General features: G+C 35.8%; 4 protein-coding genes and 1 pseudogene across 5 annotated transcripts; 3 read left to right on the forward strand and 2 right to left on the reverse strand.

Moving 5' to 3' along the window:
- Positions 1 to 11,868: 11,868 nt before the first annotated feature.
- Positions 11,869 to 17,235, reverse strand: LOC104117204 (uncharacterized). 2 transcript variants are annotated; one of them, XM_009628216.3, is made up of 8 exons: positions 16,877 to 17,235; positions 15,809 to 15,921; positions 14,882 to 14,931; positions 14,363 to 14,596; positions 14,050 to 14,202; positions 13,343 to 13,438; positions 13,232 to 13,252; positions 11,869 to 12,339 (listed from the first exon to the last, which is right to left on the reverse strand). In XM_009628216.3, exons 1-8 carry the CDS (start codon positions 17,218 to 17,220, stop codon positions 12,172 to 12,174), a joined length of 1,179 nt encoding a protein of 392 aa, XP_009626511.1. In that variant the 5' UTR covers positions 17,221 to 17,235; the 3' UTR covers positions 11,869 to 12,171. The 2 variants fall into 2 exon arrangements, with proteins under 2 accessions (XP_009626511.1, XP_070038039.1); XM_070181938.1 differs by lacking the exon at positions 13,232 to 13,252.
- Positions 17,236 to 18,906: 1,671 nt separating this feature from the next.
- LOC104117205 (14-3-3 protein 9-like) lies at positions 18,907 to 25,975 on the reverse strand. The gene is made up of 7 exons (XM_009628217.3): positions 25,799 to 25,975; positions 23,037 to 23,343; positions 22,835 to 22,922; positions 20,523 to 20,632; positions 20,282 to 20,430; positions 19,381 to 19,436; positions 18,907 to 19,260 (listed from the first exon to the last, which is right to left on the reverse strand). Exons 1-7 carry the CDS (start codon positions 25,869 to 25,871, stop codon positions 19,258 to 19,260), a joined length of 786 nt encoding a protein of 261 aa, XP_009626512.1. The 5' UTR covers positions 25,872 to 25,975; the 3' UTR covers positions 18,907 to 19,257.
- Positions 25,976 to 39,773: 13,798 nt separating this feature from the next.
- On the forward strand, positions 39,774 to 43,973 carry LOC104117206 (protein LIGHT-DEPENDENT SHORT HYPOCOTYLS 10-like). Its single transcript, XM_009628219.4, has 2 exons — positions 39,774 to 40,459; positions 43,787 to 43,973. The coding sequence occupies exon 1, from the start codon at positions 39,886 to 39,888 to the stop codon at positions 40,414 to 40,416; it is 531 nt and encodes a 176-aa protein (XP_009626514.1). The 5' UTR covers positions 39,774 to 39,885; the 3' UTR covers positions 40,417 to 40,459; positions 43,787 to 43,973.
- A 1,030-nt stretch (positions 43,974 to 45,003) lies between these two features.
- LOC104117207 (proteasome subunit alpha type-2-A-like) lies at positions 45,004 to 55,052 on the forward strand. The gene is made up of 12 exons (XM_009628220.4): positions 45,004 to 45,156; positions 46,121 to 46,192; positions 46,286 to 46,362; positions 46,814 to 46,878; positions 47,395 to 47,441; positions 48,514 to 48,589; positions 48,919 to 48,986; positions 51,932 to 52,001; positions 52,242 to 52,327; positions 54,112 to 54,174; positions 54,529 to 54,594; positions 54,676 to 55,052. Exons 2-12 carry the CDS (start codon positions 46,152 to 46,154, stop codon positions 54,722 to 54,724), a joined length of 708 nt encoding a protein of 235 aa, XP_009626515.1. The 5' UTR covers positions 45,004 to 45,156; positions 46,121 to 46,151; the 3' UTR covers positions 54,725 to 55,052.
- Positions 55,053 to 55,159: 107 nt separating this feature from the next.
- LOC117281713 (small nucleolar RNA U3) lies at positions 55,160 to 55,365 on the forward strand (annotated as a pseudogene).
- The last annotated feature ends 16,724 nt before the right edge of the window (positions 55,366 to 72,089 follow it).

A 72,089-nucleotide genomic window follows, 5' to 3' on the forward strand; every position in this document is an offset into this window, starting at 1 on the left:
TTTGTTTAAGAGGTGGAAAATGTAATGACCTGACTGGTCATTTTACTTTATAGATCCTCGTTCCCCTATATAAGGCTTCCCATATGTACTTTTCCTATTTTATGACTTACGGGAATGGTTGGTTTGGTTTTGTAAAGGTTCGGGTTAAATCCGGAACACTTAGTTCTATTATAGTGGCCTAAGGTGGCCAAGTTTGACTTGAGTCAACGTGATTAACAAGACAAAACAATTTAGACCCCCGGAGTAATAGAAATTAGTATGGGCTAGTGAACAAGATAAACTGAACATCAATTAGGGATCAAATGAGGTGATGATAGTTGACATCAAGAGAATTTCAAATATCGCATTCAAGCAATAATACAATCGACAACAGAAGAATAACCTTTAAAGGTCACTCAGGAAGACCCTTCCCTAAAGCAAGAACTTTGAGCAAAGTTAATCTTAAGGGACTAAGTGTTCCAGCTACACTAGGCATCTGATACCATCGTGTGTAAGATATTCAATTATCCTTGATACATAAAGGTTACTGCAAGGCAAGTAAGAGTCAATAAAGACGTGAAAAGACGTCGAAGATGAAGAGGTAAAATATTTATAAGTAAGTCTTCATAGCATTACATGTTAATACTCCCCTAAAGGGGGGAAGATGGTGTAATATGGTATTAAGTCAGAGTTAAGTGGTTCAGGTAACTATGGAATAGTAAAGGAAGAATGCAGTAAATGGTGAAAGGAATGATATTGCATTTATTCAGATCCTACAGACATGATACGAGTCCAGAACATTATGCAAGCACGACGACGAGGGGAGGCAGTAAGGGTTCCCATACCAAATGTTATTGATAAATAAGAGCGAATGAACACTTGATACATTAGGAGCCAGTGCAAAAGTTAAGTTAAGGTAGAAGACATAACCCAAGAGTGGTTACCCAGAAGGTAAATATGAGCATGGACTGATGAGTAGTTAGAAGTTCATTCAGGAATTCAGTAATAGCCTAGTCATGGCTAGACAAGAGGTATTAGATAAATTAGTAGACCATGCAAGATAAATGAAGTGAAACCCAACATAGGAAATTCGATCTCGTAGATACAACATCGTAATCCTTGAGGAATATTCTGATAGGAGTTGAGCAGTAAAAGGTACCGTATAAGTGTTATGGAAATAAAAGAGAGAGTGCCACTGAGGAGATAATAAAAATTCGAGTGCAGAAGTAACCCTACGAGCATAAGGGCGCAGAGATAAGTAACTAAGGATAATTATTGGTGAGTCAGTGCATAAAATCTTTCGTCGGGTATACGATGTAAAAAGCTCCCAGCTCTATAAGAGTCAGAGGGTCTTCCCTAAGTGCTACAACGAAAGACTAGCTGAGGAAATAAGGAAGAAGGCTTCAACATAAGCATAGTGACCTAAAGAAGAAATGATCTTGTAACAACAGTCTCACTACAATATTGTATACACTCCATAAGAAAGTGGCACCTATCGTGGCTAATGAACGGGAAGTAAAAATCAAAAGAAATATTTGAGATCATATGAGTTGCACGAAATTCCAATAGGTGTTGGTACTAGGATAAGCCAAGTATTCATGCAATAAGTGGCAGAACGACCAGGAGAAGTAATTGCGCACTTTTAAAGAAAACTAAGAAGGCATGAAAGGAATTATTAAATCAATGACCCGGAGTTAGTTATGTTATGACCGCACTTAACATTTTAGAGTATTATCCATGCAGCATATATATTGACATTCCTACAGCTATAGGAGATGCCGGTATAAAGTTAAAACAAAACGAATTGAGTCCACCTCACAGACAAAGGCTTGAATTGTTAGAAGATTATATTATGGATGTTCCATGGCGTCCACCAAAGGAGAAAGTAATAATACCCTGAGCAACATATCGAAAGATAGCTTAAGCCTACTTAAAGGCTGGGAGAGAAGAGGAAACTAACGAGTTACATCAGGTAAGTGAATTAGGAGTCTGAACATTGCAAAATCACTCTTAACATTAGAGGTACAAGAAAGATAGTACAACAGCCATATTCTATAACAGCTCTACAATAAAGCTAGAAAAAAAATTACTAGTCTCATAAGGAGTAAGTATGAAGCTCCCACTAGATTATGTACGCACTAGAGGTGAAAGTTTATAGTAGAGCTTCAAGAAGTGGAAGTGAATTCTACCTATGTGGAAGGGAGGTTATGAAAGAGACAGAAGATACAATGCGAGATTAAAAGCTAAGTAAGGTAAAGGTTAAGAAGGTACGAAATGCTCAAATGTAGAAGGTTGTGAATAGTCCATACATCAGATAGTGGGCTAGAAGCGCCATGATTCAGTACCCACAAATGATAGTGGTGTTGCCAGGGACATATCTTCTAGCCTATAGTTTCCAAGTACCGAGAGGTCTAGTTAAGAGAGTAAAGAAGAGTTAGAGACAATTTGATGTCCCTCTTGAAGTTCCTGAATAACATAAGGAAATGTATGGTGCTAGAAAGTTAAAGGAAGGTTATGAGTACTATAAATAGATATATGTAGGTCGCAAGCTAAAGTATAATAGAGCAAAAAGATTATTGAGAAGGTGACGAGAATAGGTAAGGCCTCAAAATTAAGCCCATCAAAACAAGAGAGCTGATGGTTTCCATAAGTTATAAAAAGAAAACTCAGTATAGCCTGAATGAACTGAGAGGAGTCTAAGACTATGAGCAATTTGAAGAGATAAAATGTTGCCCTGGTAGTATAATAATGGTGTAATTGTGATATATAAGATAATAACGTTAAGGCCATTGATTGGTTAATGATTCAAAGAGAAGGGATCTCATGAATTGCATGAGATTAGAATACCCCTCATAAGATGAATCACGTTGGGATATGATGAAATACAGTTATTGAAGTATAGTATTGTCCCTAGATGGATCAAGAAAATAACTTCAGATGTTTCCTGATGAGACGTGATCCCTAAGGACAATGTATTACGTAAGAGGTTTCAAGTTATCAATGGTAGATTATAGATCCACATTAAGGTGAATCAACAATAGGCAGATAAAAGTTCCAAAGTATGAGATAATATCAGGCCTTCATTTTTAAGATGAACAGTAATGAGGAAGAACTAAAGGACTTAGATTTATACATATAGGATAAGAAGCGAGAGGTAACATGGAGTTGGGTAGCAAACCTCGGCAATAATAAACTGAAGCAAATGTGATAGTGTAGTATGACCTACCTAGATGTAGTAAAGCCATAAGGATATATTTACAAGGCTACGAAACAAGATATCACAACAGTCGTAAGTTTGACAAATTACCGAGCGAAGAACTTTACTACACCTATATACACCGGGAGGAACAACTTGTCATAGTTCTATATATGTTCCCAAAGTGAGGCCTAGAGATTGGCTAAAAGCTGGAGGAAAAGGAATAGAAGAGTCGCATAGGCACACATACAAGGACAAAGTCGTACAGGATGCATGACAGAAGGTCACAATAATTACGAGGTTGGAAGGATTCAGACCATAAGTCGTGGTGTCAGAAAGAGGCCTAAAGGGGGGAATGCCCGGGCCTATAGATTTATTCATAGAACAGTTGCCTAGATGGAAAGGCCAGCAATAAAGTATTTATGAGAGCTATAGGTTATGAGGTGTATAAGTGGACCAGTCAACATTCGAGGACGAATGTTCCAAAGGGGAAAATGATATTACAACCCATGTTTTCGTACGTACGAGTCGTCGTAAGTCAATTGATGTAAGCTCAGAAATAAAATCATATTTGAAAAGTTTACAAAGTAAGTTAATCATATTACCTCGGAGGTTATAAATATTGAAGATCATGAACAACAAGTACAAAGATGGTTGGAAGATTCAAAAGCTAAAGGAATTGAAAAACATAATGTTTTGTCGAAAATTGAAAAATTGGGAATGTTATAGCATGTACTTTTGGAGTGAGACCAGGGTGTTTAACATGATAAGGAGGTTATGTTATGAGTTATTTTAGTCGTATGATATTCGTGTGTTATATTTTGAAGTCAAGCGAGTGGTGGAATAAAAGTCGATGAAAGTCATCACAAGTTACGTTCATAAGTTTACTGAAACTTTGGGTCCAATGTAACTGACATTTTCTCCCAATATACATAGAGTTATAGGGCGTTCCACCCATCACATTAAAGATATATGAGTCTATTTTCCAACGCATTAAACCGTTTGTCAATACGACATCGGAGTAGAGAGATATGGGAGTTTTTCTGAGACTGCGCAGACTGTCACCTACTTGCTTAAACGAAAATCCAAAAATGGGCCTCTTCGGGTCGTCCAAAAATGGGCAAGTTCGGGTCATTCAAAGAGGACTTTTTAAAGGCTTATCCCCTTAATATATTAGGTTGATAATAGGAAAAAATAACCAGACTTAATCTCTGCAAAACTACTCCCAAATATTTCCCCCAAACCCCAATTGATTTTCTCTCCCTTTCAAGTTCTAATTGGAGGTAAAGCCTAGAGTTTGAAGAACCAAGATAGGAGCCGAGTTATCCAACAAATAAGGTAATTTTACTGCTCTCTTTCATCCACTTTTTTCTGCTGTATATGCATAGTAAGTCGTTCTATATTTGTAAGAACTCACGGGACGGTGATCGGAAATGGTGAGTTTGAGTTATTCACTTGTAGCGGACTGTTTTGTGGACTGTTTTGTGGTGCTGTTGGGCAGCGTGTTTTACTACTGTTTTGTGAGAGTTTTGGAGGAGGAATGGTTGGAGAAACACCACATAAATGCAGGATATTGGGCTGGTCGTTCATCATAACAATTTCGGGTTGTTGACACTACTATGGTGGTCGTTTTGTGTATGAAGAGATTGGGGTGTGTTGGGCTGTTTTGTAGTATTGTGTGGTATGCATAAGGTTGGAAACTAATGTACATATGTTGTTATTGTTGTTTTTGGTGTTGTGGTGTTATCTTGAATTTGGAGGAAGTAAGGATTATAGGGGAGATGATGTCCGTTTTAATACAAAATAAGCTTGTCGTTCGTTGTGCATTAGTTGTACCTTTCGTAACTTAATGATAGTATTATTATCGTTGTTGTAGATTAAGGTGAGAAGAGGCGAGTTCAAGTTGGTAATTGGAAATATTGTGATAAGGTATGTTAAGGCTAAACCTTTCTTCATTTTGGCATGATCCCGTAACTACATGAGTTTGATAACAAGGCATAAAGAGAAGTTCGTATTCCTGAATTTATTCACATTATCCTAGTCTCAGAAGTTACAGTATTCTCCCTTATCGGGACTTCATATTCAGTTTAGTATTGTCTTATTTCAGCTAAGAGAGCAGAGAGTATATATATATACCGTGTTACAGTATTTTTTACCACCATCGAGCTATAATCGGTGGGCAGGCCCCTATTGGGCAACCTCTGATCAGATGGTAAGTTATATACCGAGCCTACTGTGGCCGAGCGCCTATGAGCGAGCCCAGAATGGCCGAGATACAGAGCCTAGTATGGCCGAGCTCCTATGAGCGAGCCTACTATGGCAGGGCAGTTACACATACCGAGCCTTATAGGGCCGGATAACTATTTTACATAATATATGGAGAGAGTTGAGTAAGTATCAGCAGGTAAGCATATCTTTAGATTATTTTTGACGCCCAGTTACATTCCGTTATTATATCATCAATTCAGTTTCAACTTTCAGTTATTTTTTTGCCTTACATACTCGGTACATTATTTGTACTGACGTCCCTTTGCTGGGGACGCTGCATTTCATGCCTGCAGGTCCTGATAGACAGCTGGATAAACCTTCCCAGTAGACAGAGCCAAATATTAGCTTGGTTGGTAAGCTCCACTTTCCCGGAGTTACCAGGTCTAGACCTTGGAGTCCGTTTTATATATACAGGTTTGATGGGTAGGTCGAGGCTCTGTCCCGACCATGATACAATTCAACTATCTCTAGAGGCTTGTAGACAAGTCGTGTATAGTTTGTATAACAGTAGATGTTCACGGCGGCCTCGTCAGTCTGTACATTTATATATATATATATATGAGTTTTTGGGTATGTTTACCCCTTAGATGAGACAGATGATATTTTCAGATGATTCAGAATATGGCCTCATTGGCCTAGGTTGAGGAATATTCCTCTAGAGTTCACAGTTACAGAGTGGTACGCTCGGACCGAGTATGGTTCCGGGTGCCAGCTACGTCCCTTCAGGTTTGGGGCGTGACAAGATCAGGGAGCACAAGCGAGGAGGAGAGGAGAGTGAATAGAGAGAGGTACAAAGTAGCGAGGAAGGAGGCAAAGCTGGCGGTCACAGATGCAAAGAATGCAACGTTTGGTCATATGTATGAGGAATCGAGGGGTAAAGGCGGGGATAGGAAGTTGTTTCGGCTGGCTAAGGTGAGGGAGAGGAAGGCTCGGGATCTGGACCAAGTAAAGTGCTTCAAAGACGAGGATGGTAGAGTATTAATGGGGGAGTCCCAGATTAAGCAGAGATGGCAGACGTACCTTCATGGTCTTCTGAATGAGGAGGGGGACCGGGATATAGTGCTAGGGGATTTGGGGCATTCGGAGAGTCTCCGAGACTTTAGGTATTGCAGGCGCATTATGGCGGAGGAGGTCGTGGGGCGTAAGATGAGTAGGGGTAGATTGCCCGGGCCAGACGAAATCCCAGTTGAGTTTTGGAAGTGTGTGGGTAGAGTAGGCTTGGAGTGGCTCATTGGGTTGTTCAATGTAATTTTTAGGACGAAGAAGATGTCGTATGAGTGGAGGTGGAGTACAATGGTACCATTGTACAAGAATAAAGATGATACACAGTGTTGTAATAATTATAGGTGTATCAAGTTACTAAGCCACACCATGAAAGTTTGGGAAAGGGTGGTGGAGGTGAGGGTGTGGAAAACGGTGTCTATATACGACAACCAGTTTGGGTTCATGCCGGGTCACTCAACTACGGAAGCTATCCACCTTATTTGGAGGTTGGTGGAACATTACAGGGATAAGAAGAAGGATCTGTACATGGTATTTATTGATTTGGAGAAAGCGTATAACAAGGTCCCTATGAAGGTGCTCTGGAGATGTTTTAAGGCAAAGGGTGTGCTGGTAGCTTACATCAGAGCGATCAAGGACATGTATGTTGGAGCTAAGACTAAGGTTAGGACTGTAGGAGGTGACTCAGAGCATTTCCCGGCTGTTATGGGGTTACATCAAGGCTCTGCACTTAGCCCATTCTTATTTGCCTTGGCGATGGATGCACTGACACACCATATTCAAGGGGATGTGCCATGGTTTTTGTTATTTGCTGATGACATCGTTCTAATTGATGAGACGCGGGACGGCGTTAACGAGTGGTTGAAGGTTTGGAGGTAGACCCTCGAGTCTAAGGGTTTTAAGTTGAGCAGGTCTAAGACAGAGTGCCTGGAGTGCAAGTTCAGTGCTGAGTCGAGGGTAGTAGGCAAGGACATTAGGCTTGGATCACAGGTCATCCCCAAGAGAGGTAGTTTCAAGTACCTTGGGTCGGTTATTCAGGGGGACGAAGAGATCGACGAGGACGTCACTAACCGTATAGGGAGGGCTGGATGAAATGGAGACTAGCATCTGGAGTCTTGTGTGACAAGAAAGTGCCATTGATACTCAAAGGCAAATTTTATAGAGTTGTGGTTAGACCGGCCATGTTGTGTGGGGCAGAGTGTTGGCCGGTTATGAACTCTCATATCCAGAAGACGAAGGTCGCAGAGATGAGGATGTTGAGGTGGATGTGCGGTCACACTAGGATGGATAAGATTAGGAATGAAGTTATTCGGGAGAAGGTGGGCGTGGCCCTTGTGGATGACAAGATGCGGGAAGCCTTGATGCTCCGATGAGGAGGTGTGAGCGGTTAGCTATGGTGGGTACGATAAGAGGTAGATGGTGGCCTAAGAAGTATTGGGAAGAGGTGATCAGGCAGGACATGGCATGACTGCGGATTTTTGAGGACATGGCCTTTGATAGGAAGGTCTGGAGGTCAAGCATTAGGGTTGTAGGTTAGGGGTAGTCGAGCTTTTCCTACTTCAACCGGGGGTGAGGCGGGGTAGGATATGATTAATCTTAGACGGCTTGTGGTTAATATTGAGTCCACACTATCCTTTCTGTTTTTCTTAGCTCATGGCCTTAATTACTGGTTATTGTTATTACATGTCATCTATTTTTTGATTTTTATGCTTCTGTTACTATTTCTACGGTTTCTGCTGACGTTACTGATGAATTGTCTCTTCTTGTTTTATTCCCGTCTTCCTAAGCCGGGGGTCTATCGAAAACAGCCTCTTTGCCCCCATCGGGGTAGGGGTAAGGTCTGCGTATACATTACCCTTCTCAGACCCCACTTTGTGAGATTTTACTAGGTCGTTGTTATTGTTGTAGTTGTTGTTGTTGTATAATTTTTTAAAAAAAAACTAAAAATCAAGAAGCTAATATAATTGAAATATGATGATATAACAAATCTAAAAATAATCACATAGGACAGAAAAAATTGCAAAGAATATTTTTTTTATGCAAATAGTTGTTTTTTTCTATCTTGCTTAATGTAAATTCTATAAAACAAATTTGCGTAGGTAATTTTCTTATACATATTTGGTTTTCTCATCATTTTTGTGCTACTTGTTGTTTCTTTTGAATTTACAGGGTGCATTTAATTCTTGAATGCAAGAAGATCAAAGATCGGGTGCCGACATTTTCAATCACATGATCAATTACTTAGAAGTTTTTCTTTTTTGATGTGGAACTTCCTAGAATTTAAAGATTAAAGATAAAATATCTAACCCAATGTACATAGTTTGTATTATTTTAGTTTGATAAAAAATTAAATTTGAGTTCATCTTATTGTCGTCTAGCCCTCCCATTAGCTAGTTTTTATTCTACAGATTTTATTATGTCTCTTGCAGAATAGTTGTATATTTAGGATGCATCAACTTTAGATATATAATTGTAGAGCTTATTATGTTTCTAGTTTTAATAAAACAAACTATGCATGGATATGGAATATTTTAAAAAATTAAAAATATTTAGTGAGGTAAAAAAATAGCAACGCATTTGCGATGAAAACATTTATTGTCACTAATAAATTAATTTTTCATCACTAATTAAAATATAATAGAAAATCTAGTCCGAATAAAATATATATAAAAAATTAATCATGGATATTGGTGATGATTTATAGCTACAACATTTTGAATTCGTAGCCAAACATAAATACTACACTCTGTGGCTAATATGTGAGCACAACTACATATTAATCTTTTTGTGGCAAAACGCATTACATCTTTTGCCACAATATATCCCTTTGTGGTTAGTATAAAAGATAGCTACAAAGTTATTTTTTTTGTAGAAAAAGAATAAACTCATTAGCTACAAACATAAATTTTCCGTGGCAATAGTTTTATCAATATAGCCACATCACAAATTTTCTTGTAGCAATATGTATTAATTTTTAGCCATAAAACGTTAAAATTTGTAGCTAACTTTTAGTTACGCTACATTTTATGCATGCTACGAGAAAAAATATTGTAGCTAAAGTGTTTTGCTACGGAAGTTTTTGTATTTAGCTACGATATACTTCGTAGCTATATATGCATAATGTTGTAGTGTCTTGCGACAACTTTTGGAATGAAGCGTTTGTACGTTCATGGAAAATCACAATTTTAAAAGATAGTGAAACCAGCCACCCTTCCTTCATCTCATTTTATACGATGTATTTCGACTAGACATGTATTTTAAGAAAGAAAAAAAAAGAATTTGAAATTTATGGTATAAATTTAGTTATAGATATATGTTTGACCATAAATCATATCACTACAGATAAAATAAAAAGTTTAAAGTTAAATTATTTTAAATTTTAAATATTAAAAAATATCATTTTTTTAATTATAAAAAAAAAAAGTGTACTATATAAATTGAGACAGAATAAGCATATCGTTCTAGCTCAGTCTTTCAACGGCCGGAATGGTAGACGTAGAAACGAAGCTAAAGTTTGGTTTGAATTGGCTGTATTTACCTAACTCTTTTCATAAGCGTCAACATTCAAGTGTACTAATTATTAGCTGCCAAAATTCATAATGGATTATTAGGTGCAATCCTTATAAGTTCACGCAAAGGATCTAAATATCAGATTTTTGTGATTGGACACATCTCTTTCTTTTTTTTCTTTTTTTTTTTGAGATAATATAATCATAAACTTGAGCTAGGTTATACCCCTTTTGATAACAGATTACAATACTATAACCGCATATTAGTTACTAGGGGTATCAATGGATATTTAAAAATCGACTAAATCGACCGAACCGTACCGTACCGAACTAATTTTTAGGTTTCTTTTAATAAAATCGTAGGTTTTTATATAAATCTAAAACCAAATCGATAATTATGGTATGTTTTTTATTTTATAAAAATAAATCAAAATAATACTGAACCGTACCGAATAAATTTACAACGTGAAAAATATATTGATATGTTAAGTTTAAAAATAATATAGCATTAAATTTGTTCTTGGGCTTTGGAATTATGAAACAGTTACATGCCAACAAGTAATTAAACTCAAAATCTTAATTCTCAAACCTATTATGTTACTTCTATTGAACTAAATTATTTTCAGCATATTCACTAGTAAGACACAAGGTATTGTTTCAATTATGTGTAGCAAACTACAATGTATTGAATATGTTTCCTTTCATATGATTTAGATTATCTTTTTGAATGTTTAATTTCTAAACTTTATTCTTGAATCCCAACTTGGTTAGTATCTTTTCACTCGTGTGATTTATATTTTTGTATTTGCTTAGTTTCTTTTACGTTGTTATAGAATAGTTGATGGATCTATACTCTAGTCATCTTTCATATTTTTTTTTAATTCATCACCTTTTAAACCGTAAAAATGTCTAGAGAGTTTTGCTAAGTCCTATAAAAGTACGCATGTTATTGCATTCTACTTCTACTAGTGACTTTTACATGACATTTTAAAAAAATGCCGAAAATTAACCGTACCAATACCGAAGAGAAACCGACATGGTTGGGACAGTTTTAAAAAGTCTAATTTTGGTTATACATAATGGAATAACCGAAAAATTGGTATGGTACATATTTTATAAAATAACTGGCCGAACCAAATCATGGACAGCCCTATTAGCTCCTATCCGAGTATTGCTATTCAATATGCGTATTGAGTCCGACTAATTCGGGTTCGCGCTGTATAAGCTCCATTAAAGGAAAAACACCCATTAACTACCGAAATCTTTTCCATTTGTTTAACGGTAAGGATCCTATTAGTTTCATCATAATCTTTGGTAATTGTATCGGGAAATATGCACTTTCATTTGCAATTTGAGGCTTCACCTAAAGTTTCAGTTTCTTATAAAAAAATTACTAAAAGTGCTAGTTTATAGGGTTGTGTATTTTTTGTCTTACTTTTTGAATCATACACAGAATATATACCATAACTTTAAAATAACGTGCAAATATGTGACCTCATATCAATAATGTTAATTTATTTGGATGAGAAAAGTCTTGCACCTTGCACATGACCCGCTTACTATCTATTCCTCACCTCTAATATTCATACACGTTCAAGTTCTCTTAGTATATAAGTTGGTTATCATTTATTTGAACTGTATTTTTAAAATGAACTAATACAAGCAATTTTTGGTGTATATAGAATAAAATATAAAGCTGGTTAATGCTCTCGTGAACTGATTAGTTGTCTTCTATTTCATTTTATAAGAGAAAGAGGGTCATCATTTACAATGGGACGGTGGGACAATTAGGCACAAAGCATCCCGCATTCACGTAGGGTTCGAGGACAGGTCACACCCCTAATTGTGTGATACAGACAATCTACCATCATACAAATATTAGTGGTTGCTTCCACTGTTCGAAATCGTGACATATTTATCACACAAAGACAATTTTACCATTATCCAGGATTATCGAACAAATTCATGGAAATAATTAATGCAGTAGCTAAGCCGAGGAGATAAAATTACAATTCTTCCAAAAAAGAAAATTAAATAATTACTACAAGAAAAAAAAAAACATGTAATTTCATGTTTACAAAAGCTGCTGCATTTTTTCTTTTCTAAATGATGGATAAAAAATCTGTTCCAAACTTAACAGATTATATGTTTTTTTTCTCTTCCAATTTCCTGAGCAGATTGCTAACAAAACATGCTTCAGTAAGTATGGGGGGAAAATTAGTAAGGAACGGTAGCGGTAACAGTTCTGTGTCTAGGATCAGTGAGAACAGTTTGTACATTGGCAAAACCAGTTTCCCTCATCACTCTTTCAAGATCAGTCAAGTAATACTCATCCAGAAAAGGTTCTGTGCTCTTCATCAATGTAAACAGCACTGGTGGTAATTCCTGTACATTGTAAATCCGAACAGTAAGTTGGACTCATAAATACTTTGTTCATACTCTATGTTTGAAATTTTTGGAGAAAATGATAAAAATGGTCCCTAATTTTGGGGGTAGGTCTAAGATAGCCCCTTGAATATACCCTGAGCAGTTTTGGTCCTTTAAGTTTACCAAAGTTGAGCACTTTTGGTCTTCGTCATATATTTAAGAAACTCTAGTAGTTAAATTTAACGAGAACTCACATTTGGATGTGTAATTTCTGTTATTTTTTGGACCTAGTTTCAGCAAGGAAGAAAATTTTTTACTGTTGGCTGGTCAGTTTTAAAAATAAAAAATAAAAAGCGTGCCTATGGGTGCTGTTTGGTGAAAAAAACAAAAGTAATGTTAAGAAGTGTACAATGGGATTTGAACCCCCGCGACCAACATCTGAGTTTGCTCATGGGTTCCAAACTAAAAATAATTATACGTTTAATAGATTTCTCAATACAAATACAAAGTTCGGGTAAAAGTTACTGGGTTCCCGGGAACCCATACCCGATACTGTAGATCCGCCCTTGTATTTCTGGTGTTTGGTGTGATTTTTGGTAATGCAGATTCTAGGATTTGACGGTACTCTCCTGGTGTTTCTGGTTAAATCTTTTCTTTCACAGTTCTCGCTAAATCTAACCATCAAAGTTTGTTAAATAATAGAAGGGAGACAAAATATGCTTACTTTAGGCAAACTAAAAGGATCAAAACTGCTTAAGAGTATATTTAAAGGACTATTTTAATCTAACCCCAAATATAAGAGATCATTTTGTCATTTTCTCGAATTTTTTGAGTAAAGCAGACCAGCCAATTTGAAACTTTATCTTGAATAGTTTGTGTTTGAAATGTGTAAGTGAAAGAATGGACATACCTGAAGAATCTTCGACTTTGGCTGCAGAAGAGAGCAAGAATATCTAATAAGACTGATGTAAAATGGTAATAGCAATAGTTATCAGTTAATTAAAGCAATCTGGTTAATTACCGAGTTATCAGTTATAGCAACAGTTCCTCCAGGTCGAAGTATCCGAAATGACTCCTTCACTAAATTTCTTATTGCTCTTTCAGGACATTCATGAAACTGCAAAAACAGTACAAAATCAAAGACAGTTAAGTGAATATCCACTTCAATAAAATTGGGAACAGTTCAAATTGCTCAATTTTGCTTTCCGTTAAACTTTTTTTCTGTTCATACCCTTGCCGTTAGCAAATTTTCTCATATTTTGCCCTTACCATTAACAGAGCTCCAGCATGAAATGAGCGGGCTCCACTTGTCCAAATTCTCCGAGAAAAAATGTCCATATTTACCCCTTAATTTTTTACTATGGCTTAAAAATATCTCAGATTGCAACTCGGTTATGGTCAATGGCAAAAATGAGACTTTTCCTAACGGCATGGGTAATATTAGACCAAAAATTCAACGAAAGGCAAAGTTGCTCGATTTTGGATAGTACAGGGGTTGCTCGATTTTGGATAGTACAGGGGCTGCATCCTTTCTTTTTATTTGACCAATTGTGATCACTTATCGAACAACTAATGTTGCTTTGAACAGTCACAAATACCATAATGCTGGGAAAAAAAGTATGTTATAGAATTTGCTACTAATCGGATACTAAGTGCAGGGAAGGATGCAAAGCTAATTCGATCCTGTAAAGAATGTGATTTATCTTTGTAGTGTGCTAGACAACATACCACATAAGCAATTGAAACAAGGTCAAATGATTTGGAAGGCAAGCCAGTGTTTTCGCCGTTTGCATGTATCCAGCTGATAGGATTCTTTCTCTCGCTTCTTTTCTTTTCTTTATACTGAGCAACAGCAAGAAAATAAGGTGAAAGATCCAGACCCTGCACAAGAAATCAAGAATCAGAAATATTTAAGATTGACAACAACAACAAACCCAGTGTAATCCCACACTGGGTTACAGAAGTTATTACTGCATTTGGCATTATCTAGCCTTCTTTTTCTCCTAAACAGATGAAATTATAAATGTTCGTTCATACTCACAGTTACTTTAGCAAAAGGATATCTGTCCGCAAGATATCCTGTGCTTACACCAACAGAGCATCCAATGTCAAGAATGTCTCTGATTGACAAGTCTCCTGAATATTGTTGATGATGTTTTTCGATTGCGTCAAGCCAATTTCCGCGTACTATCTGGTTTGCTTCTTCAAGTGAAGAAGCATTAGGTATTGCACGTCTCACCATCGACATGGTTGCAGCCTCTACTTCAGCTGCAGCCTACAGTAGTTAATTAAGTTGATGTAAATTTCTAAGTAGCTTCATAACCAAATAATCATAAGCACATGACAAAAAGGATATATCATATCCTCGATTACTTGATCACCAGAGACCAAAGAACCAACAGAAGCACAAATAACCAATGAAGTACAAATCAAACATAAATATAATATAACTTGAAATTATGCACGAAACTGAAGAAATCTGATAAGAAAAGATTGAAACTTTCAATGCGCCACTTTTAGGGGCACAAAAGACATGTTGGAAATCAATGTTAACTCTTACCAGCCAGGAGAGGTTGCCTTCATCATACGCGTGGAAGGGATTTAGATAATCTGGAACAAGCAATCACCTTGTCAACCAGTTTGTTTTCGGCAAGGGTGATTCAGTACAATAAAAATTTAAAAGAAAAAGTTGTCTTTCAGTCCTTAAACACATAATGTAAGAGGAGATTACATTACAAAGAACAATGGTTAGGCCTAAAGTCCCCTCCACGTGTAATAATTTTTCAAGCTAATAAAATATCTCATGGTTTCGACCTTTGAATTTCCTTGAACTGAGGGTCCATCGGAAACATCCTCTCTACATTCACAAGGTAGGAGTAAGGTTTGCGTACACACTACCCTCCCCAGACCACACTTGTGGGATTATACTAGGTATGTTGTTGTTGTTGTTGTTGTTGTTGTTGTTTCGACCTTTGAATGTCATGCGCTCATCGCTCCATATTACAGTCAAGTTCCCACCATTAATAGATAAAGTAGTGCATAACTTAAGATATATGCCTCCTCTGTAACATTAGCTTCCTTAAAATAGCTAGTGGTTAGTCCACCAGAGGAAATTTGCTTTAATATAAATGGTTCCCATCTGCATTTATCCCATTCTCTTCTAACACCTCCAACAGATTACACACTGCAAAAAAGCTTCATCTCTTAAATACTCAAAAAATCAACTTCTGCTTATTTTCCTTCTCCATTACTAGGACTACAAGCACTAGCCTGGCTAACTGAGTATTTTCAGCCTCTGAAACTAAATTCAAGTAACTTTATTACTCCCTCTATCCCGGTTTATATGTCATACTTTCCTTTTTAATCTGCCACAAATATCTATGGTTTATTTTAGACCACAAGTTACTCCGTGCCGAGTCAGTCTAAGGCTAAATTCGGTGGGATAAAAGAAAAGAAAAAATATAAAAAAGTTTGATAAGAAACTCACAATCAGGATATACAATGGCAGGATTCTGGATGCTCTCTAACTCTTTGTAAACATCAGAATCCAGTATCTCCTTTGTCATCTCCCTCCATGGAATATTAGTTTTCTCAGCTGTACTGTTCAAACCCCACAAAATCAGATCAAACTTGAGGCAATTTAAACATTTCAATATAGTAGAGGAGCAAGTAAAATTCTATGATCCAAGTTTGTCCCTACCTACTAACAAAAAATATTTACACGTAGTTGGCTAGCTTATTACAAACTTAAAATATAAGGAAAAGATCCAAATTTACCCATCTGCTCTAAGAAATATGCTAATGGTATCATTTGCTATACTTTAACGTTATTCAGACTCTTGCAATTAGCTAATTGTCTCTTTGTTCTTGACTTTAACGGAGCTCCAAACAGTACAAATTATTCTCTCCTTTTGATTATGTTTTAATATTACCCTTAGTTATATTTCTGGATAGGGTTGCGGTATTATGAAGGATCAATATGAAATGATTTGTGTAATCTATGGATATTTTTAACCATTTATCCTAAAATATACTTTCCCTGTTTCAATTGATGTGTCTCGACATGGAATTTAAGCAAAGTTAGGAAAACTTTTAAATCTCGTGGTCCTTAACTAAATATATGTTTAATGTACCAAAAACAAAATCTTGAATCTTGTGCTCTCAAATATGTCACGTGTAACGTTGGAGTTAAATAGTTACAGAACAAAATATAAAAAAGGATATTTTTCTAAAACAAACCAAGAAAGAAGGTAAGACGAAACAAAGAGTATATTCTAAATATAAAAAAATTTCTTCTTAACCAACAAAGTTTATGGTGGAGTGTTAAGTACTTCTTCATCCTTAACTAGAGGTATTCGAACCTTGGGTTTGGAGTCGCCTTTGTTAGAACACTTTACGCCCAATACAGGACTTTACATTGCGAATCCGGACTTACTCGTACCCCTATGCGGGTACTGAGTACCGGGTGGAAACCCAAAAAAAAAGGTTCCTTGTTGAACTTTAAGATATTCACAAAATTCAACAAAAGAAATAGCGAATGTAAAAGTGGGAGGACCTGATAAGAACTTGTCTGGCACCAAGTTTGAGTATAGAGAAGAGAGGTTTGAAGGAAATAAGAGCTCCAACTAGACGTGAAAGTGGGGTTTCCCCTGTCCAACGAGGCCTTTCAAGTTGTCCTTCCTCAAATGCCTCTGAAATTTGTGCATTTCCACTACTGCTTGAAGAAGCTGACAATTTAAACCCCAAAACATTACGGCTTCTTCTTATTGGATTGTTAGTTAGGGTGAAGAAATTGGGATTCACAGTGTCAAGCTTGAAACTGAAAGCCATTTGCGTGTTAATCTTGATGCGAGCGCGAAAGAGGGCTGTTATTTTTGTCCCACTGAAAATCATTGCCATTTCTTCTTTGTGGTTTGAATTGAAAAAGTATCAAAATCGTGAAATCCTACTGGACCAACGGAAAGTGGACACGTGTACGTTCTATTCCTCTAGTGATAAATTTGTATTCTGTCTTTTCTGAGGTTTGTTAACTGTTAAAGTCTGATGCATGAATGCCAAATGTTCGCCGAAATTGTTTTTGTGAAAACATGTACACGGCACGAATTAGTATATGTAATGAATACAATGTAAATATTATTAGGATAAATAAACAATTTAGAAATTATTAGATTACTAACGCATAGTTCTGTATTGCATATCAAAGTTGTATTAGAGCCTGTTTGGATTAGCTGACGGTAAATAACTGATAAACTTATAATGCTGGAAAAAAAATTGAAGTGTTGAAACTGATTTTTAAAATAAGCATTTACGTGTTTGAATAGAAGTGCTGAAACTGATAATAAGCAGTTGATGTGTTTGATTAAAAAGTGTTGATAAGCTATTCTTTTGTTAAAATGACTAAAATACCCTTGAATTTTTTTAAAATGACTAATTCTTTTCTTTGTAAAGAAAATAATTAATAACGAATATGGAATGAAGAGAAAGTCAAGAAATTTATTTTGGGAAAAGTATTTTGTGAATTAGAAAATATTATTAAGGATAAGCTAGTAAAAGTGTTGGTCAAACTAAAAGTGTTTATAAGCTGAAAAGTCATAAGTTGAAGATGACCAGCTTATGACTTATGACTGATTTTAGCTTATAAGCACTTGGCTTATAAACACTTTGAGTGTTTACCAAACACGTAGATAAGTCAAAAGGTGCTTATAAGCCAGTTTGACCAGCTTATAAGCTTAGCCAAACACCCTCTTAGTTATGAGGATTTTTTATTTCCTTATGCGGCCAAGTAAAAAGATTCATTGGATATGCACTATGCTGAGTATTATACCTAAATTAAATGTTGTATTAGTTATACCAAATTTTATGCTGGAACTAACTCAAAGTCCAAATGTGAGAATCAACGAATAAGTTGTGGCTAAGAATAAAATGTCATTCAAAGCCCGAGATAGTTTTTCTCAACTAGGTTGTTCACCTGAAGATGGATCAAGGCGCAGCAATTAACCGTTTCATTCTGGCAAATGTTATCGGCCAAGATAACTAGGATATCTAATCGTATTTGCTTCCCTAGCTTTCATCGCGCAGGCGACTGTTGATCCAGTTGGCGAAAACTCCCATTTACGAGCAAAGAGCTTGATCGAAAAAACATGCTGAATCTGCTTTCCCGTGGTTATATTCGTACCTCAAACAACTTGTCCTCGTTTACATTTTAAAAACTTGGAACTCGTCTTCCATCTTTATTCCTTTCGTTAATGAAGGCAGGAGAGGGAGACCAACAGCCCAACAGGACCACAGGTGGTTTAACACAAGCAAGGAGCTTACACCAAATGACCAAATCAACCTCCAACAATTCACCAACTTTGTTGACGTGAAATATTTTGGCTAATGTCCTGTCAACCTAAGCAAGTATAACTGAGCATCGTAACTCTTGCGCCACTCAGTTCAGGGACGTCAAATTGAATAGAAACTGCCACTCAGATCAGAGATTACGAATTGAATAGAAGCTGCCGCAGTAGCAGATAGAGACGGAAAGAAATGCCAGCAACCTTCATTCTACGACATTTGAAGAAGTCAATAGCCTATGCCCCCAACTAAACTAAAAAGGCAAGATATATATTAAAATTTTGGTGGAATTTAGATAATGAAGGTTGAGAGGACAAATAAACACTGAATCCTCCATTTGGCTGCGGCAGTCATCTGAAAAATAAAACCACCTATAGACAAAACCAATCAACTAAAAGACTGAACACCTCACTATTAGGGGAGGAAATAGCACTGGGATGCAAAATCTGACCACATGAAGACTTCAAACTGATATGTAAACAAACTATAACAAGACGCGCCCATAAAATAAGTATTTATAAGGATCCTAATGAACAGCATCCCCTGGGTGTATCATCCTCCTCCCTTAAATAACATAGTAGGCTCTAATATGTTGTCCCGTCACTGCAAAAGTATAAGAAAAGAAATGGGTCGGAATGGGTCGGAAAGTCAACTACTCAAAGAGTGGTGAAAAATAAATATTTATTTGAATGAAGGACCAGAAATATGTATGAAGAAACCCACCTCGGCACCCTCGCCTCCTGCTTTGCTTGTGGCTGCATCTCCCTTTTGGGCATCTTCTGTTGAGAAGGGAAAACAAAAAATACAACCAAGAATAATAGAAAGTCAATATCCTCTAAATGTTAGAAAAGGTATTGTATTCATCTAACTGAACCTATTTGTTATGGCCTTATCAGCATCAAAATATCGGTTGCGCTGTGATTATAATCCCTCTTCAAAGTCATTTCGGTTGAAGAATGTTAAAACAAAAAGATGACTACTCACCACCTCAATACAAGCAGGAACATCTGTGAAATTTAAGCTGAAGCCTTGCAAAGAATACAATTAGCGAATCCTAGAACGTTGAAAGTCTTAACCTACTAGTTGCAGTAATCCCAATCTCACTTCTTCTTTTTTTTGTTTTGAGAAAGAGAAGTATCTCATCCCATCCTCAATCAAACGATAACAAAAGTATGAAACATTTGTACAATCCCCTTTCCCACTAGATTATCCTATGTCCGACAAATCATTGGATGTAGCATGAAAAAGAAAATCCTCAAAAAAAATCCTCAAACTTTTTAAACTGGTTGGATTCCTTTTCCCCCCGAAAATAAGCGACAGCACTCCAAGGTTCTGAAATGTCATGTTGAAAATGAATTGACATTCCTGAAGATATCTGATATCTTTGATTGACAAGTTACTGTCCATAATATTCAACAACTATGGCAAATATACCAGAAAGGGCTGTCAGAAAGTTCAAACAAAACCCAATGAAAGTAGTTTCAGCCTTAAACAGAAAATTAAAAATAAAAGAGAGAAAAGTGCATTGTGCTAGCAATCATAACAAGCCAACTAAATCCACACCCACAAGTTGTAGACTATACAAAAACATCAAGGCAAATTGAGAATATGACTTCACGTATACCTGAATCCTCTGGAATATCAGAAGTCCACAAGGTGAGATTGTCCCTCAGAAGCTGCATAATCAAGGTGCTATCTTTGTAGGAATCTTCATTTAGGCTATCCAACTCTGATATTGCTTCATCAAAAGCCTGCTTTGCAAGGTGGCATGCCCTGGAGAAAACAGATTATTAATCAGCTGAGATTACATATAGATTACGAATAGACTTCAAGAAAATGATAATTCAGAGAGACGAAAGACAGACCTTTCAGGAGAGTTCAGGATCTCATAGTAAAAAACAGAGAAATTCAAAGCCAAACCCAACCTAATGGGATGGGTAGGTGGTAATTCAGCCTCAGCAGTTGTTGTAGCTGACTGCACACGAGATTTAGTTGGAATAATAAGTAGAACTAGATAAACATATATTCACGTGCTGTGTAATCATAACCAACTATAATCAAACATGGAGAGATGAAAAGGTACAAAAGGATGAGAAAAGAGGCTACGCATCATGTTTGTAATGTTAAAAACTTGAAATAACAACATTAAGTAGACTCCTACAATGACATCATATTTTTATGCAAAAGATGTTTGCTTTCCAAGTATCTTGGGTCTATAATTCAAGGCAACGGGAAGATTGACGAGGATGTTACCCACCGCATTGGAGCGGGTTGGATGAGATGGAGGCTAGCTTCGAGGGTTTTATGCGATAAGAATGTGCCACCTAGACTTAAGGACAAATTCTACAGGGTGGTGGTTAGACCGACTATGTTGTATAGAGCTGAGTATTGGCCCGTCAAGAAGTCCCATGTCCAGAAGACGAGCGTAGCTGAAATGAGGATGTTGAGATGGATGTGTTGACACACCAGGAAAGACAAGATCAGGAATGAAGTTATTAGGGACAAGGTGGGAGTGGCATCCGTGGAAGCCAAATTGCGGGAATCGAGGCTGCGATGGTTTGGGCATGTGAAAAGGAGAGACATAGATGCCCCGGTCAGGAGGTGTGAGAGGTTGACCATGGCGTGCTTGAGGAAGGGCAGGGATAGGCCAAAGAAGTATTGGGAAAAGGTGATTAGGCAGGACATGTCGGTGCTTCACCTAACCGAGGACATGACTAGCGATAGGAAGGTGTGGAGGTCTAGGATTAAGGTGGTGGGTTGACAGGTAGTTGTGAGTTTCTCCTAGGTTTACCAGTAGTACTAGTAATATTCTTGTTGTTGGTTGACAGTCACTTTCTGTTAGTTTGTTATTATATCTGGTACTTAGCAACCACGTCCATTGTTTTTGAAAATTGCTCCCTGATTGTTACGATTTGATGCTACTCTTTCTCCCTTTTACTGGAAATTGTTGCTCCCTGATTATCCCCCCCCCCCCCCTTCTTCTTCTTCTTTCCTTTTCTTCCTTTCCACCTTATCTTGAGCCGAGGGTCTATCGGAAACAGCCTCTCTACCTCTCCAGGTAGGGGTAAGGTCTGCGTACACACTACCCTCCCCATACCCCACTTGTTAGATTATACTGGGTATGTTGTTGTTGTTGTATGTTTACTTTCCAACACCCAAGTACCAAAACATGGGATACAAAATGTACTGGTCCGTGAAAGAGATTAAAGATTACAAAACAGGAAGGGGGGTATCACTTTTATGCTGTGTGTTGCATCATGAAGTCAAAAAAAACAAGAATATATAAAGGAGCATTCGCTCATGTGGCAAAAATTAATGCCCAAACTTGTAGGCTGTAACCAATATGTCACATTCTAGATTCTCATCAATGGTATTGGATTGTATATCTGTTAGCTTCTCAGCTAGCACTGTTACCATTACCAAATAACTCGAAGTTAAAACTTATCATTCCACAGCAAGAAACAGCCAATCACTAAAGGATTTCACCATAGCTAAACCTCAAGAACAATAGTTAGATCTATGTCATAAAACAAATTCGTTGAAGCAAACTCTTTGTGTGCAAATCAAGTTTTAATTCAACAAACAAAAAACAACCTCCTTTCCCCTCAACCGTCTACACATATCTGCTTTTAGTGAAAAGTGAGTAAAATAAACTAACAAGTACATCAAACATTGTTCAGATCAAGTAAACATGAAAGGTATTCCACTGAATAACAGTATGGCCAAAAACAGATTTTAAACATTTTTTTAAAAATAACCCTCTCATCCAGGATCCTCCTAAACCCTCATTGCATCCAGGAAGAACAAACGAAAGGATATTTATCATGTGTAGTACAATCCAACTAAAGGTACTTCTACCAAACACACCCCTCCAACATTTGACATCTGTGAAATTTGCCACTCAAAAGAATCCACAGTCTCTCTTGCATGAAAGAACTCAATCTCCAATCAGAGGATACAGTTCTATATATGAGTGATCCATTAAATGCAGTTTTAAAGAAAATAGCAAGCTACTTTAGAGGTCAAAAGCCTGAATTTAAGTCTTTCAATATGGACAAGCAAGCAGGAGATGTGATCGGTTCTTGCATAAAAAGCAATAGCCAAAAGCAAAAGGGGAGAACACAGGTTTCTTATATGTACCAACATATTTGAGAAGCTAAGTGCAAGCAATTATTACCTGATATGCCTTCAATGAAAGATCAGACACCTCTTTCTTATCGGTACCAGTTTTGAACTCTGCAAGATAGCGATAATAATCCCCTTTCCTGTATGCAAAGATAAATCAAATGATCAAAATGAACAAACACTGAAGTTTAGGACTTCCCATGTCACCAAATACAATATTTTCCACCCAAACTGATTAATGCAAAAGCCCTCACATTTTGTAGTAAAACACAGATGATTCGCCAGCAGGACATGAGGGAATTAGATGCTCATCGATAACAGTCATGATATCACTGCAAATGTCAGTTAGCTCCTTCTCAACCTTATGCCGGTACTCCTTGATCCGTTTAGCATTCAGCTCGTTTCCTCTTGACTCTTCCTTCTGCTCAATAGAGGATAAGATCCTCCATGATGCTCTCCTCGAACCAACAACATTCTTATATCCAACAGAAAGCAAATTCCTCTCCTCCACAGTCAATTCAACATCCATATTTGCAACCTTTTTCATTGCATCAACCATCTCTGTAGAATGATGTAAAGATATAAAACTCTAACCATTTAACAATAAAGAGGACACGCATAGCGGGAGCTTAGTGCAACAGCTGCCCTTTTTTCTAAACAATAAAGAGGAAGCCTAATTCCATTTTAATTGCTGAGGAGAAGAAGGGAGGAGGAAAACAGAATTAAACAACGCCGCGAATTATTCAAATTTAATATAAGTAACCTCTTGGTATAATCCACAGTTTTATTTCATATGCATTATAAAGCAGCAAAAGTTCTAGGAAGAATCAAAATTTCAGATCCAATAATGGACGAGTAAATACTTTTTTCATCCATTTCTATCCAATCAAGAAAGACTTTATTCGAAATCTTTTTATAGCTTTTTGGATTTGATGAATCGTGAGAAAAAAAATGCATTTTGTTCAATTATTAATATTAGTAATACATCAGTAGTAGTAGTAGTAGTAGTAGTAGTAGCAGCAGCAACAACAACAAAAAAAAAAACCAGTAATACATCAGTAGGAAATATAGAAAACTTCAGATCCAATAATGGACGAGTAAATACTTTTTTCATCCATTTCTATCCAATCAAGAAAGACTTTATTCGAAATCTTTTTATAGCTTTTTGGATTTGATGAATCGTGAGAAAAAAATGCATTTTGTTTAATTATTAATAGTAGTAGTAGTAGTAGCAGCAGCAGCAGCAGCAGCAGCAACAACAACAACAAAAAACCATTTCTATCCATTTCTATCCAATCAAGAAAGACTTTATTCGAAATCTTTTTATAGCTTTTTGGATTTGATGAATCGTGAGAAAAAAATGCATTTTGTTCAATTATCAATATTAGTAATACATCAGTAGTAGTAGTAGTAGTAGTAGTAGCAGCAGCAGCAGCAGCAGCAGCAGCAGCAACAACAACAACAAAAAACCAGTAATACATCAGTAGGAAATATAGAAAACTTCTAGTACTTTTTATTTTTATTTTTATTTTGTAAAATGTTGGCCTGAGATGAATTTAAATGGGAAACATGGTTAGTGAGGATTCATATGGCCAATTCCAACTTGTTTATGGGTGAAATATAGTTGTTGTTGTTGTATCAATATTAGTAGTACCAATTTTAGTATTTGGTTATCATCGTACGAACTTTAAATTCTTAAAACATGCCTCTTTACCTCCTTTTTGTCTAAGATAAAAACGGATAATTTTCCAATCAAAATATTTCCTCTAGAAATTTCTTTCTATGTAGTGTATTGTCTTTTCTTAAATAATTATTGACACGAATACTGTTAAAATAATCTAGTTTAATCTGCAGAGGTCAAAAAACAATTCATCGCCAAATTGAAAATCACAAATAGTATAAGCTCAGCCAAAATTTAGAATTTTGAAGAACTGAAATTTGATTTCTGATTTTGAAGGTTATATGAATAACCAGATATGCAATTAGTGTAATTAAACAGATATAAGTGAAAGGCTGGTCTTGAAGAGCCTAGGTTCACTCATGACTTAGTGTGCAAGACTGGCTCTCCTCTTTCAGTCTTCTACTAGTAGACTACTATGGGGGTTACCCGCGATTGGTAATGGCACAACCAGAAGAGTAGTAGGGGGGGACAAGGTTAGGCGTTGGGTAGCGCATCGCATCTGTTTCGGGTCCAGAGGCGTGAAGTTCAGCCTGCGTTTGAAGGCTAGCTCCTGCTACCAAGCTCCTCTTCCCCCTTCATCACTCTCTCTCTCTCTCTCTCTCCGGCCCATGCCATTAGCTCAAACTCATTAATTGAGATATATAATTAGAAAAAAAACCAACACTAATTTAGAAGTAAAGAAGGAAATAACATCACATAAATTGGACGGAGAGAGTGTAAATTTTGAAGAAATTAAGTTTGATATTCGATTTTGAAGGTTGTCTTAGTAATCAGATATAAAATCAGTCTAAAATTAAACATACATCAAAGGAAAAAAATAATTAATTGAGATCAAAACTATTGACACGAATAACTATTGTCTTTTCTTAAATAACTATTGACACGAATACTGCTAAAATTAAACTGCAGAGGTGAAAAAACAATTCATTAACAAATTAAAATCACAAATAGTATAAGCTCAGCCAAAATTTAGAATTTTGAAGAACTGAAATTTGATTTCCGATTTTGAAGTTTATATGAAAAACCAGATACACAATTAGTGTAATTAAGCAGATATAAAGCTCAAAAACATTAAATATATAATTAGGCAAAAACAAACACTAATTCAGAAGATATAATTCTGAAGAAGTGAAGTTTCATTCTCGATTTTAAAGGTTGTCGAATAATCAGATACAGAATAGCATCACATAAATTGGGACAGAGAGAGTTTAAATATAGAAGAAATGGAGTTTGATATTCGATTTTTAAGGTTGTCTTAGCAATCAGATAAAAAAACATTCCAATTAAACATATAAATCAAAGAAAAAAATAATTAATTGAGATCAAAACCCTAACCGTCGTATCGTTCAGCTTGCTCGGCGAGTTTGGCGATGTAGACGAAGTTCTCGCGTTCTTTTGAGGAAGCCATGTCCGATTTCTGTGAGCAAAAGAAGATTCCTTTTACCCTTTCCCCTTTCTTTTTGGTTCTCTGGCTCTGACGATTTTGTTTACTCTACGACGATTTTTTAAAAAAGAGAAGAGAGAGTGAGTAGAAATGTTAAACAAAGGGCTTAGACAAATGGATAATTGCAATACTTCCCCTTGAGCTTCTTCGATTTTGATAGATAACCCCAACAAAGTTTCTTCAGGTCATACTATCACCCTTTAAAATTTAATGAAATTTTGGAAAGAAAAAAAAATATTTAAGACGAAATACATAAGTCACCACCTGAACTGTGGACCAAATTCATGTTATACACTTTTGCAAATAAAAATCACTTTGTATATTCAATCTTTTCAGAGTGTGTTTAATGCGAAAATTTGGTACACAGTTCAGGTGAAAACTTTATCTATTAGTCATTTATTTCTCAATCTTAAATTAACATTTAATTGGGACACATGGTGAAATATTATGCTAATTAGAGACATTAATCTCAAAGTGTGGTCTATAAGTGAATAAGGAGAATCCCATCACTAACTACTAACCAAGGCACAATTAGATCATTTACATAATTCAGGAGCAAATTTGTCTCTTTGCTAATATCTTGGGTTGAGAAAAGAGATAATATGACTTGAGAATTTCATTAATATTTTGCACCATGAGCAGCACATCGAATATTATCAGTTTTTAGTAGTAGGTAGGACTTGATAATGATAGCTTCCTCAGTCATGAAATGTGACACGTTGTTTGTGTAAAATAAAATAACGTTTTTATTTGAGTATAGAGCTAAAGAAAGTTTAATAAGTTCAAGCTTATAACTAGCAAAAAGTATACTAGAGGTATGGTTAATTCTTCTTTACACATAAATGACCAACATTCTTACGCCCCTTGAAGAGTTAACCAGATGTGATCACATCATAGTTTTCATAACTAATTGAATATTTTTCCAAAATCAAGTTTTTCTTCAGTTAACAAATTCAATACTAATTGATATTGTCCAGTGGCCTACACTTTAGAATTGGACCAAGGATATTAGCAGTATTGGGCTGGGTTATACTTTAGAATTGGACCCTCACAAGCCCAAAAACCAACAAACGCTCGTGAATCGTTTTCTTAATAGGTTTAGTTTGAAATAAGTGTGGGATAACAAATCTCTTAAGAAGAATTAACTTAAATAACCGTCTACTCAATTGCTTAAGCTAAAAATAATTGGTGATATATAATATATGTATAACCAGAGTATAATCTATATATACCGACTAAAAAAACTAAACAGTAAATTAAAATAGTTGTTTGTGAAAAGATACAATAACTCAATGCTGCACAAAATGTCAAAGTGATCAAATATAGTCAAAATAGCATGGGTTGGTGAGTTTTTGTATTGATAATTGAAAAATAGTCAGCATTTGCAAGGTAATTAAAAAATAGCAACTATTTAATGCAGAGATAAAATATAGACAAAATACCCTTAGCAAAAACACACACAAAAAAAAAATCCAACATAATATACTGAATTATGAAATTTCTGCGTATAAAATTTCAGTGCATTATGCTGGAGTTCGATGTCTTGTATGTAAATTTTATCATATTATGCTGGAGTTCGAACTTTAAGAAGTTAAATTCCTGCATATTTTGTTTGAATTCTAAGAAAAAATGTTGAAACTCAAATAGAACATCATGTATGTGAATTTCAATATATTATGTTGGAGTTCTAACTCTTAGAAGTTAAATTCCACCATATTCTAGAACTCCAAGAAATGATGCTAGAACTCAAACGAAACATAGTCCTATAATTCTAATTTTAGCTTTCGCTGGAGTTCGAATAACGCAAAAAAGATAAGAAGCGAGTCTTCGCACTCTTTTAAGTTGGGTATTCTTGTCCAAATATTATTCTCACACGAAAAAGTGATTAAATTTAATTAGTTTCGAAAAGTATGATTTACTTTCAGTTAGGGGTGTCAATGATTCGGTTCGGCCGGTTGTTTTATAAAATTTATACCATACCAAATTTTCGGTTATTCTATTATGTATAACCAAAATTAGACTTTTAGAAATCGTACCAATTATATTGGTTTCTCTTCGATATCTGTACGGTTCGGTTAATTTTTGATATTTTTTAAAATGTCATTTAAAAGTCACTAGTGGAAGCAGAATACAATAAAATAGGTACTTTTATAGGACTTAGCAAAATTCTCTAGACATTTTTACTATTTTAAGGGCGATGAATTAAGAAAATACGAAAGATGGCTAGAGTATAGATCCATCAACTTATACAGCAGCGCAAAAGAAACTAAGCAAAGACAAAGAAAATATAAATCACACGAGTGGAAAGATATTAAACAAGTTGGGACTCAAGAATAAAGTCTATAAAAGATTAAATATTTAAAAATATAAATTTAAATTATATGAAAGGAAACATATTTAATATGTTGTAGTTTGCCACTCATAAGTCATAATCGCTAGAATATGTTGTGTCTTGCTAATGAATATGTTGGAAATAATTTAGTTTCAATAAAAGTAGTATAATAGGTTTGTGAATTAGGATTTTAAGTTTAATTATTTGTTGGCTTGTAATCGTTTTCATAATTCCAAGGCCCAAGGAAAAATTTAATGTTTTATTATTTTTAAAATTTAGTATATAAATATATTTTTTTATGTAAAATTATTCGGTATGGTTCGGTATTTTATTCGGTTTATTCATAAAAACCTACCATAATTATCGGTTATAAATTTATATAAAAACCTACGGTTTTATTAAAAGGAACCTAAAAATCGATTCGATACGATACGGTACGATCGGTTTAATCGATTTTTAAATATTTATTGAAACCCCTCCTTTCAGTTACTAGTTGTAATTCTGACTAATTCTAAATTTCTCTCTTTAATCTTTTACTAAAGGGATACATTGTCTCTAAGAGAGCAGCCCACTAGTGAAAAAGTTATCAATGGCCAAAGATAAGTGTCTAGTTAATTAGACATGCCACACTCCTTTTACTGGCTATTCAAAAGAAGTTATAAAGAAAAAGATTAAATTATATATACCGATAATATAATTTTTTGTAATTATTAGTTCACTTTAATCGATTATAACATGTTACTGTATTTTTCTAAGTTACTCCATTATGCTTGCTATGAAAAATTATTTATCATTATAGGTCAGCTTAATACGATGATGTTAAAAGAATTTTGTAAACTCCAAAGAGAGGAAAAGAAAAAGCACAATGCTTTAAAGACAGGATGAAATGAAAATAAGTGGGTACGGTAGTACACACGGTGCAGAAGAACTTTGGAATTAACTTTACTATTCTACAAAAGCAACATGAAAATAGCCATGTCTTTTTCTTGAACTTTTTGTAAAGAAAGTAAAGTAATGTGCTTCAATAAAAGAGCCCACCTAGATATTGAGACAGAGTAACTGTTGATTAGTTTTAGTCGGTAAAAAGACGACAAAGCGAGTAGTCCAAAAATCTAATAGCAAACGAGTATCTTTTTTGAAAAATAATTAGCATATGTTTTTTACCAACACAAATTGTGATAGAGTCGTAATTGATTCATTCCCAACTAGAGGTACTGGGTTCAAGTCCGAAATATAGAATCGTCTTTAGTAGGAGCAAATTATTTATCCTCCCGTTAAAGTAGACCGCGAATTCAAATTAGTCGAGTCCTAAAGCGGACACTGAATATCGAATGGTAACCTAAGAGTAGGGTTGTGCATAATGTGGTAAATACCGAATTACCGTACCGAAACCAAAAATTTTGGTATTTGATATTCGATATTTTGGTATTTGATATGGTATTTGGTTTACGTTTTAAAAAAAAAATTGGTATTTGGTATTTACAAAGATAATACTGAAATACCGATACTGATACCGAACCGAAATATATAATAAGTTACACAATACACTTATTATTGATTATAACATACTAAGTTACATAATATTTTTCTTTGGTATGCATGTTGAAGCTGGTAGTAAATCTCATATATGTATTTATTTAGGAAAATGGAGGAACAAGGTAGGCCGCAAAATTTGACTCTTATTCTCTAGTATACCAAGCATCTTATCGTAATACTTTTACAGTTTTAGGGTGTTTCTTCTCGTGTATTGAATTGCATGTGTTGGATTACTCCTTGTTTTATTCTCTAACTTCGACAATTAGCTCTAAGCAAATAATAAGACATTTTCATTGATTAAATTTATTCCTTTATGTACCTTTTTCTCTCTATGGGCTGATACTTACTGGTTTTGAGCAATTTTTTTGTCAATAGTCATGTTAGCCTGGAACGTTTTTAATTTTATATTTGTGAGTATTTTAATTAAGAATATAGTTTATGGCTTTATGCACTGGTTAATTTGAAACCTAACAAACCGAAGTTACCGTATCGAATAAACCGAAAAAAGAAAAAAAAAAAATCGAACCATACCGAATATAATTAGGTACGATATTGGAATATCATTTTATGAAATCGAATACCAAAAATACAAAACTGAAATATTTAAATACCGTACCGTATCGACCGTCGAACACCCCTACCCAGGAGAATGATTTTTGGAGAGGGACCAACCTTAATGTGAGTACATAAAAAAGAGGTTGCTGATCTAGGTTAAAACCAGCTTTCTACTGTGACGTTTGAGTCCATGAGTATCTCATTCTCCCCCCTCCTCTAGCAATTAGTTTTAGTTTCTTTACGATTTGGGTGAATGATGAAATTTTAATTTCTCCCAACTATAAAAGTCCCTTTTTGCTAGTGGGTGTGAAGTCAAAGCGTGTTTTCACTGATTAATGATATGAATATAATTTGACTTGATGGTAAACAGTATCAAATATAATAATTATATTGTTTATACAGTACGAACAAAAAAGTTGTGACCACTCGTTAAACTCGTAATAATGCAGTTTTGATTGTTTTTTACTTACTAGAGAATTGTTCTGATCTTCCGGAGCATATAGTACTTATTATACTTACCGTCAAAGTTTTTTAAAGCAAAGAATATTCCTTATCTCAATTGCATTATCCTATCGTACCAATGAATTATTGAATTTTATATATATCTAGAATAAACTAACATTCTACAGTTAAAAAATCTTTTTTTCTAACTTAAACGAGAATTAATACACTTTTAAAACCTAAAATAGAGGAACAATTAGTATGTTAAACATCACTTAGCTAGGTTTGCATCATCAAGATGACACAATTGATCACTACAATTATAAATATTTAACTTTTCCAAATTACAAACCTTTTACGATATTATGCTCTGCTCTAGTTGAGTGCATGTAATTATATATGCATGGAAATCTAACTAGAAAAGAACAATATGGAGTTTAGAACAAAGGAAGGAAATGAATAGAGTACTCTAATTTCTCTAAGTACGTAAATGTTATAATCTGCATAATTTTACGCTTAATATTAATCAGAGTTGGTTTTAACCAAAACTTTGATTAGTTTTTGCCCATCATCAACATGGAAAATATGGCATTTCATATCTCCATTATTTGACATGGAGATCAAAGAATTGAATACACATTGAGCCCCTTCAATTGTTCACCCCTAGACATAAAACATCATTTCTCAAAAGTGATTTGAGTTGTGGAAAAGTACTACTAGTGCTAGAAAAAAGATATATACTAGTGCTAGAAAAAGATATATACCAACGTTCTGTTCTCAACCTGGAGAAAGGTAGAAAAGTTCAGTTGAAAATGAGATATTTAACCTGTCACTCCTACAACTACAAGTAGTATAGTAGTATTCTTTTTGAAACTTCTCTAATACATTAGGGAATTAGAGATATTAGATAAGGGGAAAGGAGAAGGAAGACGGCGAGAATTAAACTCACACATGTTGTACATATGTAAGAGACTTTCATCGGTATCTATACTACTATACTCTGGGACAGTTCCAGCTCTTTGGTATCGAATTCATCTGAATTCAGTACTTTTAGTATGGAGTATAAATTTATGTGTAAAAATTCTCAAAAATTGCAATATATAGTATATACCGAGCAAAAAAGTTATTTGATGACTATATAAACCCCTTTAATTTAATAGAGATTTATTCATTGAAATTTAGATACACAAATATTAAACAAAGTAATACACTAATAAAAATTTCTATTAACAATGTAATAACACTAAATATTGGATAATATAATAAATAAAAATATAGAACAAAAGAAGTTATTCAATGACTATATAAGTCCATTTAATTTAATAAAGATTTTATTGTTGGGTATATCGTATTGACAAATAAGACGACAATTAAAATTTATTAAAGCAATATGATCTAATATCTTCAAACAAGCCCGATCACAATTTAATTTAATCAATATTTTTTAATATTGACCGTGTATCGCGCGGGTACGACTATTAGTAGAGTTTAAATTTTGATGGTCCTACAAGTAGTATTCAAGTTTTCTTCATATGACAGGCCATATGGTCATTGTTCCCTAGTTTAGATCTTGACCAAGCTATCATAGTCTAAGCCTAATTTTTAAGGATCCTTTGGTCGGAAAACAAATTATACATGAATTAATAATGCAAGAAACAAGTTATACGATACGCACTTACATGGATTAATTATACAAAAATGATCGTTCATGTGTTTCTATATGCTATTTTGAATGATAATGCTATCTCGAGTAGGTTGCTTTTGATTTAAAAAAAAATGCATGTCATCTTAGGTATTGATCTAATCAATTGTAATACAGTCCGATTTCACATAAATGCAGGTGGTTGACGCAGAAGCTACAGATCTGGAGTTCAGACATAGTTACAGAGAACAAAACAGGATAGCAGGCCTACCAATAACAAAAAGAGCAAGGATGAAGCTTTTTGAAAACTTATTTTAATTTATCTAGCAGTTCTTCATGTAAACTCCTACATACAAGCTATAGTGATAGATAAACTAGGAACTACGACTTTTGTTATATAAGTTTAGAGTAGTACTAATTTTAATTGTAGGTAGTCACAGTTAATTATTCTCCCATTTTCATTTTGTGTGATACTCTTTCCTTTTTAATTTAGTAAAAAAAAATGACACCTTTCTATATTTATAAACAATTCAACTTTAAATTTCTTTATGAACCTAATGAAAGGATTCCTAGCCACATAATTAGTTTTTATGATTTATTTTAGACCATATATTTCAAAAAAAAACTTTTATTTCTTAAACTGTCAACCACTTTCACATATTAGATAGTAATTTGCAAGGAAATGCATTCCGTATGTAACTAACCCAGTATTTTGTTATGATGTATATTAGATAATATTAATATCGTTTGGACCAAAATGGGTACTACCCAAAATACTTAGGGAATGGAAATTTAGTAGATTTTATTCTTTCTCTACTATTAAAAGCTCGTGTTCGAATCTACTTTTTGTAAATATTTTGCCCTTACTGAAAATATTGAGTTCAGTTGAAACTTTAACTCAAAAGTTGTAGTGCAGCCGTCCTATCACACAACTTTGGTTCGGTTGATGTAGTTATGGATTTCAAAAGGTTGTCTAAGGCACCGATATTAATTTAGGGTTTACAGGTTCCTCTCTGAATCGTATCTACTTCTTCTGTTCCTTTAATTTTTCTATTTTAAACCTTTTGTTAGAGGGATTTTACTTTTTATATTGACACAAAAGGAATTCTTTTTTCTATTTTCTTTTTGGGTAGAGGGACAAGGTATCTTTTTGTTTCTTGTTATCTTCCTAATACTTCTGTGTAATTCAAGTCCAAATTCTACTATATATCTGTTTTGTTCAATGAAATAAAAGAATCTGATATATTACCTAATCTGATTTTTTTGTTGAACAACACATGTAAGATGTCTAGTAGCGTTAAATTAGGTCCCCTCATCGTTAATCTCTCTTTTACATAAAAACATACTCCTATTCCTAGCTATACTGTAATAATAGAACTTTGGAATAATGTCCTATAGGAATATGTCCACTAACTACCACTTCATAATTAAGCAAACTTTCATTTGGTGCAAATTAATGTCAAAATGATGTCTCGTCAGTTAAACTGCCAATTCTTAATATACTGTGTCATAATAATGAGTCTCTAAAAAAGCGCAAACATCTTATCATACTATATATGTCTTGAAATTAATGAATTAATTCTTAAAATACTGTGTCATAATATAGCGGGGTCTCTCAAAAAGCCCAAATAATATCTTATCACACTACCTCCAACAACAATGATAAAACCACATAGTTTTGTGCCGGAAGCATTTTATAGGGTGAATGTCTAAGCATCTCCACAAGGTACCCTTTTATTAGTTTTTTTTTATCATTTTATTTTATTTTCAAAAATCAAAACAATTACACAGATCGAAAGATACTATTTCTAATCTCCTCATTAAACTACTAATTATGAATGTCATGACACTCTCCTTGTTTTGATTAGCATTAGAACCTCAAAATAAAGGGAAAACAATACCGTAGTAATTAAAGAGATGCTGAAGAATTATTAAACTATTCATAACTTCACATTCATTAATAATAATATAAGACAGCCTAAAATGGAGAGACAACGAGTCTGTGTCATGAGAAACACTCCCTTTTTTCTCTTTTTGGTGGGTTTGAAAAGACTAATAGGGGATTTGTGGGATGAATTTAGAAGCATATTGGAGCAATGACATGTGGAGTTGTGCATACACCAGTCGGCAAAAACAATGACAAGCAAACTAACGAACCCTAATTTCATATATAAAAATATACAGATTCTTACACAAACAATAGCCTAAGTTATAACCTATTTATAGTTCATCTCATATCAACGTTACATAAAATTGGAATAAAAATAAGAAATATTAGAAATTCTTTATATTTTCTAACGGTATAATTATCTCTAATCGGGTTAAAAGACTTCTAAAATATAGGATCTAAAGTAAGTGTATGAACATGATTAAAATATATGCAACTAATTTGGTTTCACCTATATAAATCTTTTTCGTTTATTGTATTATGACTTTTGCTAAGTTTATATTGATTTCAAGAAATTATGGCTCTTTCAAAATAACTCCTTCCATAAGATTTTAGGTTTACCGGCTTGTGCCCTTTTAATATCTCATCTCACAATGGTTTAAGACTTATAGATCGATATTATATCATATTTTTTAAAATATTTTGTTAGGTTAAATTAACCTACAATAACATGTAATTTTTCAATGACAAGTCTAATTTATTTAATTGATTTTTTTTATTTTATGGAAAGAAATAACAACCCACACAGTATTTGATATTAATTTGCATGATTTTGTAACACATTATTTATATAAAACTAAAATTCATCTTGTAAACCTTGAAACTTACTTAGGTCAAGTTGGTCTGACCGCGCACTTTTGAATGGCCATTATTTTGAGAAAAAGGGGGGGGGGGGGGGATTCGAATATCTTGAAATTGTAATTTGAATATTTAGAAACTTCTGATAATAAATTTTTTTGTCTAACAAAAGAAAGTGCTAAAATAAATTTTAGATCATCATGTACCTCGTGATTCCCAAAAGTGAGCGTAAGATTATTCATACGCAGATATACTATGTATTTCGTAACTGTCGATCTTCATTAAAATACGATTTCTTCATTTTCCCATTCATGATATAGTAATAAAGGGTTTGAAAAAGAAGAGCTTTTACAAGATGGTAACGAAATGAACTACAATATTCTCAATGAGAGGAACTTTAGCTCAATCTATTAGCCAATTCAAGATTTCGATGCCGAATAATAGCTTAATTATTTGGCTAAACTTCTAAAATCAACTTATTTTGAAAAGTTGATGAAAAGCAATTTGTATTTAATTAATTAATTAATTTAAAAATATTTTTGAGTAGCAATTAGTGTTTGGCCGAACTTTTAAAAAGTGCAGTATATTTTTCTTTAAAATGCTTTTAGGAAAAAATATTTTTTTTTGGTTATCAAAAATTGTTTATGCTCTCCTCAAAAATACTTTTTCTCTTTCTAAAATCTTGGTCTAACGCTTTAACTTTGGGAAAAAATAACCATGCTATAAGCATGAGTTGGATTCACTATCCCTTTTCACTATGTTTTCTCATATATCCCATTATACATGTAATATAAAAAATTAAAAAAGAAATCAAGATTTAACAAAATTTACTCTTTACTATTTTCAATCTTCACGCAATTCAATTCTTATCTTTTACTGCATGGTTTCATTTCTTAATTTTGGTTTTATTAGAAAAAAACTAAGTAACATATAAGAAATTGTCAGTTTCCATGAGTAATATATAGTTAAAAAAGTTAAAATTTAAAGATTGAATAATGAACATACCAGTGAAATAAACAAAATGATTTTTTGAGAGATTTTTGCACCAATATCCGACTGAATTCATGTTTATTTTTTTTAGCCAGTATTCATAAATTATACATGATTATAATTTAAGCGGTTGGGCAAACAACTATTAGGTTAATTCTTCAAGCTTGGTAAAAATTTGGAAGGAAGACCCAAATATCAGTCAATATTTATCTTGAAAAAATGAAAAAAAAATCGGAAATAGCCTAATTTACAACTGGTATTGAAAATTAATCGCAGTTACAAAAGTAATCGAAATTTAGTTACTTTTTCATATAAAGATAAAATTTGAACAAAAACACCCTTAAAAATCCGAAAATATTCCAGATTCCAGTTTGGATTTTTTACATATGAGATTCCAGCATAATGTGTTGAAATTTCATAATGTGGTGGAGCTCCTGCGTATAAACTTCCCGCACATTATGCTGAAACTTTCCGGGTTTCAGCTAAAATAGTGACTATTTTTCAATTACCAATCCGAAAAATAGCCAGCTCATATTATTTTCACTGAAAAAATGATAAGAGAATATTGTTTTCACCCACTGGACCAATATTTTCTCATGGGAGGCCCAAATTTGCTATTTATCATAGGGAAATTACGTCGTCTCTTATTAGATAAGGGGTCGTTTGGTATATGATAGATAACCAAAAAATAATTATGATAAAAATTTAGTACCGTCTTATCCCTTATTTGGTTATTAATCCTGGGATAAGTTATCACATGATTCCGGGATAACTTATACTTGCCAGAGGGTTGAATAGTAATCGCACGATAAGTTATCCTGGAATAAAACAGTAAAATTGACAATCCTAAAATTAATACAACATACCAAACAGTCAATAAGAAATAATACCAGGATAACTAATCGCAGTATAACTTGTCTTCAAACCAAACGTCTCGTTAGTGTAGAACAAAAGCAAAGTGTAAATTCAAATTCCCGTTTGATAATTTTTTACACTTCAAGATAATTTGAGTTAGTATTCGATAGTGATGTCATGTCAATTTAAGATCCGAATCCGTCTCAGAGTCCACGTAGATGTTTTATATTTGTGGACCACATAAAATGACTAAAGATCCAATGTGATAAATAAACCTTTCGATCATCTGAAAAGTGGATGACTTAGTAGACCCTCTTTATAATTCTCTCCAATGTCGAATCTCCACTATTCCCTCTAAAGTATGATATGACAAGGAAAGGTGCTTGTCTGTTAACAAAATGCACAAAATAGGCCAAATAGCTTTCAGGTATGGGTGTCTCCTTTTGCCAAAGTTCTTTCAGCTTAATTTGCAATACCAGTGATAGTACTAATTTATGTGTGTATAGAACTATAGACCCATATTCAAACTTTTAAGTTTATACGTTCTAAAGATCTCAAGATCTCAAGTTAATATAATACTCCATTTTTTTTAAATTAGATGAGGTTCTTTCGTTTTTAGTTTGAATTTGGAGATAATTAAACTTTAAACTATTCATTTTACTCATTTTACCCTTAACGAGAAGCTTTTATAACCACACAAATATCATGACCCAATAAAATTTTTACCTCTTAAGCCTTTAATATCACAAGTTACAAAAGTCTTTTTTTTTCTTAAACTTCATGCCGAGTCAAACTATCTCATCTAAATTGAAATGGAGGGAATAATAATGAACTAACGGATTGTGTTTCAAACTAAATATTTTTATACTTAATTTTACTAAGCTTTTTAATACAAATACAAGCTCTAAGCAAAAGTAAATGACTTCACATAAACCCGTAATCTTTGCACAAGATCCGCCCCATCTACCTTTACATTCTGCCAGAATAGGTCATATTTCTCATAGTTTTTACACCTTTCATTGATCACTAGCTCACTTGGGTGCAATAGCCCGATTTGGTATTTGTCCCTCGCGTGTAACTAAAAAAGAAAAGAAAAGAAAGGGAAGTCCGGTGCACTAAGTTTCTGCTATGCACGGGTCCGGAAAGAGTCGGACTACAAGTGTCTATTGTATGCAATTTTACCCTACGTACATTTTTGCAAGAGGCTGTTTCCACCGCTCGAACGATATGACCTCCTGATCACATGACAACAATTTTACCAATTACCAATTAACTCAAGGCTCCCTTCTCGGGTGTAACTCTTAAAATTAAATTAACTGATTTATTTGTAAATATAGCGTAGAAGTATTTTCTTCCCCTAAGTTAAGAAAAGAAAATCTAAATTTATAACGGGCTAGTCATTATTAATACAAACTGTTTCTGACCTTTGTTTCAGTATAGAACTCAAAGACAGAAAATTCTTCAAGTCTGATTAAGTAAGAGCAATTTGAATCTCTTTTATTCTCTCTTGAGTTTATTTTTAAAAAATTCAAGGACAATTTCCTTTTGTTTTTTAAAACATGCGGCCGGTTTGACTAAGTTGACCGGGGGGAGATAGATTTAATTTGACTAGAAATTATCATAATCATCAAAGGAATAATTCTCTTAATTCTAACTGGCAAATAATAATAATAATAATTTACGAGGCAAACTGTTGGTTGCAATTCCATCCTACATAAAAAAAAAAAGGTGTGCACTTCAAATGTTACGAAGATCTTTTTTCCTTTTCTTTCTTCACCTTTCTCCTATTTATTATAGGCTTCCACTCACCAAAAGATACTTTAAAAAAATAAATATAGACATTTAAAAAAACAACCAAAATAGAGTCTTAATTATAGACATAAATATTTGCAAGATTACACGAATTAGAAGATATCTAATTCAAAATAAAACCGCACTAAATATTGTCTAGTTATTATAAATAAACAACTTGTAGTTCTTTTTCAAGCGGGCTATCAAGATTTTTTTTTTTATCTCTAACATATTCCTATAGTAACCAACAAGAGTTTTGGTAGAGTGATTAGTAATGAATTCATGGTTTCGAGTCGAAAACCTTAAAGCGTGACTTTTTGATGCAAATGTGGATTTGATGGTATGCCAATGCGAATATCAGCTACGGAATTAGAAAAACCCCAAAAAAACATACTCCTATAGTAGTCAGAGTCTCAACGACCTATATGTATACCTAATATTCCAGTTGCATCTGAAAAGGACAGCCAAAAATACTACTCCAATTATAGGAGATACCTGTTATAACTTTGTCGTATTATCCGTACCATATTCAAACCTTCCACTATAATCCAGTCAAACAAAAATTACTTTGAATAATTTAGGTGGATGTATCTGTTAACTTAAGTATTAATTAATCCTCGAATAGTTTTATATATTGTTTTAAATACTTTATTTAGCTAGTCAAACAATTGTATAATTGGGGTGAAATAATTTTACGAGTGGAGTCCTGGGAGGATAGTGTATACGCCTTACGTAACCCTACCTTGAAGGTAGATAGACTGTTTCCGATATACTCTCTGATCAGAAAAGATAAATGTAGAGAGACTCTCTCTTGTATATATACCCTCAGCTCAGTAATGTTAAACAAATTATAATGAAAAAAGGCTAATAAAACGTATGATGAGGGAAAAGAAGGAGCAGAAATTAAGCACCTCATATGGCCCATTTCATGTCAACTCAATAGGTCCATTTGATGTGATTTCAACAATTTCATCCCTCCATTTTCACCTGTTTCCTTCAACCTTTGTTTAAACTCTCCATATTTTCCACACATTTAGACTTACACACAAATAGATCAATATTCTCGATCTATTTCAATTCCTCTCTAGTCATGTCAAGTAGTGATAGAGGCAAAGATTTGGCTGAGGGATCATCGAGATCCCCAGGAGATCAATCAATAACAACACCTAGTCGATACGAGTCCCAAAAACGACGAGATTGGAATACTTTTAATCAGTACTTGAGGAATCAGAGGCAACCAATTCCGCTATCTCAGTGCAATAGCAACCATGTACTAGAGTTTCTTCGGTACCTGGACCAGTTTGGAAAGACTAAGGTTCACTTACAAGGTTGTATGTTCTATGGACAACCTGAGCCCCCGGCTCCTTGTACTTGTCCGCTCAGACAAGCTTGGGGAAGCCTCGATGCACTCATCGGTAGGCTTCGAGCCGCCTACGAAGAAAATGGCGGCTCGCCTGAGACGAATCCATTTGCTAGTACTGCGATTCGTGTGTATCTTAGGGAAGTGAAAGAGTGTCAAGCTAAGGCCCGTGGCATTGCGTATAAGAAGAAACAAAAGAAAGCTAGCCCCAGCAAAGGAGATGATGATTCCACTTCTGCAGGGTTTCTCTCATTTTCTTGATCCACTAATGCAGTTATTGCCTAGTTCCTCCCCATCGAAAATGGTAAGATCGATCTTTCATGCGAGTATAATGCTATATCTGAACTTGTTGTAACAAATAATCTGTCTTATTTTCTAGATAATAATAAGATTTTTCACACACATATACTATTAGTATAATTTTTTTTATACAATAACTAAACTTGAACTTGTTGTAACAAATGACATGTCTTATTTGCTAGATTATTGTAAGATCCATCACATACACTTACAGTATAAACGATTTTTATATAATCACTGTAGTTGAACTTGCTATAACAAATAACCTGCTTTATTTATAAATTATGATCTCAATTTTTTCGAACAAATTATCAGTTAATTATTATAATTTAGGTGAAATGATAGAGCGAGAGTATTACCTCTCACTTCCCTTAAGGAAGGCTATAGTTTTCCTTCATATGTAGTGAGGATGAACTTCAAATGGAGTACCTCATCACTAGATCTGATCAGTGATCTTTGGGAAGAGAAAAATAGACACTGCATTTCACAAACAAATTAACTCAATAGTTGATAGAATTATTCTAGGGTAAGTTCTGCGGGTTTGTTCTCGAGTCTCTACTTTTAGATATTGGATTCACCTCTGTCGATTATAAAGATGGGAAAGATTCAGCCTTTTATCTCAAACCCTAAAAATACTTGAGATAAATGCAAAAATCTAATTTTTTATCGACAGTTAACTGGTTACTTAATTACAATATACTAGTATAAGTTTCAACAAAGATTATCATAATACTGTTCAATTAACTTGAAACATGACAAACCAGAAAAGAGAAGGAATTTGAAGCTAATTTCTCCGTATTTGCCAACAGAAAAGGTCAAGAATTTACCCATTTAATTTCCTCACTTTCTGAATAAAGCTGTCTGCAGTAAGATCTGAATATAGTAAACAATTCCCAGATAGATTATATGTCAGTTTATTGTTTAATTCTTCTTGGATTCTGAAGATTTTGTGCCCCCTGCACAGCCATAAATAGCCATTTGAGGTACTATATATACGCTTTTGAATTTTCTTATCAAAGTATATATTTCAGAATTGACATTCTATTTAAGAGTTTAAATTCTATGCATTGACAGTATAAATAATATTTACACAATAAGATCACTTATTAGGTAATTATAGATAAATTTTTACGATAATATTTATAGTAACCTGAAAAAAATGTTAACTAACCTGTTACATATCACAAGTTAAGATTCACTTATATGTAAATATTTTTTAGGCTCTCAATTTGTATAAGTTATATTCATATAATATGGTTTCATGCATGAATCAAGGTTTATTTTGTCCACACCATGCAATTTTATTTTATTTTTTGGAAAAAAGGGGCATTTTGCATTGGATTTTCAAAGAATCATCATTGAAAATCTTTTGATCCTGTACGAGAAAACCATATAGATATTAAAGAGCACCAATTGTTTAACTTTTTGGTAGTATTAAAATGATATATCTTCTATCAATGAGCACTCAAAAATCAGCCTATTGAAAGTTTTGAATCTGCATTGTTTAGTTGTCCTTTTTTATCTTTGCAAGATTGCTTGCTGTCCATATTGGATCTTGTGGGGCATCACACTAATTCAATTTTTTGTCAGAATGTTCTATATTTTTCAATAAAACAAACAATTGTGTATCATGATACTGTAATTTCAGTCAGTATTGAAGCTGCTACATGTTTATCTGTTTGAAGAAGACAAACTCTTCTTTATATATATAATTTGATGGTACGAAATTAAAAGAAGAATTGCTTTTTTCAAGCCTGAACCAAGTCCAGGATTTAGACTAGGAATTAAGATTTTATCAGATTGTGTATAGTAATAGAATAGAGCATTTGTTTAACCAAAAAATGGTATTTGGGGTCAAAGCAAATAATAAAATAAATCGGATTTCTAATAATCAATTTTACTTCACTTTTCCTGATATAGAAAAATATGAAATAATAGAAATCAAATATTAAGAGAATAAAGAAAAGAAAACCTTATTGATAGTCATAGCTTCCTTCTAAGAGTTGAAAATAAGAATCTTCAATTAAGCAGAGAAAAGAAAATAAAATACTGATAAAATATATTTGTGAATTCTTTGTTGATCGTACAAAGTATGGTAAGGGGGTTTATATAAAGATACAATATGTAACTGCTTTGCCATATTTAATTTCCTCCCGTTACCAATATTAATTATATTGATATCTCGTTATTTGAATAATTTATAACGGTTATGGTAATAATAACCAATCGCGCTAAATCGGGGATCATGTCGATTACCTTTCCATGTCTGCCACTATTATTGAATCTTTCTTCTTTGTAATATTTAATTATGCATTCCGCGGCCATCTCTTCTTAGCAGTTGTCGGGTACGATCTCTTTGTAAACAATCCCTGTGGGTGTTTTTCCCATGTCTTTCTTCCAACATCCGCTCTTCTTTATTATTCTAACACTTATGCCCTTTGTCAGCGCATTATTAATCCACGTGTCAAGTTTATTTTTACACCAATACAGCATTATTACATTTTGCTTCAAATAATCATTTGACTCGTCCTCTATTAGTTCCTTTGGAAGATGTCTGTTTTGTGGAGAATTGAGACTCAATGTATAGAGATTCTGAGGCATATCAGTTTTTCTTTAAAAGCATTCTTAACATGAACAGCAGTTCCATATCCAAGGGATTATTGCATAGGATGGATGAGATTACTTCATCCTTAATCAAAGGTTTCGGGTTCAAATCTTGAGTACGGAGAAACTTTTGATAATAAGCGCATGCAAATCTAATAGTCAAATCAGTGGATTTCGAATACCAAAATGTTACTTTCTCTTCGTGTCAATATGGACACTCAATCATAGAGATATATATACATACAAATCATGTCTGATAAAAGAAGGTACTTGCCCAAAATCAATATTGTTCCCAAAAATATTAAATTCTCAGACTTTGATATCTATATCTTGGAGTGTTCTTTCTGCTTTGGATAACTGAAAAAATATATATTTATTAAATGGATTAGTTCTTTACATAGTTAGACACGTTAACACATATTTATAGCCGGCATATGAACTAGAAGTCTATAGACCATATTTGGGTGGTGGAGTTTAAGTTTTTTTTTACAAACGATATAAAAAATATTTATACAGTTACGTCACTTAAAGTGTAATTGTAGGTAACTTTCGTCAATAATCATTGATTGGTAACCTAAACTACTGATAAGTAACCTATTATAACATGTTAAATTACTTTTATAATGTAAAACTCTTTATATTGTCATAAATTTTATGTTATGTTTTCTGATAGTATCAAGCTTGGTAGTCTCTAAAGATTTTGAAAGCGATCTAATTACATGTGCAGGATCTTGCAGAAGATAGAAGGAATTTGCCACTAATTAGAAGTGGAATTTCTTTTTTATCAACTTTTAAGTCGGATCACATTTGTAATAGCTATAAATATAGCAGAATTCAAAGAGTTGTTTTGTGAATTCTAAATCATTTCTTGTAAGATCATATATCCTCTTTATACAAGTAAGTTTTCCTATTTAGTATTGCACCTTTTATCTACTGTGAATTCAAATCCAACTGCTTAATTGATAGTTTATTCTCTTTCGATGTAGCAATATAAAGAAAATTAGTATGGTACATTATGCACAAGAATGACCCGTATGAATCGAGAAATGATATTTTAGAGGAACTTGACATCAATAAATCTTGAGTCGAGATTCATTTTGAGTTTTGACTAATTAAGCTTTCCAAAAATTAATTCTTTAATTTTAAGAACGAAAAGAGAGAGAGAAAAGAAGCAGTGTCAAAACGCTATATTATGATTTATGATCATTGTGTTGACCCAATACGATAATGCTGATTCATGGGTTGTTTCGACGATTCATAAATAAATTGTAATTGTAAATTTGTAATGAGATTAATAAATTAGTCTAATTAAATTAATCAAAAATATTTTTTTTGCCAATACTAGGAATGCATAAAGTGAAGTCCTAAAAGAACTAGGCTTCGCAATTTATTCTGTGTATGAATATAATCGAATAATCAATTTTCCTACATGAAAAATAATATATGAAGAAACCTATTTGAATATATGAAGAAATGAAAATCGATGACCAAAACTTAATATTATCCTACAAAGCAAGAACACTTGGTCTTGACAGCTTAATGTTAGTAGTTAATAAAGTGCACAAAACATCTCACATTTATGCGGGGTCCGAAGAAGTGTTGTATCCAAGTAAGTGTGATGTAGGCACGAAGCATTCCACGTTGACTGTTAGTTAGTAAAGACAAATTTAGTTTATTTTAGTGACGCGAATTATTTGACCCTAATTATGCAATGTAAACTACGGTATAACTCATAGGCGAATTTGGATCTTTTCTCTTAAATTTTGGGTATAAATATATAAGCGTTGATTTCTTAATCATCCTGAAAAAAACTATTTTGCATATTTAAAAATTATCTAAGTAGCATACAATAATAGACAATTTAAAAACTTTTATATTCAATTTTCGAAATAAAAATAATGGCGTCAATATAGTTAAAGGACAAAATCAATTTTCTTTTTCTCCAAGACAAGAAGTTATAAAGTAGAAGGGCGGAGTCTGAACTGTGACATTGAATCCCAAAGCCTACTTAACGCTCCAATACCCGCGCACTTCCCTATTTTCTACTCGTTCGCCGGCGCTGCTCGTCGCCTCCGTTAAGTTTACTACCGGAATCCGGTAATCCCTCTTTCTCTCTTCTTTGTTTTCCTATTAATCTTAACTCTTCAAGCTTAGTGTTCTCGCCGTTAATTTGATTCGAGCTGAAGTGTATTGTCTCTCCTTGGCCAAATGTGTGAATCAGATGCTATTATATGAACTTAACATTATGTGTTACCTGGGGTTTTGACTTACTTAGATTTGTTAATTTTGCCCTAACAAGAAATTTAGCATAATGTTTGGAGCTACGAATTCAGTGAAGAATAGAAAAAGTAAAAAACTTTCATTTTTTTTTTTTATCTGGGGTTCTCCATTTTTCTCATAAAAAGGAGAAAAAAGAGAACCCAATTAGGTTTCTTGTGACCTACTCCTACTCTCATCCTTTGAATTTTAGTGTCTTTTGTTCTTGACCTAGACTTGTAAGTTATGTATTAAAGGTTCTTTATTGTAAAAAAGAAAAGAAAAGAAAAATCAGTTCCCTTATTGGTTAAAGATCTGTCTTAGGCAGGTTGAGTAGTGATTTGACGAGGTGCTCGTGAGATGTCCCTGATGTCACTAGAAAACAAAAAGTAGAGCGAGAATTAGAAAAAGAACTAATATAGTTCTGTGTAAACTAATTTTTTCTGTCTTGAAAGAGTTCTGTGATTGATTATTGTCTTCGGCAATTTCTTGGTACATTTCGTGATCGTGTTCAAATAATTCTTTACCAACCGGCAAGAGTGCAAACACCTGATGTGTGGGTTAGGCGCATGCCATGAGTTCAAACCTTGCCCTGGCAAAAGCCTAGTAGTTAAGTAGAGAAGGGTAGAGGGGCGGGCCCACTATCCAAGAGTTTCGAACCGTGCACCATTGATCCTCGTGGATTTCTATGTCATGAAATAAATAATTTCTTAGCAACTAAAGTAAATAGGATACACTCAAAATTATGTCAATGACACATAATCTCCAACTAATAGTTCATTTTCCTTGGCCCATTATTTTTCAGGGTTTCTATTGAAGACTAGCATTTAATTCAAATGGGTGATAGTCAGTACTCTTTCTCACTTACCACTTTCAGGTAGGGCTGAAAAGTTGTGTGTATATCCTCTCTATATGTATACTTTCCTTCAATCAAGTGCAATTTCTCTTATACTGATTTGTTGTGAAATAGTCCATCTGGAAAGCTGGTTCAGATTGAACATGCCTTGACGGCGGTTGGATCGGGCCAAACATCACTGGGGATTAAAGGTAACTCTAGCCGTTATAAGTGTAACTTTTTATGTCTATAGGTACTCGTTCGTATGAGTAACTCGCAATGTCCGATTATCTTGGCAGTATTGACATAAAAACAAAGACGCTTCCCGTCAGCATGTGTCATGAAATCATAGTCAAATTTTATGTAGAGAATGCCACAGAAAGAAGCTCTCTATTTTCAAATATCTGTCAGTTTTACCTGTTACAACTGATTTAGATCTCAATGGCTTTTGCAAAATAGATGATGCTATTACATTCCCCTGCTGAGGCCTTTAATTTAGTCAAGAAATGTATTTGTTATGTGATAATACATTTTAATATAGTCGTCCAATCTGTCATAAAAAAGTTTCCTTGTAACAAAATTAGATAGCTATGTTTTCCTTTTTATTGTCAATAACTATCTAATCCTTATAGTGATCTCACTTGTCTAATTGGATGACTGCAGCTGCTAATGGTGTTGTAATTGCAACTGAGAAGAAATTGCCATCCATCTTGGTTGATGAAGCATCTGTAAGTTTATCTCTTTAGAATCAGCCTTCATAGTCTGCTCATGACTGATTGTACTTGTGTTTGCATCCCTGGGTGCTTCATCTAGATTGCATGAATTGTAGTTTTTTGGATTTATTTCTAAATTTCAGTAGTCAGTCAATGAGAATTTGCTTAAATATTAAAGTTCTATGTATTTTCTTAGTAGTGTTTAATTTACTGCTCTAGAGGGTAATTTTCCAAATGTATTCAAAAGATGGTCGCCAGGCAATGTATCAACAAGTGCATTTAGTGTCATGGTCTCGGTCTTAAGTACTTCTCTTCTGTGCTGCAGAACTGTGGAATAGTGGAGTTTATTGTTCCTACTTTACTGATCCTCTATTAGCGCTAAGCTTCATGACTACTGGTGTGTTTTGGAATACATGGGAATTTCAATAGGTTTCTTGCTTTTTGCTGTGTTTTTTTAACACTTGATATATACGTATCTATGTGCTTACAGTAACCATCATCTTCCCTCCCTCTTTTATATGTGTATCACAGGTGCAAAAGATTCAAGTTTTAACACCAAATATTGGAGTAGTGTACAGGTTTGATCTGTTATGTTCATTGTCTCCAGTTATCTTTCTCATATTCTAGGATACAAGGATCCATAGTAAGCATGCCTTGAATGGTATGTAACTGTCATCAGATTATGGTTGCCGTCCTCTGTTGTAGGGGAGCTCTTTTGTTAGTTTTGTTGATTGGCCTAGTTGGTTTCCTTTCTCGCATGTTTAACGTCAACCATGAAGTGACCAGAGGTTCATTCAATAGAATGTCCTGGTTTATTTCATCTAAACCCAAATTTCCGGTCTGGCTCTTGGATATTTAGTTCATATATTATAGTTGAAAAATTTGTGTAACTCAGAAGCAGAATTTCCATGAAAAGATTGTGCAAATTCATTTAGTTATCCCCAACTTCAGTGATATTTATATGAATTGTCACAATAATAAGCAGCATCATGTTTAGTGAAAAAGTCGCATAGTCCTCGTCAGTTTCACACTGACAGTTCAGTGGAGCCTGGCTAAACATAGGGCATCCCCGTGCACAAAGCGCGGGGAAGGGTTTCCTTTCATCATTCTTATTAAGACTTAAAAAGCCATCGCTTCGTCGCTTAAAGCAATGATGCCATGCGAAGTAGGGGGTTATCACTTCATAGGTGAAGCCATGTGCTTCAGGGAAGTGTGCACTCAAACATTTGACGCGCAATGATACCAACCAGAAGTGGTCAGTTATTTGAATCTCAATTTTAAGGATGAATATGAACGTTGTTGTGTATTGGATGTAAAAATTAGTTATTTTAATTGTAATCTGATTTTTGTGGTACTAAATTCATATATGTTTCGTACTTATTAATTTCGTAAATTGTGCACTTTGTTTCAAAGAAACGTGCACTTCACTTTTCACTTTTCAATTCAAGCTCCATGGACATAGTTGCTTTTTTTGTGCTTTTTGTTTGTGAAAACACTGCCTTTAAATGTCAACATGTGAGACTATCTTAATGCTTATTTCCACAGCCTACAAGAGCTCCTCAGTTCATGGAGCTAGCTTAAAAAACACTTTAATGCTACCTCAGTTTTTCAAGGCATATTCTTGACTAACATTTAAGATTCTTGTTGCAGCGGCATGGGCCCTGATTCTCGAGTTTTGGTGCGAAAAAGTAGAAAGCAGGCTGAGCAATATTATCGACTCTATAAAGTATGAATTCGTCTTTACCATTGCTAAACCTTATTAACAAAAGTTTTTACCATTGCTAAGATTGATTGGCATGGTATTATGGAGTTGCTGCTTACATGATACCACTTTGTCTGATATGCTGACAGTTTATACAGTTGTCCTACTGGTTAATGTTTGACTTAATTAGGATATTGAAAGAGTATTTGAATACACATTTACTTGTATTATAATTCCTCCTTTCTCATTTTTCAACTACATGTGCTATTACTTGTATTGCAACTGAAGTGTTTATGTGGATGTTGTTTGAGCATAACTTATGTATACTATTTTTTCCTGATCTGTCTATTTAGGAACCAATCCCTGTCACACAACTGGTGAGGGAAACTGCTGCTGTCATGCAGGAATTCACCCAATCAGGGTAACTACTGTTTTATGTCAAATTCACTTAAGAAGGATAGCAATTTGGGTACTCACTTTATTTTTGTTAAAATCATTTAACCACTGTTGTAGTTATTTATGATGATGATCAGCCTTTGACATTTTCTGGCTTGTCAAAATTAGCTTTGATATTCTTACTAAGTAATGTGGTTGACCTCAACTTCTTGCTATATTGTGGTTGACCTCAACTTCTTGCTATATTGTGGTTGACCTCAACTTCTTGCTATATTAACTTAATAGTGGGTCAATCATCTTCGAAATGTATTTACCGGTAAAAGCTGAAGGAGTTAGTCCGTCGTTAATTGATTTGATGCTGTTGAAATTCATGAAGCGCAACATTTAGACAACTTTGCTACATGTGTAGCTTGTGACTAATATGTCCACAGTGGACTAATGTGATGATACATTCTTGCTGCAGATAATATTAGCTTATAGTAGAAAAAATATTGTGCGGTGTGCGTAATAAATGAACTCTTTGATATATACACATGTACAAAGCATCATTGCCTTCCTTATAAAAAAAAAAACAAAAACAAAGCATCATTGCCTTCACTATCCTTGTGGAATCTTGTCACAGAGTATAGTTGAACGGGAAAACCTTTTTTCCTTTTTGATAACTGAGAAATCCCTGACAGTGCCACACGGTTCGAGACTCGATAGATAGTGGGCCTCCCCCTCTACCCTTCTCCACTTCAATACCGGGAATTTGTCTGCGGTAGGGTTGAACCCGTGATGGATTTAATGGACCTTGTATGTTGGTGTTGGTATTAAAGAGGTTGGAAAAGAAGATGCAGTTTTACGGTGTTTGTGAATGTCGCGTGAGAAGGGAAAAAAATGAAATACTGTTACAAGTTTAATCTTCTTGGATTCTCAGTTTTCCAGTGTTCTTCCCCTCGTATATCTCTTGCACTTTACGTTCTGAGCTTTTGTTTCCTATCTAGGTCACCCTCGTTATTTTTTGGGTCATATTTTTTCGTAGTCTATCAAAACTTAGCGTATATGAGACTGCTTGTGTTTATCCCCATTTGTAGGGAACCAAGCTTGGCCTCCTGCAAAAAAGAAAAAAAGTAGAATTTGTCCAAAAATTCTCCACCGTCCAAAACATTCTTTCTGCCCAAGAATGATTTTCAGCTAAGTAAATTTGGCACATGCCTTTTTCATCACATGAGGGTTTTGAAGCTTTCTTTGCTCTCCATATTAATTGGAGGAAAAGCTTGTTGTTCCCCGTCGATGAGGTTCCTAACTATGCTAGTTTGGCTGAAAAACCTGGGTGTCAGACAGGGACTTTACCTATTGTGTACTTGGTCCTTCCTTAGGGTGCAAACACAAAGCTGAAGCGATATGGCAGGGAGTGAAGACACTTGAAAGCTTGAAAAGTCAATACCTTTCCTTTTTTTTCTTTTCTTATTTTTTCACATCTTCATGGCCGATTGGTTAATTAATAGTGTTTTGGACCCTCTACCAAATTATGTGATGTATTTGTTCCCTTTGCTAGCTAAAACTGAGAGGAGAATTGATAAAGTGATAAGGAATTTCTTTGTGGCAAGGGAACAACAAGAGGAAGTCCTTTAATCTGGTTAAATGGAACACACTTGTAAAAAATGTGAAAGATGGAGGACTAGGTATCAAAGATCTTAGGAAGCACAAAAGAAGCCTATTGATGAAGTGACTATGGAGATTCAGTTACGTGGAAGAGGCCTTATGGAGGAGCGTTACTAAGAACACGTAAGGGATTGAGGATCACTTGTGTACCAAGTAAGTTAGAACATCACATGGGTTGGCAATCTGGAAATAGTGTTGTCAAAGGCAAAAAGCTCTAAAAAGCGCTACAAGTCTATTGGGGCTTTAAAAGCAAAGCGCAATTTAAGTGTGGGCTTTAGTAAAAAAAGGCGCAATGAAGGAAAAAAGATAAAAATATCTATGTAATTCAAGAACAAGTAATAAGTTCATTCATAATGTTTTCCTTTAAAACAAATTCACTTATTTGCCGATTATGTGTGTTATTTAGTACTGTTCGATTCAAGATAGAAATTATAGGCAACGAGGTGCACGCCTTAGTTACTTGACTACATCAAAGCGCAACTTAAGCGAAGGGAAGCGTTCTCCCAGAGCTTTTATGAGCTTCAGGGCTTAAGCACGCCTTAAATGAACCTTTGACAACACCGTCTGGAAGACTAGAGAATCCTTCCGGCCTGAACTTACAGAGAAGACTATCTTCAAAGTAAGTGATGGCAGGAAGATTTTCTTTTTGCATGACAATTGAATTGGGAATAGGCCTTTGAAGGAATAATACCAAGACCTTTTCAGGATGATGCAAGCTACTGGTACTTCTTGATGCTTGGAACAAAACATTCACAAGGCATGTGAATGACTGGGAGTTGAATAGAGCAGCAGATTTTTACAGCTTTTCTAACAGCGAAGACAAGTTACCTGCTGCGTGTGCTGGTGGGAGGTAGTGGGTACCTGGTGGAATAGTCGAGGTGTGCGCAAGCTAACCTAAACACCATTGTTATTTGAAAAAAAGAAGCTATTAATCGGAGAGTAGGCTGATCTTCTTATGTAAACTAGATTTATGTGGTCTCTTCTTTTCCTTTTTTTTGTTTGATTAGGAGGTGACTATGATCTTTATCTGTTTGTGATTTTTAATGACATTGAAGTCATCCTGTATAGCCTTCTTCTGCAATCTCTTAATTCTGTTAACTTTTTTATTCTTTCCTTTGCAGTGGTGTAAGACCATTTGGAGTTTCTCTCTATCTTATGTACCATAGATTTCTATGGTCTTTTTCTTTTCCTTTTTTTTTTTAAAAAAAATGATGTCTATAATCTTTATCTGTTTGTGATTTTTAATGACATTGGAAGTCATCCTATGTAGTCTTCTCCCACAATCTCTTAATTCTGTTAATTTTCTTATTCTTTCCCTTGCAGTGGTGTAAGGCCATTTGGTGTTTCTCTCTTGGTTGCGGGGTATGATGACAAAGGTCCTCAACTATATCAGGTAATCTATGTCATGTTCTGGCGTGATCTCGTCTCTTGATGTCCTTCACTGTTATTGAGGTGCATATGAGCTACTTGCCTAATGTTGGTTGTTCTATACATTCATTCTTGTGTGCTTCATCTGTTACTTCTCCCACTTAATTGTGGGGAATGTTTTTTTTTATGACCTGTTTAACCAATACAGGATTCTGAATTTTGATGCTAGAACTGTTCTAATATACAATTTGCTTCTGTCATGTAGGTGGATCCATCAGGCTCATACTTCTCTTGGAAGGCTTCAGCGATGGGAAAGAACGTGTCAAATGCGAAGACATTTCTCGAGAAGAGGTGAGTCATTAACACGGAATTTTGTATACTTTTATCTCAGTTTGAGCATTATCTTTTAGCTTCCTAAGTTGATCAGGCTTTTATTATACTGATACTCAAGTCGCAGTTACTTTATCTGAAAATACACTTCAAGCACAGATCAATTTATCGAAAATACAGTTAAAAGTTTTAAAGGGTTCTGCTCCTTGGCCACTACCTTATAAGCTAAACTCTGAAAACCCTTGCTATATCCATGACAGCTATATTATCTCCCAATAATGCCGGCAAACATCTAATTCTATCCCAATCCTTTTTGATAACAAACTTTCTCCATCTTAATTCTTAACTGTGCACCATATTAGTGATCCATTATCTCCCTAAGTTGCGTGGACTCTTCGATCTTGGTGCCGTCCCCGTCCCGATACGAGATGGGGTACGTCCCGGATTCGGTCAATTGACTCCGGACACTTTGACCGGAGTACATCGACAAATTTGGGAGAAAAATTGAGATTATGATTTCTCAAAATAAAAAATAAAGCAATTTAAGTTATGGAAAATGGCATACCTTCAATATTGTAGTATTTTTGTCTCATATTTTTGGAGAATGAAAGATTGAATTCTACAATATTCATGTAAGTTTTTCATAGAATCTGTCAAAATTTACAATATTTTTATAGCTCAATATTTATTATTTTGAATTTTCTTCGCCGAATCCCCGCACCGGTATCCATATCAGGATCCGCACCCCCGAATCTTAAAATTTAGATTTTGCCGAATCCGATACTCGGATCCCTCTCCGTATCGGATATCCGCACCCGAGTCCGAGCAACTTAGTTATCTCCTTGTGCTTCTGTTTTCTACCAAAAGATGGAAATGGTTGGAACATTGATTTTGCTGGGGAAACATCCTCATAGGTAACACTTTTTGGTGTATATGCAGAGCCAACAATTGAGTATAACTTTGTATTAGTTGGATGTCAAACTGAATAGAAAGACACCCTGCAGAGTTAGTTTGTCCGGCTGTTAAGTCCTGTCTTTGAAATCTTGTAATATTTTGCGTAAAAAGTGAATAATTGTTAGTCTTACAAAGTCGTATGCGCCTCTGAAAGAGTTTGAATCATTTTAGTCTCATCAGCTATCACCTAATATGAGTAATTATTAATTTGCTGGATGTGCCAAGGCTAAGTCTCCATTCAGAAGTGCAAATATCAAGCCAACCATCAGGACAAGAGGTGGGTAGGAGGGTGGTTTAAGAGGAGAAGGAAGTGTGCTCAAGCATAGTCACTGCTGATGGATGAGTTCATGAAATCCTAACTCCTAGTTGCACTTGCGCCCCCAGGATTTTGGTCTAGTGGTAAAAGCATAGTACATGATGTGTTGATTAGGCGAACCGTGCTGTAGAAAAAAGTCTGGTACTTAATCCACTGAGTTTCTAATGTGTGCCATTCGCCCTGGAGGATTACTCGGTTATTAGAATAGAGTTGCACTTGCATGAATAAACCGGACTTCTATTGATGCAGAGGGTTCAGTGAAAGGTGGTAAATAACTGATCCTGATCAAGAATCTTTTACTCAAATTGCTGGCTTATAGTAGCAGCCACTTGCGTTTGAAACTGTTGAAATTCTTGTGTGCCGAGAAGGATGTAATCAATTTTTCCTTTTCCACCTTGATAATGTTGTCCACGTATTGGGACAATCAACTAGGGATAATTTTGTTATTTGATAACTAAGAGAAAATTTGTATAGTTTTTGCAATTTCTGGTTAGTTTTTATTTGTGTTTAAAAATGATGTTCATGCTTCTCCCAGGTACACTGAGGATATTGAACTTGATGATGCTGTACACACTGCTATATTGACCCTGAAGGAGGGGTAAGCATCTAACTTCATCATATATGCTGTATTTGTGTGCTCATATGAATTTCTCCTGTCGATAAGGTGTGTTTCTGCCATACCCTGTTTGTTGGAAGAGGAATTGATTTCAGATCCCCTCTGTTATTTTGCTTCATTTGATAACATCAGAACTAAAGGAGTATTTACCTACTATTCGTATCAAAAGGAGGATACCGGAAAATATCATGCACTTGAACTGTTTCAGTTCGTTAAAGTGTCATCTTTAGCTGCACATTCTATTGCACGGATTTTTTTTGATTTTATGTTCTTTTAATCTTTAATGAGCTTCCAAGTGGACCCTCAACTATAATCTTACTTTCTATATTTATCCAGATTTGAGGGGCAGATCTCCGGAAAAAACATTGAAATTGGCATCATTGGCAATGACAAAGTATTCAAGTAAGTGTCTGTTTGTCCTTGAACTTGAACATAATGTCTCTTTTTTAGATGGTTAAAAGCTAGTGGTTCATTTCTTTGCAGAATTCTCACACCAACTGAAATAGATGATTACCTGCAAGAAGTAGAATAGATTCCGTTTTCTTCTCTAGTGGGTTGAGGAAAATTAGTTGTCAAAAATGGAGCAGATGGAGTTTAATATCGCACAACTATTTGAGGATCGTGTTGATTTTTCGTTGTTACAGAGTTAGTTATGCACGCTACTATCTGACGAGGAATTTGTTTATTTTTCTTTATTACAGTTTGACCTTTTATCACAGCATACTTAGTTTTTGTTGACCATGAAACTGATTTCTCATGTTGCTACTTTCATGCCCGTTTGATGCGCTGGAAGTTAAATATGATTTATGTTAAGACGTGACAGACTGATTGGATATTAATTAAATCACTTGTGTCTAGAAGCTGCATTAGTTTTGAACCCCCTTAAACTAAAACAGATTCACATAGGTTCGTACCACTGTATCCTTGAGTTCTAAGGAGACAAGATACCGAGTCTGGTGGATGAATCATGGCCATTAGACCAAAGTGTGTAGGTTCGTACCACTGAATCCTTGAGTTCTAAGGAGATGGGAAACCAAGTTTGGTGGATGAGTCATGGCCATTAGACCAGAGCATGATTAACGGCCCCCATGGCCTTTGGGTCATTGAGCCATAGATGATCGTTTGCAGCCCCAACCGTGGCGCTGGGATGGTCTAATGGCTGTCTTACAGACTTGACCCTGGCACCTTACACTGGAAATAGAAGAACCCAAGAGAAGTATGCTGTATGCTGTGTAATATAGAACCATATATTGGTCAGTGTGTATTGGAGTCCGCTGGCAACTATATTAGCTATTTGGGAAGAAATATGAGTCTTGAAAGGTCGAAAAATTTGAGCACGACAAAACCTTTGTGTTTGACTATATTCAAATTGTACTCCTAATTGCTAGAGAAAATACTCATCTGCACATGGTGGTTGTTCAAGTTTGACAAGCGAAAGATTCTAAAAGCTAACAAGATGATTCTGGTTAAATCGCACATTCCTTGGAGAAATGAGCTGATCGATCTCCTATCTCCTCCTGAAGCTAGAGCAAAATCTAATTGAAAATAAATCGAATTATTGATTGTGTCGCCCCAATCGTCTCCTTGGAGGAATATGTGCTACCAAAAGATATTTCATTTGGTGTTCAATCGCCCGAATTCATGAAAATAGCGTGGACAACAGTATACAAAAAATTGAAAATCATTCTAAATTCCTGTTTTATGAATCTAAACCACCAAAAAATGAGGAACGATCATGGTGAAGCGACGACTACTGTTCATTAGGTCGTTTCTGATGGGCCCACAAAAATTTAGGCGATTCGGAGCCTATCACCCGAATTCATGAAGATGGTGTAGACATTAGCACATGAAAGATTGAAAATCGTCCTGATTATTTGTTTTATGGCCCCAAAAAATGAGGAGCCGTCATGACGAAGCAATGACTATTGTTCAGTAGGTCGTTCCTGATGAGCCAACAAAAATTTAGGCGATTCGGAGCCCATCGTCCGAATTCATGAAGATGGTGTGTACATTACCACACGAAAAATTTTAGGTCGTTTCGGATAGACCCACACAATTTTGCGCAATCCGAGGCCCGTCGCTCGAATTCATGAAGATGGTGTGAATATTAGCACCCGAAAAATTTGAAATCGTTCTCAATTCTTGTTTTATGGCCTTAAAACGCCAAAGAAATAAGTAACAATCATAGTGAAGAAATAACTATTGTTCATTAGATTGTTTCTAATGGGCTCGCATAATTTTAGGTGATTCGGAGCCCGTCACCCGAATTTATCAAGATGGTGTGCACACGACAAATATAAAATTATCTTGAATTCCTATTTTGTAACCTTAAAACGCCAAAAACGAGGAACAATCGCGTGAAGTAATGGATATTGTTCACTAGGTCGTTTCTGATGGGTCCACAAAATTTTAGGCTATTTGGAGCCCTTCGCCCGAATTCATGAAGATGGCGTCGACATTGGCACACGATAAATTGAAAATCGTTCTGAATTTATGTTTTATGGCCCTAAAATGCCAAAAAATGAGGAATAATCATGGCGAAGCAATGGATATTGTTCACTAGGTTGATTCTGATAGGCCCACAAAATTTAGGTGAATAGCAGCCCGTCGTCTGAATTCATGAAAATAGCGTGGACATTAGCACACAAAAATATTAAAAATCGTCCTGAATTTTTTTTTATAGTCCTATAACGTCAAAAAAAGGAGGAACCGTCATGACGAAACAATGATTATCATCCATTAGGTCGTTTATGATGAGCCCACAAAATTGTAGACGATTCGAAGCCTGTCACCCAAATTTATGAAGATGGCGTGGACATAGCACTTGAAAAATTGGAAATAGTCCTGAATAAGTGTCATGATCCAAAATCCTAACATGTCGTGATGGCGCCTATCGTGGCACTAGGCAAGCCGACATTTATGAAATAACTCCAACACTTAACAGAAAACGAATTTAAAACAGTTTAAATGATAACAACTTCTCATAAACATGATAGAAAATCCAAAATACGACGCGAAAATTCCCAACATCTGGGTGTCACTGAGTACATGAGTATCTATACATCACCAGTCTGAAAAAAACACTGTCTAATATAGTATGAAACTAAATATAATAAGCGGAAAGATAGGGAAGGAGAAACAAAGTCTGCAAAATGCCGACAGCTACCTCGAAATCTCCAGAAGATCAACCGTGCGCGGAAATTAACATCCACTGCGTCCGGAAACACCTGGATCTGCACACGAAGTGCAGGGTATAGTATGAGTACAACCCACTCAAAGTAACAATACTATATAGAGAACTGAAAGTAGTGGCGAGCTTCACAGTTATAGTTTAATTTTAGTGATTTTAAATAAGAAAGTAGGCATGCTTTCAAGTTCGACAATTAAGGCCAAAACAGTAATTTCATGTCAAGTTCAACTGAAATAGAGTGTAATATCCTCCAGAAATTTTAAAAGCAGTGATATATGGCAGCTAAGTGATACACGACAGCTACCTCGAAATCTCCAGAAGATCAACCGTGCACGGAAATCAACACCCACTGCGTTCGGGAATACCTGGATCTGCACACGAAGTGCAGGGTGTAGTATGAGTACAACTCACTCAGTAAGTAACAATACTAAATAGAGAACTGAAAGTAGTGACGAGCTTCACAGTTATAGTTTAATTTTAGTGATTTCAAATAAGAAAGTAGGCATGCTTTCAAGTTCGACAATTAAGGCCAAAACAGTAATTTCATGTCACGTTTAACTGAAATAGAGTGTAATATCCTCCAGAAAATTTAAAGGCAGTGATACATGGCAGCTAAGTGCAACAATAATGAGATCAAATGCATCCTCTTAGGGCCACAGTCACTCAGCCTTCTCATTCACTCAGCACTCGGCACTCAGTGGGTATGCATATTTTTTAGTATGTTTGCATATTATTTCTTATGTGAGTTGTGGTAGATTACATATTTATAAACATAGAATATGCTCATTAAATGTTTATTGTGTGTAAGAATGAATTTGGATGGAAGTTGCCAAGAATTGGATGATTTGATGTAAAAAGAGTAGAGATGCAAGACCTGGGAGCGTGCCACAATTGGTGCATTGCATGAAAGTAGGCACGAAATGGCCTAGCGAATAGACAAAAAACAGTGCAATATGGAGGTTGGCACTGGACCTGGCACGCGAAAGAACAAAGAAGAAAAAAAGAAATAACTGGGAGCGTGCTAGAAGTCGCGCATTGCACCAACTCTAGCACGCGACTCAGCTTGTCCTTTTCGAATTAGGAGAGATCAAGAACAACCCACATCAACCCTAATTGATATAAATACATCACAAAACGTCCTTTTGAAGGAGGAGACACTACTTTAGGGTAAGACAACACCCAAGGAGGCAAGAATACGCTAGGAGCAAGGAGGAAGATTTAACCACGAGTTTTTCCCCTTCTTCTTCCTACTTTTCATTGTTGATTATGACTTTTAGTATTGTAGTTTTACGTACTATTATGAGTAACTAATTTATTATCTAGAGTTTTGATGGAACCTCTTGGAGGATGAATTCTTGTTATGTTTTAATATAATTTAACCTTTGGATTTATCTACTTGTTCAACTACGTACTTATTTCAGTTGATTGAATGACCATCGATTGATTGTGCCTATTTATTATGTGTATACATATTTAGGTGGTTGTTGAACAACATCACTCCTAAGGTATATGAGAGATCAATACTACGGGTTTAAAAGCGGGATTAGAGATAACGAAGCTTTGACGTGATCCTAGTGAGCGGTAAAACAAGTGCGAGCTAGCGTAATTCGAGAGAATATGACTAGTACATTATTGTAGTTGCTAGAGAGAGAATTACGATAAGCTGAGTGCTCATGATCAGTAGAGAATACTTAGGCGATATTATAGGAGACGCAGTGGGAAGGATTCCGACAATTGGGGAAATCATAACTCTAGACCTCCTTAATTTTGTCTCCAACCCTTAGTTTCTTTAGTCGATAAATTTCTATTGCTTTTTGATAATCACTAGTTAAGTAGTTTAAGTAACTTAAAAGTTATTCGAGCTTGTCCTCTTGGTGATATTGAACAGTTATAGCGAAACCTTAGTTCTCTATAGGATTCGATTCCGGACTTTTAGACCGGATTACATTTGCAGCGACCGCTTATTCTTTTTAGGACTACAGTTGGGCGTGATCAAAATTTGACGCCGTTGCCGGGGAACTAACGGTGTAGCTGTATGTGTACGCATTGCTAGTTTTTAAGTTTGAACTTTTATTTTTGTTTTCTTGTACTTGATTCTTTTAATTTTTGTTTTACTTGTTAATTTGAGAAATATGGCATCGTGGAATTATGGGAATTTTGATGTTGGTAATTCTACTGTTAATCTTCCTTGTGTGTATTGTGGAGGAAATCACCTGCGGCAAAATTATCAAAATATTCCCTAGAGCGGGTTATGTGTACCAACTCAATCTTATGTGTGGAATGTATGTGATATGTGTGGTGGTCAAGATGGTCACTTTCATGGTTGTGCTTATATTTTTTATCTTCCCCAACCCTTTACTTTGATGGTTCTTCTTTTTCTTGTGAAGTTAATAGGAACAAAGAACCCATGGGTGATGACCTAAAAGAGATCAAGGATATTCTAAGGTGCCTTGTGGAACAAAATAATAAGAAATAACTGCACATACAAAGGCAAGATACTACTATTCGCAATCTGGAGGCACACGTGAGTCAATTAGTTGAAGCATTTAATGCTCAACAAGCCAATATTGTGGATAGTAGCCAAGAAGAGCATGAATTAGATACCAAAATTGAGGTTCTAATGGAAGAGGTCGGAGTAGAACACCAACAATCTAACCAACTAGAATTTGAGAATGCCGATGTTAAAGAAGTAATACTAGAGTCAACCAGGGATGTTAAAGATATAAATTTAGTTGACTATAGTGTGATTGGTTTTGGGGAGGTTGACAATCTTGAGGTTCATTTATTTGAGCGCGTTGGACCTCATTCCAAACACTTCTCTACATTATGTTCAGATAGTGAAATGGAAATTGATTTGTATGAGCCAATGCAAGAGTCAAAGGACGAGGTAGATGAGCCCTATACTCTGAAAGTTTCAAGGCCGTCTAGGCAAAGTGACACTCCTCGGTTGAAAACCAAAAAAGTGCATAAAGAATCATTTAACTTTTGGCTTACAACAATTTGTATCGCCCCAAGAGCATGATCATAAAGCAGAATCAAATCTCGAGGTCCAATTCATAAGTTCGAAGTGGAGGCAAAAAGTGATTCACGTCATGCCGCGACGTTAAATCAGACGCTTGTTGGGAGGAAACCCTACTTTACAATTATTTTTTTTAATTTTTTTTTATTGTATGATTTTTGTAGTATCATTTTTTATTTTCTAGGAGCAGAAGAAGCAAATCCAATGGAAGGAAGCAAAAGCAAGCTAGATGGTTAGAACTGAGTGTAGGGTGCCCGCACAAAGGGTCATGCCTGAGAGAAGTCTGAATACCCCATGAGCTACTAATGCTTCGGCCTTTGGCCTAACATGGAGTTTGTTTTACCCTCTTGTATTTTTGGGTGTGCATTGGGGATAATGCACAATTTTAAGTGTGGGTGAAGAGACTGTTTATGTGATTTCCTATGCTACTTTAGTTGTATTATTTTATGAGTGTTGAAAATAATAAAAAAAAATAAAAAAATAAAAAATTAGGTAGATATAATCCCTCTTGGTTTTTCTTATGGCCACGGTTCTTTTTCAAGGGATGACTCTTTGAACCGGGTAGTAATTTTTTTATATAGGGTTTTCAAAAAGTTTTGGACTTTTCTCGACGATGGACTTCTTAGACAGTTTTCTTGAGGATTTAAAGTCTAAAGAAAATACAAAAAGATCATTTTTTTTTTCTTTTTTCTTTTTAACTGATAATGGAATGGGAAGAACTTGAGTATCTATGATTTTTGACATGTTTTATGTTGGGGCTTAGAACTGGAGCATTTATTGAGTACTTTCTTCATGATTCTTGTGACTATATGCCTTGAGAATATATATGACTTTATTTTGACGCTTGGGCTCGTCTATTGACTCCTGTTGTTATTTCCTATTGTTTTCATTATATGATGAATGTGCTAGTTGCTTTAACTTGAGAGCCGGGTCTGAGCCGTCCTGAGTAAGTCATGTGCATTATGTGAGGTGAGATTTTGATTGTATTTTGTGTCATCCCTTGTTAGTCTAGAACTTTTCCCGTGTGTGAGTCGAAGCGAAATGATTAAGTCTTGTGAGTTGAGGAAATGAAATAGGCGTTTCTTTGGTTGACCCTTAAGCCTATTTGCCTACCATTGATAATATTATCCGTAGTCAACCCTTTTGAGCCTGTAGACCTTTTTCTTTGGCACTCACATTACAAGCTAACCCCTATTTTGTTCTAAATCGTATCTTGTTTACCCTTTATCTCCGAAAGCTTTTAAGTCGCTGAAAGAGTAAAGAAAGAGATTGGGTAGCTTTTAAGTGAAACCATAGAAAGGCCAAAAAGGTACACTTGTATTTAATAGCCTTACTAGCTGGAAATACCAAATTAAGGAGAGTGTGAAAAAAAAGAGAAAACAAAACACAAAATAATAAAAAAAAGAAAGATGAATGACACTTCCCATATCTTTGTTTGGGCTAGTGAGTATCTATATCTTGATGTGCTTAATGAAGAAGAGCTTAATTGTGTATGGTTTCACGGTAAAACATTGAATTGGTCATGACAAGAATGTGCTTGAAAGCGTAGTGTATTAAAGTGCTTAGGAGGGTTAGTCACTATTTTCCTATATATATATATATCTCCTACCTGTTCCCTAGCCTACATTATAACCTATAAAGTCCTACTTGATCCTAAACTTTGCAAGCTTAAATTAGTCGAGTCTTACACTACGGGCAAGCCTATGATACGTACTTGGGTGGCACATGAGTTTCTTTGCGAGAGTGAGCGAATTCTTTTAATATGTGAGTCCTTAAATTATACTTGAATTCATATTTGAGTATGTAGACTGATTACTCTCTTTGCTTTGTTGGTGAGGACACATGCTTTATGATGGATTGGTAAAGAACTCATATCTTTAGTTGGCACAAGACACGAGTCATATAGAGGAATGTAGGGGAGTCACTTTTTGAGGTTAGGATGTTAGAAGAGTCACACAAATATTTTAATTAGTATTGGCATTGGTCTAATAATAAGAAAAAGTGTGAAGAGTGCTTATGTCGGGTTCTAAGCGTTGATATAAACCATTGTCATTGATATGATACTTGAGTATGTTTTGGAATTGTGTTACTTGCCGATGTGCTTAATTTTAAGTTGCTCGAGGATGAACAAGGGTTTAAGTGTGGGGTAGTGATAAATGATGAAAAATGCATATTTTTGAGTATGTTTGCATATTATTTCTTATGTGAGTTGTGGTAGATTACATATTTATAAACATAGAATATGCTCATTACATGTTTATTGTGTGTAGGAATAAATTTGGATGGAAGTTGGCAAGAATTGGATGCTTTGATGCAAAAAGAGTAGAGATGCAAGACCTGGGAGCGTGCCACAATTGGTGTATTGCATGAAAGTAGGCACGAAATGGCCTAGCGAATAGACAAAAAAATAGTGCAATATGGAGGTTGGCACTGGACCTGGCACGCGAAAGAACAAAGAAGAAAAAAAGAAATAACTGGGAGCGTGCTAGAAGTCGCGCATTGCACCAACTCTAGCACGCGACTCAGCTTGTCCTTTTCGAATTAGGAGAGATCAAGAACGCCCCACATCAACCCTAATTGATATAAATACATCACAAAACGTCCTTTTGAAGGAGGAGACACTACTTTAGGGTAAGACAACACCCAAGGAGGCAAGAATACGCTAGGAGCAAGGAGGAAGATTTAACCACGAGTTTTTCCCCTTCTTCTTCCTACTTTTCATTGTTGATTATGACTTTTAGTATTGTAGTTTTACGTACTATTATGAGTAACTAATTTATTATCTAGAGTTTTGATGGAACCTCTTGGAGGATGAATTCTTGTTATGTTTTAATATAATTTAACCTTTGGATTTATCTACTTGTTCAATTACATACTTATTTCAGTTGATTGAATGACCATTGATTGATTGTGCCTATTTATTATGTGTATACATATTTAGGTGGTTGTTGAACAACATCACTCCTAAGGTATATGAGAGATCAATACTGCGGGTTTAAAGCGGGATTAGAGATAACGAAGCTTTGACGTGATCCTAGTGAGCGGTAAAACAAGTGCGAGCTAGCGTAATTCGAGAGAATATGACTAGTACATTATTGTAGTTGCTAGAGAGAGAATTAAGATAAGTTGAGTGCTCATGATCAATATAGAATACTTAGGCGATATTATAAGAGACACAGTGGGAAGGATTCTGACAATTGGTAAAATCATAACTCTAGAACTCCTTAATTTTGTCTCCAACCCTTAGTTTCTTTAGTTGATAAATTTCTATTGCTTTTTGATAATCACTAGTTAATTAGTTTAAGTAATTTTCAAGTTATTCAAGCTTGTCCTCTTGGTGATATTGAACAGTTATAGAGAAACCTTAGTTCTCTGTGGGATTCAACTCCGGACTTTTAGACCGGATTATATTTGCAGCGACCGCTTTTCCTTTTTAGGACTAGAGTTGGGCGTGATCAGTACCTGCACTCACTGGGGGTGTGTGCAGACTCCGGAGGGGCTCCTTCAGCCCAAGCGCTATAATCTGCACGGACAACTCACGTGCTATAATATAAGATCTGGATTCGCACGGGCAACTCACGTGCTGCACGGACAACTCACGTACTATAGTATAATATCCGAATCCGCAAGGACAACTCATGTTCTATAGTATAATACCTCACAATCAGGCCCTCGGCCTCACTTAGTCATCAACCTCTCTAGTCTCTCGGGCTCTCAGAAGTCATAATAAGAATCCCAGACAGCAATGATATGATGCATCATAAATGAACAATAGAGACTCAGATGTAATATACAAATAAACTATGACTGAGTACAAACAATAATTTCACAGATAATTGAACGTGTACACGACCTATGTGGGTCCTTACAATGCTAACACGTAGTCTAAACATGATTTGTGGTTATATTTCTCTAATACATGGAGAATGTACAAATAATAACAGATTATACAACTACAAGGTTCCACGGAATTTGACCAAGTCACAATTCCTACGGTGCACGCCCATACGCCCGTCACCTAGCATGTGCGTCACCTCAAAACCAAATACATGACATGAAATATGGGGTTGCGTACCCTCAGAACTAAATTTAGAACTGTTACTTACCTCAATATGAGCAAATCTCTACTCCAACACACCCTTGCCTCGCGAAACAGCCTCTGAATACCTCGAATCTAGCCATAAACAATGCGATATAATCAATACGGGCTAAAGGAATCAACTCCATAAGTAAATACTAAATTATTAATCAAAATAAAAAATTGGCTCAAAAGACAGCCCCCGAGCTGTTATACCCCATGTTTCCGTACATGAAAGTCTGCCATATGTAAATTGATGTAAGCTCAAAAAGGATGAAATCCTTCTACAAGGCTAAGGAAGGTTTATCGAAGTATTAGGTAAGTTAGGATGAATGAGACTTTTTAATCATGATTTAAATGAGTTTAAAGTCGTGATATGGCTATATATGATGTTTGGATATGAAATATAAAGTTTGGGAAAAATCGGATTTAAGTTGCAGAAAAACCGACTAAGGATTTGCCTTGTAATGAAGCATTTTGAGAAATATATTTCATGTGCTATATGAGGTCTTTTAGGGACATATTATATACCAAAATGAAGGTCTTGGAACCTAGTTTCCAACGGTCTAAACCATTTATTCATACGATATCGGGGCAGAGAAATATGAATTTTTAAAATAGGATCGCCAAGTCACGTTGCCGCACTTCGGAGAAATTGACAGGTTTATTGGCCAAGTTGCGACGCAGTTTTCTCCCAATATATTGAGAGTTACATGGAGAAATTTATATGGAATTAAATTCCTATGTGTCTAGTTTCCAACGCTGCAAATCCTTTGTCAATACAATATCGAAATAGAGTGATACAAGTGTCCGAAGTGGCACTGCTCAAGCTGCCAAGCGGGCAGCTTACCCACCTGCTTGGAAAATTGAGGCGGTGGTCTTATCCCCTTATATCTAGTCAACAATACAGATATTACTCACAAAAAACCACTCTCAAGATCTCCAAAATCATCCCTAACATATCTCAAGATCACAAGAACCAAACTCAAGGAAACAACAACTCAAATCATCATCAAAGATATTAAAGTCTACAAGAGAATGCTTCTATGGGGTTGTGGTGTGATTGAGGGCTATTGTGAGCTAAGTTGAGATAGGGTTTCGAGTTGTAGCTACTGTACAAGGTATGTATAACATCTTTTTTGATTGTGCCTAAGGTTAATCTTGTGTTGGTTGTGTTGTTTGAGTGAAAAATCATAAGATAACACTAGAAAGAACATGGGATATGATTGTCTTTTCGGTTGGACTGTTCTGTGGCTAAATATATGGTTTGTAGAGACTCTTAAAGTTCATAAATAGGTGGCAAAGTTAGATGAATATTGTTGGCTAAGTCATCCCAAAAGCGGAGCCCCGCAAATCTAAACAAATGAGAGATTGTTACATATCTTTTAAGAGGAAAATCATGGGCTGCAACTAACACACATCATTTTCAAAAGAATTCTTATGAACTCTTATAAGAGAGCTAAGCTTGCTAACAAATGGCTTTCTACAGTAGTGTAAAATGCGATTCTAAGAGAGCACGATGCAATCTTCCTCAAGAATATCATACGAATTTTTCCCTACTTCGATCCGCCATTACATGTTTTGTCGCAATAAACATGTGTTAGAGGGATTGTCAAGAGAATCGGCTCAGGTATGTTAAGGATATCCCTTCTTTCCTTTTGGCATGATCCAAGTAACGATACGTAAACGTAATGCTATTTTATAAGTGTTTCTACTCTTATCAGTTAAGGATGTCTATGTTAGTTATTCCTGTAAAATGATATTCAAGCATGTCTAAGTATGTCCCTAAGTCCCTAATGAGGTATATGATAGATATGTTAATGTTTATAATATTGTGATACATGTACATGCATCTTCATATATTTACCACAGTGCTACGGCTGGTCGGGCAGTTACCATTGGTTGGGCAGTTATATATCATTATTTACCACCAGTTGGGCAGTCATGCATCATACGATATGGATAAGAGTCTCAAAGAGAAGCATTGTATATATAAGTATAATAAGTATGCATATACGGTGGCACTTCAGAGATTCAGGTTGATTCTTATATGTCTTTAATTAATGTTGACTTATTGTTATGTTTTAGTTCCGCCTTACATACTCGGTACATTATTCGTACTGACGTCCTTTTGTTGGGGACGCTGCATTCGTGCCTGCAGGTATAGATAATCAGTTTGATGAGCCCTCATAGTAGACGAGGTTAGCATTCAACGAAGGATCGGTAAGACTCCACCTCATTCGGAGTGCAGCCGAGTCTATGAGTCATCATGTCAGAGTTTTGCTATAGTCTTATGGGTAGGGCCGGTACCCTATTCCATTTGATGTCAAATAATCTTCGAGGCTTTGTAGACAAAGGTTTATTTTGTACAGTATGACAGAGGCCTTGATGGCCCATATGTATTCATGTTTTAAGAAAGATGGTTCATTGATACAGTATTTTCCCACTTACAGTTGTACATTATGAGTGGTGGCCAAATGAGTCCATGATAGTTACAAAAGGAATGAGTTCAGTTAACTCGACCTATGTATGTTCTAGTTTTGGTCGAACGATCATGAGTTACAGAGTGGTTCGCTCGGGCCAGTACGACACCAGGTGCCAGCCACGCCTCCCCAGGTTTGGGGCGTGACACGATCCCACGTCTTGAAATTCGATAAAAGTAACAAAACCCAAAAGCCCTCTCAACCACGAGTCTAACCATACCAAATCTATCAAAATCCGATACCAAATCGTCCCCCAAATTCCCGAATCAAATTCTCCAAATCCCTAGTCTCAAACTCCCAATTTACACCTTAAACACATACCAACTAGGTGGGAAAATCAATGGAGAAGCAATATTATTGATCAAAAATAAGCACAAGGGACTTACCTCAAGAATCCCCTCGAAAACTCTCTCAACAATCGCCTATACTGTGCTTGAAATGAAGCCAAAATCACGAACCCTTGTTTTAATAATGCCCAGGATTTTCGCACCTGCGGCCATATATCCGCACCTGTGAAACCGCTTCTGCGGAAGCCACATAAATTCCCCAGGCCCGCATCTGCGCTTCAGGTTTTGCACCTGCGGAGGCACTTCTGCGGCCTTCTACCCGCTTCTGCGAAAATAATCCCCTCTCACAATTTTGCATCTGCGGAGGCGCTTCTGCGGCCTTCTACCTGCTTCTGCGGAAACAATCCCCTCTCACAATTTCGCATCTGCGGAGCCTCGCTAGCACCTGCGGGCTCGCAGATACGGTTAGACCCTCGCACCTGCGCCCTGCCCAGGCCAGCACAGCTCCTCTTCTGCAGTTCACCCCTCGCTTCTGCGAGATCGCACCTGCGATCCTCACTCTGCATGTGCGATTACACCAGAAGCTGGTGAGCTTCAACACTTCTCTCAAACTTCAAATCGTTCTATTAACCATCCGAAATCAACCCGAGGCCCCCGGGACCTCAACCAAACATACCAACAAGTCTTAACACCTCATACGAACTTAGTAGGGCCTTCAAACCACCTCGAACAACATCAAAAATACGAATCACACATAGATTCAAGCCTAACAAACTTTGAACTTCCAATTTCTACAAACGATACCGAAACTTATCAAATCACATCCGATTGACCCCAAATTTTGCACACAAGTCACAAATGACACCATGGACCTACTCCAACTTCCGAAATTGGAATCCGACCCCGATATCAAAAAGTCCACTCCTGGTCAAACTTTCCAAAAATTCAACTTTCGCCATTTCAAGCCTTATTCCACTACGGACTTCCAAATCACAATCTGGAAACACTCCTAAGTCCAAAATCACCTAACAGAGCTAACAAAACATCAAAACTCCGTTTCGGAGTCATTTACTCAAAGATCGACATCCGGTAAATTATTGTAACTTAAGCTTTCAATCTTGAGACTAAGTATCTCATTTCATTCTGAAACCACACCGGACCCGAACCGACTACCCCGGCAAGTCACATAACAATTATAAAGTACAAAATGAGCAGTAAATAGGGGAACAGAGCTACAACTCTCAAAACAACGGGGCTATAACTATCAAAACGACCGGACGGGTCATTACATCCTCCCCTTCTTAAACAAACGTTTGTCCTCGAACGGGTGTAGAAACATACCTGGAGTCCCAAATAGGTGTGGATATCTGCTCCGCATCTCCCGCTCGGTCACTCAAGTAGCCTTCTCAACTGGCCGACCTCTCCACTGCACTTTTAGTGAAGCTATGTCCTTTGACCTTAACTTTTGAACCTGCCAATCCAAAACGTCCACCGGCTCCACATCATAAGTCAGATCACCATCCAACTGAACTGTGCTAAAATTCAAAACATGAGACGGATCGCCGATATACTTCCGAAGCATAGAAATATGAAATACTGGATGCACACTCGACAAACTAGGTGGCAAGGCAAGCTTGTAAGCCACCTTCCCAATCCTCCAAAGTACCTCAAATGGCCCAATATACTGAGGGCTCAACTTGCCCTTCTCCCGAACCTCATAACACCCTTCATGGGTGAAACCTTGAGCAATACCTTCTCCTCAACCATATAAGCAACATCATGGACCTTCCTATCGGCATAACTCTTCTGTCTAGACTGCGCAGTGCGAAGCCGCTCCTGAATCATCTTAACCTTGTCCAAAGCATCCTGGACCAAGTTAGTACCCAATAGCCTAGCCTCCCTAGGCTCAAACCAACCCACCGGAGATCTACACCGTTTCCCATACAAAGTCTCATACAGAGCCATCTGAATGCTTGACCGGTAGCTGTTGTTGTAGGAAAACTCCACGAATGGAATAAACGGATCCCAAGAACCCCCCAAATCAATGACACAAGCGTGTAGCATATCCTCTAATATCTGAATAGTGCGCTCGGACTGTCCGTCCGTTTGAGGGTGAAATGATATGCTCAACTCAACCTGGGTACCCAACTCTCACTGCACGACTCTCCAAAACTGCGATGTGAACAGCGTGCCCCGATCTGAAATGATGGACACTGGAACACCATGGAGGCGAACAATATATCGGATGTAAATCTTAGCCAACCGCTATGAAGTATAAGTAGTCCCATCTGGAATGAAGTGCGCGGACTTGGTCAGCCGATCCACAATCACCCAAATAGCATCTTCCTCGAAGTCTGTGGGAGCCCAACTACGAAATCCATGGTGATCCGGTCCCATTTCCACTCTGGAATCTCTAACCTCTGAAGCAATCCGCCCGGTCTCTGATGCTCATACTTTACCCGCTGATAGTTGAGGCACCGAGCTATAAATCCCACTATCCTTCTTCATTCTTCTCCACCAATAATGCTGCCTCAAGTTCCGATACATCTTCGCGGCACTCGGATGAATAGAATACCGTGAACTATGGGCCTCCTCAAGAATCAACTCACGTAGCCCATCCATATTAGGCATACAAATCCGACCCTGCATCCTCAATATCCCATCATCCCCAATAGTAACATCTCTAGCATCACCGTGCTAAACCGTGTCCTTAAGGTCAAGCAAATGAGGGTCATTATTCTGGTGCTCTCTGCTGCGATCATATAAAAAATACCGCAAAACCACAAAAGCCAAAACTCTGCTCGGCTCGGAAATATCCAATCTGATAAAACTGGTTGGACAAGGCCTGCACATCCAAGGCTAAAGGCCTCTCTGCTACTGGTAGATATGTTAAACTCTCCAAACTCTCCGCCTTGCGATTCAAGGCATCGGTCACCATATTCGCCTTTCCGGGATGATAGAGGATGGTGATGTCATAATCTTTAAGCAGCTCTAACCATCTCTGCTGCCGCAAGTTAAGATCCTTCTGTTTAAACAGATGCTGTAGACTCCGGTGATCGGTGAAAACCTCACAAAGAACACCATGCAAATAGTGCCGCCAGATCTTCAAGGCATGAACAATAGCTGCTAACTCGAGGTCGTGGACATGATAGTTCTTCTCATGCACCTTCAGCTATCTAGATGAGTAGGCAACCACCCTACCATCCTACATCAACACTGTGCCGAGACCAATGCGCTACGCATCACAATATACGGTATAGGACCCCAAACCAATAGGAAACACCAACACTGGGGCTATGGTCAAAGTAGTCTTGAGCTTTTGAAAACTCTCCTCACACTACTCGGTCCACCTGAATGGAGCACCCTTCTGGGTTAATCTGGTCATAGGTGCTGCAACAGACAAGAAACCCTCTACAAAATGACAGTAATACCCAGCCAAGCCAAGAAAATTCCAGATCTACGTAGCTGAGGACGGTCTGGGAAAACTCTGAACCGCCTCTATCTTCTTCGGATCTACCTTGATCCCCCACTCGATTCCACATGGCCCATAAATGCCACTGAATCTAGCCAGAAATCACACTTAGAAAATTTTGTATACAACTTCTCTTATCTCAAGGTCTGAAGCACGGTCCTCAGATGCTGCTCATGATCCTCCCGGCTCCGAGAGTACACCAGAATATCGTCAATAAACACAATGACAAATGAGTCAAGATAAGGTTAAACTACATTGTTCATCAAGTGCATGAATGTTACTGGGGCGTTGGTCAGCCCAAAAGACATCACAAGGAACTCGTAATGACCATACCTAGTCCTGAAGGAAGTCTTCGGGATATCTGGCTCCCGAATCTTCAACTGATAATAGCCTGAACGCAAGTCGATCTTAGAGAACACCCTGGCACACTGAAGCTGATCAAATAGGTCATCAATACGTGGAAATGGATACCTGTTCTTCACTGTAACCTTGTTCAATTGGCGATAATCAATGCACATTCGTATCAAACCATCCTTCTTCTTTACAGACAAGACAGGAGCACTCCAAGGCAACACACTAGGTCAAATAAACCCCTTATCAAGGAGTTCCTGAAGCTGTTCCTTCAATTCCTTCAACTCAGCCGGTTCCATACAATATGGTGGAATAAAAATGGGCTGAGTGCCCGGCGCCAAGTTAATACCAAAATCGATATCCCTGTCGGGCGGCATGCCTGGCAGGTCTGCAGGAAACACATTCGGAAAATCTTGCACCACCTGGATAGAATCAATAGGAGTAATATCAGCTCCAACATCCCTCACAAAGGCCAAATAAGATAAACAACCCTTCCCAACCATCCGCTGGGCCTTTAAATATGAAATCACTCTACTGGAAACATAGTCTAGAGAACTTCTCCACTCGATCTTTGGCAAACCCGGCATCGCCAATGTCACGGTCTTAGCATGACAATCCAGAACAGCAAGATATGGAGACAACTAATCCATACCCAATATCACATCGAAGTCCACCTTACTAAGCAATAAAAGATCAACTCTAGTCTCCAATCCCCCAATAGTCACTGCACATGACCGACATACATGGTCCACAACAATAGTATCGCCCACTGGCGTAGATACATGAACAAATAAAACTAAGGACCCACGGGGTATATCTAGATAATGAGAAAAATACGAAGATACATACGAATAAGTGGAACCAGGGTCAAATAATGTAGAGGCATCCCTGTGTCATACTGAGACAATACTTGTAATCACCGCATCAGAGGCAATAACATGTGGTCTGGCAGGGATAGCATAGAACTGGGCCTGACCGCCCCCTACTCGGACTCCCCCTCTAGGGCGACCTCTAGCT

The sequence above is a fragment of the Nicotiana tomentosiformis genome, chromosome 8 (genome assembly GCF_000390325.3).
Source record: "Nicotiana tomentosiformis chromosome 8, ASM39032v3, whole genome shotgun sequence".
Lineage (NCBI taxonomy): Eukaryota > Viridiplantae > Streptophyta > Magnoliopsida > Solanales > Solanaceae > Nicotiana > Nicotiana tomentosiformis.

Excerpts from the sequence above, each read along its gene's own strand:
- LOC104117206 (XM_009628219.4), top strand. The coding sequence starts at position 39,886 with ATGTCAAGTAGTGATAGAGGCAAAGATTTGGCTGAGGGATCATCGAGA.
- LOC104117205 (XM_009628217.3), bottom strand. The coding sequence starts at position 25,871 with ATGGCTTCCTCAAAAGAACGCGAGAACTTCGTCTACATCGCCAAACTC. Across the intron at positions 23,344-25,798 it reads GCAAGCTGAACGATACGACG|AGATGGTTGATGCAATGAAA; the intron begins GTTAGGGTTTTG and ends ATCATTCTACAG. Across the intron at positions 19,437-20,281 it reads TGATATTCCAGAGGATTCAG|AAGATGCCCAAAAGGGAGAT; the intron begins GTATACGTGAAG and ends CCTTCTCAACAG.
- LOC104117207 (XM_009628220.4), top strand. The coding sequence starts at position 46,152 with ATGGGTGATAGTCAGTACTCTTTCTCACTTACCACTTTCAG. Across the intron at positions 54,175-54,528 it reads ATATTGACCCTGAAGGAGGG|ATTTGAGGGGCAGATCTCCG; the intron begins GTAAGCATCTAA and ends ATATTTATCCAG. Across the intron at positions 54,595-54,675 it reads GGCAATGACAAAGTATTCAA|AATTCTCACACCAACTGAAA; the intron begins GTAAGTGTCTGT and ends ATTTCTTTGCAG.
- LOC104117204 (XM_009628216.3), bottom strand. The coding sequence starts at position 17,220 with ATGGCAATGATTTTCAGTGGGACAAAAATAACAGCCCTCTTTCGCGCT. Across the intron at positions 15,922-16,876 it reads GCCAGACAAGTTCTTATCAG|TACAGCTGAGAAAACTAATA; the intron begins GTCCTCCCACTT and ends GGGTTTGAACAG. Across the intron at positions 13,439-14,049 it reads TTGTTTCAATTGCTTATGTG|TTTCATGAATGTCCTGAAAG; the intron begins GTATGTTGTCTA and ends CTGTTTTTGCAG.